Source organism: Rana temporaria, chromosome 8, assembly GCF_905171775.1.
Source record: "Rana temporaria chromosome 8, aRanTem1.1, whole genome shotgun sequence".
Lineage (NCBI taxonomy): Eukaryota > Metazoa > Chordata > Amphibia > Anura > Ranidae > Rana > Rana temporaria.
The window spans coordinates 16776089-16837036 of NC_053496.1; the positions used below are offsets into that span (position 1 = coordinate 16776089).

The window sequence follows — 60948 nt, forward strand, 5'->3', positions numbered from 1 at the left end:
CAGTGTTGAGTCTTTCAGGTTTTCGAGCCTTGATTTGAATGTTCAGCTCTCCGTAGACACCCCCAAGCTGAGCGATTTAGGTGGGGAGCGCATCAAAAAGCTGGATGTTCGCTTTTGTCCTCCGTAGACCAGGCTGGCCGGATAAGAGTCTTCGGCACAGTTTTGGCCTTGGGTTATATGGCCCTCTATGCAAAAGTTCAATACAATGTTCCTTCCCTTGTAGCCATTCCCTTTGGTGCCTGTCAAGAATCAAAAATGTTGGCCTTATCTGTGGCACACTAATCAGTGTTGAGTCTTTCAGGTTTTCGAGCCTTGATTTGAATGTTCAGCTCTCCATAGACTCCCCCAAGATGAGCGATTTAGGTGGGGAGGGCATCAAAAAGCTGGATGTTCGCTTTTGTCCTACGTAGACCAGGCTGGCCGGATAGGAGTCTTCGGCACAGTTTTGGCCTTAGGTTATTTGGCCCTCTATGCAAAATTTGAATACAATGTTTCTTCCCTTGTAGCCATTCGCTTTGGTGCCTGTCAAGAATCAAAAATTATGGCCTATCTGTGGTACACAAATCAGTGTTGAGTCTTTCAGGTTTTGAGCCTTGATTTGAATGTTCAGCTCTCCGTAGACACCCCCAAGCTGAGCGATTTAGGTGGGGAGGGTGAGGGCATCAAAAAGCTGGATGTTCGCTTTTGTCTTCCGTAGACCAGGCTGGCTGGATCGGAGTCTTCGGCACAGTTCTGGCCTTAGGTTATATGGCCCTCTATGCAAAAGTTCAATACAATGTTCCTTCCCTTGTTGCCATTCCCTTTGGTGCCTGTCAAGAATCAAAAATTATGGCCTATCTGTGACACACTATTCAGTGTTGAGTCGTTCAGGTTTCGGGCCTTGATTTGAATGTTCAGCTCTCTGTAGACAGACACCCCCAAGCTGAGCAATTTAGGTGGGAAGGGCGAGGGCATCAAAAAGCTGGATGTTCGCTTTTGTCCTCCGTAGACCAGGCTGGCTGCATAGGAGTCTTTGGCACAGTTTTGGCCTTAGGTTATATGACCCTCTATGCAAAATGTCAATACAATGTTTCTTCCCTTGTAGCCATTCGCTTTGGTGCATGTCAAGAATCAAAAATGATGGCCGTATCTGTGGTACACTATTCAGTGTTGAGTCTTTCAGGTTTCGGGCCTTGATTTGAATGTTCAGCTCTTCGCAGACACCCCCAAGCTGAGCGATTTAGGTGGGGAGGATGAGGGCATCAAAAATTTGGATGTTCGCTTTTGTCGTCCGTAGACCAGGCTGGCTGGATCGGAGTCTTTAGCCCAGTTCTGGCCTTAGGTTATATGGCCCTCTATGTAAAATTTCAATACAATGTTCCTTCCCCTGTAGCCATTTCCCTTTGGTGCCTGTCAAGAATGAAAACTGATGGCCTTATCTGTGGCACACTAATCAGTGTTGAGTCTTTCAGGTTTCGGGCCTTGATTTGAATGTTCAGCTCTCTGTAGACAGACACCCCCAAGCTGAGTAATTTAGGTGGGAAGGGCGAGGGCATCAAAAATATGGATGTTCGCTTTTGTCCTCCGTAGACCAGGCTGGCCGGATAGGAGTCTTCGGCACAGTTTTGGCCTTAGGTTATATGGCCCTCTATGCAAAATTTCAATACAATGTTTCTTCCCTTGTAGCCATTCGCTTTGGTGCCTGTCAAGAATCAAAAATGATGGCCTTATCTGTGGTATACTAATCAGTGTTGAGTCTTTCAGGTTTTGGGCCTTGATTTGAATGTTCAGCTCTTCGCAGACACCCCCAAGTTGAGCGATTTAGGTAGGGAGGGTGAGGGCATCAAAAATTTGGATGTTCGCTTTTGTCCTCCGTAGACCAGGCTGGCTGGATCGGAGTCTTTGGCCCACTTCTGGCCTTAGGTTATATGGTCCTCTATGTTAAATTTCAATACAATGTTCCTTCCCCTGTAGCCATTTCTCTTTGGTGCCTGTCAAGAATCAAAAATGTTGGCCTTATCTGTGACACACTATTCAGTGTTGAGTCTTTCAGGTTTTCGGGCCTTAATTAAAAGGTTCAGCTCTCCGTAGACACCCCCAAGCTGAGCGATTTAGGTGGGGAGGGCATCAAAAAGCTGAATGTTCGCTTTTGTCTTCTGTAGACCAGGCTGGCCGGATAGGAGTCTTCGACACAGTTTTGGCCTTAGGTTATATGGCCCTCTATGCAAAAGTTCAATACAATGTTCCTTCCCTTGTAGCCATTCCCTTTGGTGCCTGTCAAGAATCAAAAATGATGGCCTTATCTGTGGTACACTAATCAGTGTTGGGTCTTTTAGGTTTTGGGCCTTGATTTGAATGTTCAGCTCTCCGTAGACACCCCCAAGCTGAGCGATTTAGATTTTGGAAGTTCCAGTTTCAGACCCACTTCTTGAAATTGCCGACTGTCCTTGGAAATTAGGGACATCTGGTCACCCTACTCCAGACCTCATCACCTTCCAATCGGCCCATGCCTATGGTGATAGCCCTTTTCGCAAAAGGGATGACAGGGGAGGTGGCATGTAGTGAACGTCTCAAATTAGAGTACATATCACAGCCTTATAATTTTTGTCCATAGGAACCTTTGCTTGAGATTGTATAAAATTCATAGCATACTAGTTCCAGTGTATCAAGCGCTTTAGACTACTGAGTTACTCTTTTTATGGGATCCTAAATAAAAATGTATTGGATACTACAGACAGGTTTATAGCACATGCTAGCTTGAAAGTCGTAAGATTTCGCGGCCACGATTTTGCAGCGATTCTCAGCCGTGATTTTGCTACGATTTCAGGGAATGCATATGTAACCGGCATCAACGTCAGACCAAAGTAGTGCAGGGACTACTTTGAAGTTGGAACGTATGAATGGTTGTCATTGGAAATCATGGGGAACGACTTGTCATTCTACTTTGCAGTCCCAAATCGTGGGACAAGTTGTACAAGTGTGAAAGGGGCCTTAGACAGTTTTGCGAACAATATTTGAGAGAAATAAGCCCTTTATGTACATAGAAAAAATCGTAGATCTTTGAGTTCAGCTCATGATAAAAAGGGGCAAACACAAAAGTGTTGCGTTCAGGGGAGGGCTGGCAGCCTTAGGCCTGGGGGGCAAGTCCAGTCAAGTGGCCCATTGAACCGCCGAATCAGCTCACCATCCATGGCCCACCTGGTTTTTCAATGCAGCCTCACAAGTACTCATCAGTGCAGCCAACTCCAGTGCCCATCAATGCAGCCTGATCACTGGGGCAGGTTACATGGGGTGTATGGAGGGGAGATGGGGGGTCAGCCAGGGGTGTCAGGTTCTCTCACCTCAGTGATCTCAGCTCAGCAGGTCCTTGCACACTACGGCCTCTGGGGGTAATGCTCTTGGTCCTGGGGTCAAGTTGCAGCCAGCGCCCAGCCCTGCAACCCTGCGTCCGGACTCCCTGGCACGCACTGCCTCTGCCTGCTTCCAAGAATCCGGGCCCAGGGAGATGTAGTTTCTACTGCGCTGCTCTGTTTTTCACCCACTGGGAGCTTGAGCGTGGACTACAACTCCCCAGAATGCAACAGCTAGGGTAAGCCCATGTGGCCGTGCCTCCGGCCCAACTTCCTAGAGCAAAATAAAAAAGAAAATGGTAGTGGGCAGTGGTTGCCGGCCATTTTGAACATAGGCTTGAGCGGCCACCCTGCCCCCTGGCCCAGCCCTCCCCTGGTTGCGTTTTATAATTTTGCTTAGTGTAGATTGTGCACTCTGCAAAGTGCAGTTGCTCCAGAGCTTAGCAAATGAGCAGAAGCTCTGCTGAAGAGTCAGCAATCCAATCCAGCAATCATCATCCAATCATGTGCAAGAAAAAATATTTGTATTTTTATTTTCCTTGCACGTGATTGGTTATTTTTTGCAAAGTGAAGCTTTACCCAGTTTACTAAGCTCTTGCATGGTGCACAGTCTATTTGCCTTTAGTAAATCAACCCCCATGACTTTGGTAGTACAGTATATGGCACATATAACCAAAGTACTGTAGATACGAGTGTTCAGGTTTTCACACTATTTATTACTGAAACCTGCCTTGTGTTCTCCTTTAAGTGTAACTGAGATATCAGGGTAGAAATGATAATAGCATTTGTACTCCGAGAACTACGGCTTTGTCTGAATAAATACGCTCATTGCTTCCAGATTTATGAGCTGCCAGGAATATTACCATTTGTATTACAGCGTTTTTGAATGAGAAATTAAACTCAATCGATAGGCTGTATAAATTCAGATTACAGATGAACTCTGCATCTATACAACTAGGCACCTTTGAGGTTTGTGGAATGTTTCATTTTGGTGTATGGAGACCATATGTCTGGCAATCTGCCACCTTGGATTGTCAACCAAAAAGTACAGAATAAGGATCAACTTGGAGCCGTATCATAAATGTATTTTATTGGTGAGTGGTAAGTGTCTCTTCCAAGAGTTCCCCTGGAGTTTGATACTGTCAGTCCTATAAATATAACACCACAAAATTCAATCTTTTTTAATGAGTCGATCAACCAAAAAGTAGAAGTAAAGTTTTAAGTGCGTCATTTGGGCTGAATTACCCAGATAGATCTTCTGATGGGATTTCCCTGCAATCGTTCCTGGCTTGGTTACTTTCTACCATAGTTCCTGGCTTGGTTGCTTTCTACCATAGTTCCTGGCTTGGTTCCTTTCTACCATAGCTCCTGGCTTGGTTTCTTTCTACCATAGCTCCTGGCTTAGTTTCTTTCAACCATAGCTCCTGGCTTGGTTCCTTTCCGTAGCGCCTGGCTTGGTTCTTTTCCACCATAGCTCTTGGCTTGACTACTTTCTACCATAGTCCCTTGCTTGGATCCATTATACAATAGCTCCTGGCTTAAATATTTTATATAATAGCTCCTGGCTTGGATTCTTTCCACCATAGTTCCTGGCTTGGATTCTTTCCACCATAGTTCCTGGCTTGGATCCTTTCTACCATTGTTCCTGGCTTGGATCCTTTCTACCATAGTTCCTGGCTTGGATCCTTTCTACCATTGTTCCTGGCTTGGATCCTTTCTACTATTGTTCCTGGCTTGGTTACTCTCCATAGCTCCTGGCTTGGTTCCTTCCACCATAGCTCCTGGCTTGGATTCTTTCCACCATAGTTCCTGGCTCGGATTAATTCCACCATAGTTCCTGGCTTGGATCCTTTCCACCATAGTTGGTTTCCAGCTTGGTTCCTTTATATCATATCTTCTAACTTGGCTAGTTTCTACCAGAGTAATTTATTACTTTCTAACATAGATCCTGCCTTGGCTCATTTTTACAATAGAAATGAAGGGGGTGGAGACAAGGGACAGGGGACAGTGGCCGATGCTGGTCCTCCAACATTCCCTCTCCCCAAAAAATGTATGGACTATCTCGGTACTTAGTAGGAATCACATACATGTAAAATGGATAATAATTTATTGAATAAACATAAAATAAGCAAAGAATACATGATTAAAAATTGAAAAACAGAACCTCAGGGATACCCCTGGGCAAAATCTGTTGTTACAAACATATAGACTGGTCTGTCTCGACTAGTTTCGCGGTAAGACCCGCTTCCCCAGGAGGACCAATCTATAAAGCAAACAGTATCATGAGTAATTGATAAACAAAATAATTAAACAATGGCCGTAAAATTACAATAGAAAAGGATAATACAAAATTAGAAAGCTTACCCACTATTTTGGTGGTCATGTGTGGCGTCAAGCCGCCAAGGTAAAACAGGCCCCCCCGCGGCGGACAAGGGGGAAAGAAAGCGGAAACTCTAGATGGAGGCATAGAATGAATAAAGTCATTTAAGGAGCAGCATATGAGTGGAAAGGGACACCCGTGAGTAAGGAAGAGAGAGGCAGGGGAGATGGAGGGGGAGAAAGGAAATGAAAAGGGAGAGGGAAAAGAGAGGGAAAAAAGGGGCAAGAAAAAGAACAGAGAGGAAAGCACAAAGGAGGGGAAGAGGGAAGGAGGGGGGGGGGGGGGGGGGGGCAGAGAAAGCTGGGAAAGGGGGAGAATAGGGGACGAAGTAAAAAAAAGGGGGGGAAGGGGCAGGGGAGAAAGGGAACGGGAGGAGTGAAAAGGATGGGGGAGAAAGGAAAGGAGGGGGAGGAGAGGGGAAGAAGGGAGGGCAGATAGAGGAGAGGGGAGGAGAGGGGGGAAGGGGGAAAACCAAGGAGAAGAAAGAACAGAGTAGATACCCAAAACCAAAATTGGCTGAACACAATCTGACCCAAAAGGGCTCACGAGTATTAAAAGAGTAGTGTGGGTGCCAACCATCAATGGTGGTTCACTGAGATGCGGAGGCCAAAAGACAGGTTGGAGGTGGGGGCATCTCAAGGTACTTCTGGCTAGGGTGGCATCATGGGTAAAAAATGTTATAGAGTCCATCATTGCCAGGAACTGCCCAATAGAAGGAAGTCTGTTAATGCAATAGGAATTAAGTTACAATGGGTAATTGAACAAAAAGTATCAGAGATGCTCCTCGATACCAGAAGAATTCACATTACACAGATTTGGTCCACAATTGTCCACAATCAGGAAACCCACCTTGCAAATGCCACCATCCAGCCATCACTGGAGTGTTTGCAGACAGGAAGTGGCGGCGCTGAGATGCGACAAGAGGCCACCCTCGGCTTATACTCGAGTCTCTATGATCTGCATACCTGATCAGCCCCTGTGTCATGCAGTCAGGCAGCGGCCGTCCAGTGTAACAAAGCCTTGCCTCCTCCTCCTCCTCGTTCGTGATAGGTGGAACACTGAACACTGACTCACTGCTGGGAAACTGAGTGTTCCGTCTATCATGGACGAGAACGAGGAGGAGGCGGGGCTTTGTTACACTGGACGGCCGCTGACTGACTGCATGACACAGAGAACAGGTATGCAGATGGGCAGAGTGAGGCTGCAGATGGGCACAGTGAGACTGCAGGTGGGCACAGTGAGGCTGCAAATGGGCACAGTGAGGCTGCAAATGGGCGGAGATCAGGTATGCAGATGGACACAGTGAGGCTGCAGTTGGGCACAGCGAAGCATGCAATGGGCACAGTGAGGCATTCAATGGGCACAAAGGCTGCAAATGGGCACAGTGATGCATGCAATGGGCACAGTGAGGCATGCAATGGGCACAGTGAGGCATGCAATGGGCACAGAGGCTGCAAATGGGCACAGGGAAGCTTCACATGGGCACAGTGAGGCTGCAGGTGGGCACAGTGAGGCTGCAAATGGGCACAGTGAGGCTGCAAATGGGCACAGTGAAGCTGCAAATGGGTATTGTTGATCCTATTTTCCACTTACAGTAGCTGCTGCATTTCCTACCCTAGGCTCATACTCAAGTTAATACATTTTCCCATTTTTTTGTGGTAAAATTAGGTGCCTCGCTTTAAACTCGAGTATATACGGTAATTAAATGTAATTCTTGTCGGAAGCTGACTGTATTGTAATACCGATTTGTTCAATAAAAACGTTTCTGTAATTCATTTGGGGTTTACATTCACTTTAAAACATGATTACAACAACACCCACATCAATATCAATTCAAAAGAGACATAAAGATCTCCAAAATTGCTTGAGCCCTTATAATTTATAAAATTTGGAAAATAAATGGGCTTTTTTTTTTTTTTTTAAATGATTCTAAAAGTGATAAAGGTATAATTCACTGCTCATAGATAATATTATCCTTTGATTGTAGTGATACCCTACGAGGGAAATTTTGTATTTGCTAGCATGTTATTAGATCTCCCTGTGCTGTCAGCCGTGTGATTGAGTCTCTTTTTTTTTCCGCCCTGTACTTTTCAAACAAGTGGAAAAAAAAATAATAGATATTCTTTCATGTGTGTCTTCTAATGAAGTGTTGTCAGCCTTGTTAGCTGGGATTGGAATGAGAGCTCCGCTGTCAGGTGTGCCTCTGCCATCCCAGTACATGTAGACAAACACGAGTGGGCGGTCAGACACGGGCGCGTTATCTGGGGGGATCCTGTCCACTTCTGGAGCCCGTGCTTTGCAAATATTCCCTTTACACACCTATCTGCGTCATCTTTGTATTTCAATATTTATAGCAATTGGGTTTGAATATGTGGCAGGCAATTATAAAACATGGTCAATATTGTAAGCTGTAGACCAGTTCTTTTCTCCGAAATTAAATCTGAGTTTACACTGCGAAAAATAAATATATGATCATTGGCGATATTAATGTCACAACTGCGGCTGTTCTCACTGCGGAATCCCAGCAGGGAGGGGGAAAGGGTTGTTGACTAACCCCAAGGTGTGCCGCTATACATTCAATTAGCCAGATTCACGTACGGCGGCTTAAATTTGTGCGGGCGTAGCGTATGTATTTTACGTTACGCCGCCGCAAGTTAGAGGCAAGTGCAGTATTCACAAAGCACTTGCTTCGTAAGTTGCGGCGGCGTAGCGTAAATTTGCCGGCGTAAGCCCGCCAAATTCAAATGGGGAAGAGGTGGGCGTGTTTTATGTAAATGAATTGTGACCCCGCGTAAATGACACGCTTTCCGAATGGCGCATGCGTTCGAGTATCGGATGAGGCATCGGGGGCATTTGCGGGAGTACAAGTACTCCCGCAAATACTCGGAATCGGTCCTGATACCGATACTAGTATCGGTATCGGGACAACCCTATTTATTATAGCAAAAAGTAAAAAATATTGGGGCAGATTCAAGAAGCTATTGCGCCCGCGCAACCATAGGTTGCGCGGCGCAATAGCTGTTTTGCTCCCGCGTAGCGAATGCCCCTGATTCAGGAACATCGCTACGCGGACTGCAGCCTAGGATATGACAGGCATAAGCCTCCTTATGCCTTCATATCTCAGGCTGCATTCTTGCGTTGTCCGCTAGGGGGCGCGGCCATTGTGATCGGCGTATAGTATGCAAATTGCATACTACCACCGATTCACAAAAGTTGCGCGGGCCCTGCGCACGCAAGGTACGGAGTTTCCGTACGGCGACTTTAGCGCAAGGTTGCTCCTGCTATAGCAGGGGCAACCAATGCTAAAGTATAGCCGCCCTTCCCGCTCGTGAAATTTAAATTTCACGTCGTTTACGTAAGTGATTCGTGAATGGCGCTGGACGCCATTCACGTTCACTTAGAAGCAAATGACGTCCTTGCGACGTCATTTGCCGCAATGCACGTCGGGAAAGTTTCCCGACGGAGCATGCGCTGTTCGCTCGGCGCAGGAGCGCGCCTAACTTAAATGATTCCCGCCCCCGGCGGGATCATTTACATTAGGCAGCCTTACGCCCGGCTATTTAGCATATCGCCCGCACAATTTACGGAGCTACTGCTCCGTGAATCGCGGGCATATCAAAATATTTGCGTGGGCGCAGAGCAAAAATCGTTGCCCTTTGCCCACGCAAATATTGCGCGGATCTAGCTGAATCTGGCCCATTGTGTTTTTTTTTCAAAATTGTCGCTCTTTTTTTGTTTATAGCGCAAAAAATAAAAACCGCAGAGGTGATCAAATACCACCAAAAGAAAGCTCTATTTGTGGGGAAAAAGGGACGTCAATTTTGTTTGGGAGGCACGTCGCACGACCGTGCAATTTTAATTTAAAACAACGCAGTGCTGAAAGCTGAAATTTCGCCCTGGGCAGGAAGGGGGGGTATATGTGCCCAGTAAGCAAGTGGTTAAGGGATGCCATGTTGCCGGTCCAATCTACATGATATCTTTTTATCAGGAAAAGGTCATCACCCATTGCGTGACAGGAGGCTTCACCCCCACATACATGTGACAAGAGCCGAGTTCTTGTCATATCATTCACTCCGGATCCGACTCATCTCAGCAGACAGCTATGCACAACATGACTGGGTCTGTTGGAACGCTACAATGAATGCTCCACTGACTCCATCCAATTAAGTGAATGTATTTAGAGTTTCTTTACTACAACAAAATTCATAAATGATAAGGACCGCCAGACGAAGTAATAAACCAATATCCAGCTAATGTATGGAAGTGACTGTTGTACAATCAGCCTGTTCCCAGTATTGTAGCACCCATGTAGAAATCACTTTTCGGTTGACATTCAGGTTTTTTGGTTTGCTTGGTATACAGCCTCACTGTGCCCATCATATGCAGCGTCACTGTGCCCATCATATGCAGCCTCACTGTGCCCAACATATGCAGCCTCACTGTGCCCATCATATGCAGCCTCACTGTGCCCATCATATGCAGCATCACTGTACCCATTATATGCAGCCTCACTGTGCCCATCATATGCAGTGTCACTGTGCCCATCATATGCAGCCTCACTGTGCCCATCATGTGCAGCCTCGCTGTGGCCAATCACATCCACATTTCAAGTTAAATAAAATAAAACCACTTAACATAAGGTGTCCTCATCAGAGCCCCCTTTTACATCAGGTGTCCCAAACAGAGTCCCCCTTTACAAAAGGTGTCCCCATCAGTATCCCCCTATACATCAGGTGTCCCTGTCAGAGTCCCCGTTTACAGAAAGGTTTCTGTATTCAGAAAGCTAGATACGCCGACTTTAGCCTAAGATACGACTGGCATAAGTCTCTTACGCCGTCGAATCTTAGGCTGCATTCTGACGCTGGCCGCTAGGTGGCGCTCCCGTAGTTGTCAGCGTAGAGTATGCAAATTGCATACTTACGCCGATTCACGAACGTACGTGCGCCCAGCGGTCAATTTTTTACGTCGTTTGCGTAAGTCGTTTTCATCGTAACGTTGCTCCCGCTATTAGGAGGCGCAGTCAATGTTAAGTATGGACGTCGTTCCCGCGTCGCGATTTGAAAATTTTACGTCGTTTGCGTAAGTCGTCCGTGAATGGCGCTGGACGCCATTTACGTTCACGTCGAAAACCAATGACGTCCTTGCAACGTCATTTACCGCAATGCACATCGGGAAATTTTAGCGACGACGCATGCGCAGTACGTTCGGCGCGCCTAATTTAAATGATCCACGCCCCCTACCGGATCATTTGAATTACGCACGCTTACTCTGGCACCTTTTTCGCTACGCCGCCGCAAATTACGGAGCAAGTGCTTTCTGAATACAGCACTTGCTCCTGTAAGTTGCGGAGGCGTAGCGTAAATACACTACGCTGTGCCGCCGTAACTTTAGGCAGAGATACCTGAATCTACCCCCTTGTTTATTGAGTTACATCATAAAAAATGCATGGGAGCAAAAGAGACATACCCACAATCCGCGGATGACCGGTAAACGCGTTTCACGCGTCAGTGCTTATTTTTACACTGGCGTGTGAAACGCGTTTACTGGTCATCCGTGGACTGTGGGTATGAATGTCTTATTGCGACAATGCATTTTTAATGATATAACTCAATAAACAAGCCGTGTTTATTCCCGGAAGTGCCGCCACCTTTCTTCCTCACTGTAACTTCTTTTTACTTTGTATGAAATAAATCCGAGTTACACTATGCTGTTTTTTACTTTTTTTGTTTTGTTTTAAGCTCTGTGACCAGTGGCGGCTGGTGCTCAACATTTTTTTGGGGGGGGGGGGGGGGGGGGTGCAAACGTAAAAAAAAAAAAAAATATTGCAGCCTCACTGTGCCCATCAAATGCAGCCACTGTGGCATCAATTGTCACCACTGTGCCATGCCATCAAACGCAGCCACTGTGCCATCAATTGTCACCACTGTGCCATGCCATCAAACGCAGCCACTGTGCCATGCCATCAATTCGCACCACTGTGCCATGCCATCAAACGCAGCCGCTGTACCATGCCATCAAACGCAGTCACTGTGCCATGCCATCAAACGCAGTCACTGTGCCATGCCATCATATGCAGTCACTGTGCCATGCCATCAAACGCAGCCACTGTGTCATGCCATCAAACGCAGTCACTGTACCATGCCATCAAACGCAGTCACTGTGCCATGCCATCAAACGCAGCCGCTGTACCATGCCATCAAACGCAGTCATTGTGCCATGCCATCAATTCGCACCACTGTGCCATGCCATCAAATGTAGTCACTGTGCCATGCCATCAAACGCAGCCGCTGTGCCATGCCATCAAACGCAGTCACTGTGCCATGCCATCAAACGCAGTCACTGTGCCATGCCATCAAACACAGCCACTGTGCCATCAATTGTCACCACTGTGCCATGCCATCAAACACAGCCACTGTGCCATCAATTGTCACCACTGTGCATGCCATCAAACGCAGCCACTGTGCCATCAATTATCACCACTGTGCCATGCCATCAAATGCAATCACTATGCCATCAATTCGCACCACTGTGCCATGCCATCAAATGCAGTTACTGTGCCATGCCATCAAATGCAGTCACTATGCCATGCCATCAAACGCAGCCGTTGTGCCATGCCATCAAACGCAATCACTGTGCCATGCCATCAAACGCAGTCACTGTGCCATGCCATCAAACGCAATCACTGTGCCATGCCAAACGCAGTCACTGTGCCATGCCATCAAACGCAGTTACTGTGCCATGCCATCAAACACAGCCACTGTGCCATCAATTGTCACCACTGTGCCATGCCATCAAACGCAGCCACTGTGCAATCAGTTGTCACCACTGTGCATGCCATCAAACGCAGCCACTGTGCCATCAATTATCACCACTGTGCCATGCCATCAAATGCAGTCACTGTGCCATGCCATCAAACGCAGCTGCTGTGCCATGCCATAAAAACGCAGTCACTGTGCCATGCCATCAAACGCAGTCACTGTGCCATGCCATCAAACGCAGTCACTGCCATGCCAAATGCAGTCACTGTGCCATGCCATCAAACGCAGTTACTGTGCCATGCCATCAAACACAGCCACTGTGCCATCAATTGTCACCACTGTGCCATGCCATCAAACGCAGCCACTGTGCCCCTCAATTGTCGCCACTGTGCCCCTATTGATTCCACTGTGCCCATTGATGCCACTGTGCATGTCACTGTGCCCTTTAATTGTTGCCACTCTGCCCATTGTCACTATTGTGCCCATTGATGCCACTGTGCCCTTTGTCGCCTCTGTGCCCTTTGTCGCCGCTGTGCCCCGTAAAATGCACTTACCTTAATCCTTCGACGTCCCTCGATGTCTTTTTCTCCCGCCTTGGTGACGCTTCAGCCAATCAGGTTACCGATAACCAGAATCGGCGAACCTGATTGGCTGAGACGGCCGTCAGTCTTATCCAAGGAACGCACCCCGTACGTTCCCTGGATAAGGCACTTCCGCACAGCCAACCAGCCGCCGTTATTCAGGTGGTCGGCACCCTATGTCCGGCCACCTTGAATAGACCAGCGGCAGCTGGCAACAATAACATACATTCATGCAATGCATGAATGTATGTTATTTTCAGTGGCGGTGCAGAGCCAGAGGGGGCGGCGCTCCAGCGCCCTCTATGGACGGACCGCCGCTGTCTGTGACTGAGTAGCAAGGGGGGGTGGAATTGCCGTTTCTACATACGATTTCCTGGAGAACCGACTGGCTGTAACGCCATCATTTCTAGAGCTTCAGGAACGCGGTTCTGGCGTTTCCGGTAAACGCTCAATGTGATGGGTATTTGTGTGTTATTGGAAGCACAGCTGGTAAAATACTAATATTGTTATCTGGTAACCCAGGAGCGGGTGGATGAGCTGCGGTTGGACATCGACTTGTACAAACACCCGGCTGATTTACTTGGGAAACCACAGTGCGCTGCTCAGTGGCGGCGGGTGCTAAAAATATTTGGGGGGTGCAAACAAACTGAAAAATTCAACTGTTGATAATGCAGGACTGTAAATCGGCACTTATCAGGTGATTATGTATCATTACTGCTAGATAAAACTGTGCCCATCAATTGCAGCCTCACTGTGCCCCGTCATATGCAGCCTAACTGTGCCCATTATATGCAGCCTCACTGTGCCCATCAATTGCAGCATCACTGTGCCCATCATATGCAGCCTAACTGTGCCCATCATATGCAGCCTAACTGTGCCCATCAATTGGAGCCTCACTGTGCCCATCAATTGCAGCCTCACTGTGCTTATCATATGCAGCCTAACTGTGCCCATCAATTGCAGCCTTACTGTGCCCCGTCATATGCAGCCTAACTGTGCCCATCATGTGCAGCCTCACTGTGGCCAATCACATCCATATTTCAAGTAAAATAAAATAAAACCACATAAGGTGTCCTCATCAGAGCCCCCTTTTACATCAGGTGTCCCAAACAGAGTCCCCCTTTACAAAAGGTGTCCCCATCAGTATCCCCCTATATTTTAGGTGTCCCAGTCAGAGTCCCCGTTTACAGTAGGTGCCCCCCTTTACATCCGGTGTCCTCATCAGCATCCCCCTATAAATCAGGTATCCTCATCAGAGTCAATCTTTACATCAGGTGTCCCCATCAGAGTCCCCCTTTACATCAGATGTCCCCATCAGAGTTCCCATCAGAGTCTCCCTTTACATCAGATGTCCCCATCAGAGTCTCCCTTAACATCAGATGTCCCCATCAGAGTTCCCATCAGAGTCCCCCTTTGCATCAGATGTCCCCATCAGAGACCCCCTTTACATCAGATGTCCCCATCAGAGTCTCCCTTTACATCAGATGTCCCCATCAGAGTCTCCCTTTACATCAGATGTCCCCATCAGAGTCTCCCTTTACATCAGATGTCCCCATCAGAGTCTCCCTTTACATCAGATGTCCCCATCAGAGACTCCCTTTGCATCAGATGTCCCCATCAGAGTCCTCCTTTACATCAGATGTCCCCATCAGAGACCCCCTTTACATCAGATGTCCCCATCATAGTCTCCCTTTACATCAGATGTCCCCATCAGAGACTCCCTTTGCATCAGATTTCCCCATCAGAGTCTCCCTTTACATCAGATGTCCCCATCAGAGTCTCCCTTTACATCAGATGTCCCCATCAGAGTCTCCCTTTACATCAGATGTCCCCATCAGAGTCCCCATCAGTGTCCTCCTTTACATCAGATGTCCCCATCAGAGTCTCCCTTTACATCAGATGTCCCTATCAGTGTTCTCCTTTACATCAGATGTCCCCATCAGAGTCTCCCTTTACATCAGATGTCCCTATCAGTGTTCTCCTTTACATCAGATGTCCCCATCAGAGTCCCCCTTTACATTATATGTCCCCAATTGTATTTTTTTTTTCTTATGATGAGCAGCTTTGGGGGGGCGGGCTGTGCCCCTTACACCCCCTATGGGCGGGCCGCCACTGGCACTGCGTGGCCTTTGATCTATGGCCAAAAGGCTTAGAAAGGAAAGAATACCCAATCATGTGCAAGGAAACTTAAAAAAAAAAAAAACCTGCATTTTTGCTAGCACATGATTGGATGATGGAAGTCAGCAGAGCTCTGGAGTAACTGTACTTGCAGAGTGCATAGTCTATTTGCCATTAGTAAATCAACCCCATGGCGTGCTTTGGGTGCACAACCAACACTGCCTCCGTCAGGAATAAACAGGAATGACCGGCACTCTATGGCCCCGTACACACGATAGAATCTATCCGCAGATAAATCCCAGCAAATGGGTTTCTGCGGATAGATCCTATGGTGTGTACACGCCAGCGGATCTGTTTCCGCGGAGAAATCTCCTCTGGGATGGATTCCAGCAGATCGAATATTTGTTGTGCTGCACAACATATCCATCTGCTGGAATCCATTCCAACGGATGGATCCGCTCGTCTGTACAGACTTACCGGATCCATTCGTCCAAAGGGATTCCCCGCACGCGTCGTAATGATTTGACGCATGCGTGGAATTCCTTATATGACAGCGTCGCGCCCGTCGCCGCGTCATAATCGCGGCGACGGCGCGACACGTCATCGGCAGAGGATTTCCGCGCGGATTTCAATGGGATGGTGTGTACACTCCATCCCATCGAAATCAGCGGATTTCTTTGAGAGGATTTATCCGTGGAAACGGTCCGCTGGACCGTATCTGCGGATAAATCCTCTCGTGTGTATGGGGCCTATGCAGATTAGGTGAGTGACTTGTATAGCGCTACAAATGCGAACTAGATCGCCTCAAGGCGCTTTGTATCCAATGTCGTCATCCAGAAACCTTCAGAAGTGGTGGATCTTAAAGTGGAGTTTCCATCTCCAAATTTTGTTTTCATTATTGTGCTCATTAGACCTAAAAAAATAAAAAATAAATAGTTTTACTCATCTGGAAATGCCTGTTGCTTTGCAGTCCCACGAAATCTGCCTTTGGAATCACCTAGGATTCTGACATCCTCTCCCTCTAATGCTCCTGGGAAATGTGTGTCATCATTTCCCAGGATGCAGTGCGCTGTCCAATTATCACTCCCCATCCAAGACTTCCAGGAAGTAAGTGCTTGTAGGCTTCACAATGCCCACAAGCAAAATGACAACGGTGTAGACATAGTTTTATAAACTATCTTTTTTGAATATCTATGCGGATCGGCGGCGGATTGTAAAATAGTAAGTGACCAGATTTATATTATAAAAACGCAGGATGAAAGGACATACATTTAAAAAATGCTAATTCTGGTTGGAACCCCGCTTTATGGCCCAGATTCACGTCCAGCGGCGTATCTCTGCGGCGGCGTAACGTATCCGATTTACGTTACGCCGCCGCTGTATTCTCAAAGTACTTGCTCCGTAAGTAGCGGCGGCGTATCGTAAATCGTCCGGCGTAAGCCCGCCTAATTCAAATTTGTATCAGGGGGGCGTGTTTTATGTAAAACTACTGTGACACGACGCGATTGGCGTTTTTGCGGAATGGCACATGCGCCGTCCGTGGAATTTCCCAGTGTGCATTGCTCCAAAGTACGCCGCAAGGACGTCATTGGTTTCGACGTGAACGTAAATGACGTCCAGCCTCATTCATGGACGACTTACGCAAACGACGTAACTTTTTCAAATTTCGACGCGGGAACGATGGCCGTACTTAACATTGGCTGCGCCTCATATAGCAGGGGCAACTTTACGCCGGGAAAAGCTTAAAGTAAACGTCGTAACTTTACTGCGTCGGCCGCGCGTACGTTCGGGAATTCGCGTATCTAGCTAATTTGCATACTCGTCGCGGAATTCGACGGAAGTGCCACCTAGCGGTAAAAAAAAAAATGCAGTTAAGATCCGACGGCGTAAGAGCCTTACGCCTGTCGGATCTAATGGATATCTATGCGTAACTGATTCTAAGAATCAGGCGCATAGATACGACGGGTCGGATTCGGACTTACGACGGCGTACGTGGCGCTACGCCGTCGTAAGTCCTCTGAGAATCCGGGCCTACGTTTTTTTCTGAAGGCCCGATGGTTTGCTTCCATGCGGATGTCCATGGGTAGAGCGTTCCATAGACATTTACATACAGAATTCTATTCCTTTGATGTAAAAGACAAATTGTTACAATGTTTAGACTTAACTTCCACTGATAAAGAATGTTGTGATACTTGGCAGACTGCCCGGATTTTTTCCTCCTTTCTTTTGATGGCTGAGAGCAGAGAGAATTCTCTGCATAGAAAGATCGGGAAATACTTTGTCAAGATCGCAAAAATCAAAATAACGATTTTTGCCGATTATTCGTGCAGCTCTAGTATATACATAATATATGAGCATCCCTGAAGAAGATTGTAAACCTGAAATATCGAAACGCATTGGTTGTCTCATCTCCCAATTTATGTTCAAGGTCGTCTGTTGGCCCTTGTGTGACTGCTGTATATATGTATATAAGCCCTATCCTTTTTCCCATATTTTAGACCTTTTAATCTTGTTACACAATAAAATGTATATATATATTTTTTGCATATTTTTGCCTTGGAGGTTATTTGTCCGTTGTGCCCAGTGGCGGCTGGTGCTTAACATTTTTGGGGGGGCGCAAACGGAAAAAAAAATTGCAGCCTCACTGTGCCAATCAAATGCAGCCACTGTGCCATCAATTGTCACCACTGTTCCATGCCATCAAACGCAGCCACTGTGCTATCAATTCGCACCACTGTGCCATGCCATCAAACGCAGCCACTGTGCCATGCCATTAAACGCAGCCACTGTGCCATCAATTTGCACCACTGTGCCATGCCATTAAACGCAGCCACTGTGCCATGCCATCAAACGCAACCACTGTGCCATCAATTGTCACCACTGTGCCATGCCATCATTTGCAGCCACTGTGCCATGCCATCAAACACAGCCACTGTGCCATCAATTGTCACCACTGTGCCCTTTAATTGTCACCACTGTGCCCTTTAATTGTCGCCGCTGTGCCCATTGTCCCCACTGTGCCTATTGTAGCCACTGTTGATGTCACTGTGACCTTTCATGGTCGCCACTGTGCCCATTCATGCCGCTGTGCCAATTGTCCCCATTGTCCCTATTGTCGCCACTGTGCCTATTGTCGCCACTGTGCCTATTGTCGCCACTGTCGATGTCACTGTGCCCTTAATTGTCGCCACTGTGCCCATTCATGCCGCTGTGCCAATTGTCCCCACTGTGCCTATTGTCGCCACTGTGCCCATTGATGTCACTGACTGTGCCCACTGTGCCCATTGTCCCCACTGTGCCCATTGTCCCAATGGAACTCAGAGAAAAAAACACGCATGCTCAGAATCAAGTCGACGCATGCTCGGAAGCATTGAACTTCTTTTTTCTCGGCTCGTCGTAGTGTTGTACGTCACCGCGTTCTTGACGGTCAGAATTTGGTGTGTATGCAAGACAGCTTGAGCGTAATTCCGCCGGAAAAATCCGTCAGAGTTTATCCCGACGAAAAATCTGTTGTGTGTACAAGCAGTCGCGGAGGGGGGGGGCATCAGCCTGACACCCCCCCAGTGTGTGGCACCCGGTGCGGCACGCCCCCCCCACGCCCCCTGCTTAGTACGCCACTGTGTACAAGGCATTAGAGTCACTGTAAAGATGGGCAAACTGCAATATATTACATTTTTGTTTTTGAGTTTAATACTTTTTTCAGTCTTTACTTCATCCCTCATTTTCCTGCTCTGGCACAACAAGCATGCAGCCAGTGAAGTGTCACGATTCCTGATTCTGTTCTTCTATAAGTGGTGAAGGAAAGAAATGATGACAGCCCAAAAAAATGCTCTTCCTTAACCACTACAGATCCGCGCTATCGTCAAAAGACGTCTGCAGCGCGGACCTGAAGTGCCGAGTGGACGTCTTTAGACGTCCTATTGTTTACATTACCCGCGTGCCGCTGGGGGGCGCGCAGCGGGTAAACACTGTCCCGGCGCATCGCTGGAAAGCCGATGCGTGTACCTGGCGGCCGCGATGTCCGCCGGGTACACGCGATCGTCGGTAACACAGCAGGGACATGGAGCTCTGTGTGTAATGATGGGGTGTAAACACAGAGCTCCATGTCCTGTCAGGGAGAGAGGAGACCGATCTGTGTCCCTTTACATAGGGACACAGCATCGGTCACCTCCCCCAGTCACCCCCCTCCCCCCACACAGTTAGAACACACCCAGGGAATACATTTAACCCCTTCCTCACCCCCTAGTGTTAACCCCTTCACTGCCAGTCACATTTATACAGTAATTAGTGCATTTTTATAGCACTGATCGCTGTATAGATGTGAATGGTCCCAAAATTGTGTCAAAAGTGTCCGATATGTCCGTCGCAATATCGCAGTCCCAATAAAAATCGCAGATCGCAGCCATTACTAGTAAAAAAAAAAAAAATTAATTCTGTCCCCTATTTTGTAGGCGCTATAGCTTTTGCGCAAACCAGTCGCTTATTGCGATTTTTTTTTACAAAAATACGTCGAAAAATACGTATCACTTTAACTGAGAAAAAAAATAGTTTAAAAAAAAAAAATTGGGGTATTTATTATAGCAACAAGTAAAAAATATATATATTTTTTTTAAACTGTCGCTCTTTTTTTGTTTATAGCGCAAAAAATAAAAACCGCAGAGGTGATCAAATACCACCAAAATAAAGCTCTATTTGTGGGGAAAAAAGGATTCAATTTTGTTTGGGAGCAACGTCGCACGACCGCGCAAATGTCAGTGTGTGTCAAGCGACGCAGTGCCAGAAGCTGAAATTTCACCTGGGCACGAAGGGGGTTTATGTGTTTATGTGCTCAGTAAGCAAGTGGTTAAATAGCCTCAATCTAATGTTAAAAAAATTTTTTTTGGGTGAACCTCCACTTTAAATCAGTGCCATCTCCCATATGTTCTGCTCACAGGTTTCCTTTTAGAGGATGACAGCCGCCGCATGTGCTTGTGACTGCCATCCTGCACCCACTGTCTCCTCCAATACCCTCCTCTCTGCCCACCATCCTAGGGACCAGGGGGGGTGTGTGCCATGGCACAGGGATTCTCAGTGCTCAGAGGAAGAACCCTCCCTCCCCTCCCCGCACACAATAGGCTCCATGTCTAATTCTTGGTGGGAATGCCATAGAGCGGCTCACCTGTCTCCTGCAGTCGGTGGGTGAATCGCTGCGATTTGGGATCGGCGCTGCTGCTGCCGAGGAGAAGGATAGCCATGGGTCAGCATGCCTAGCCGGGGAGGGCTCCGGCAATGGAGCTCTGGGGGATCGCCGGCTGCTCCCTGGTGGTGCTGATGATGGTGGCTGCGCTGCTGTCCAACGGCGTGGTGCTGATCTGCTTCCTGAGCTGTTCCGACATCCGCGGCCAGGTCCCGGGACTCTTCACCCTCAACCTGACCCTGTGCAACCTTCTACTCACCGTCATCAACATGCCCCTGAGCCTGGCAGGGGGCATCCGGGGCCACCAACCTGGAGGGGAAGGTCTGTGCCGGGCTGTGGGCTTCTTGGAAACTTTCCTGACCACCAACTCTATGCTGAGCATGGCTGCCCTCAGCATTGACCGGTGGGTGGCCGTGGTCTTCCCTCTGAGCTATCACTCCAAGATGAGGTACCAGGACGCTGCCCTCATCCTCCTCTACTGCTGGATCCACTCCCTGTCCTTCCCCACTGTGGCCCTGTGCCTGTCCTGGGTGGGCTTCCACCAGGTGTATGGTTCCTGCACCCTCCATCACAAGGAACCTGAGAAAGAGGACTCCTTTGTGGCTTTCATTGTGTCCTTCCACCTGCTCAGCTACCTGCTGTCCTTCCTGGTCCTGTGTGTCACTTACCTGCAGGTGCTGAAGGTAGCTCGCTCCCATTGCAGGAGGATTGATGTTATCACAATGCAGACTCTGGTGCTCCTGGTGGACCTGCACCCCAGGTATTATCTGATGGAGATCTCTACTATCCTATCCCTGGGGGGTGTGTGTATTGGGTCAATTGATCGTATGGCAGGGATAATCAATTTTTTTCCTTATGTCTATCTGTTCCATAATAGGTTATTTTGGGGCTCCTGGTGGACCTGCCCCCCAGGTATTATCTGCTGGAGATCTCTACTATCCTGGTTACATAGATGTCCCTGTGGGGGGGGGGGGGGGAATTGGGTCAATTGATCGTATGGAAGGGATAATCATTTTTTTCCTTATGTCTATCTGTTCCATAATAGGTTATTTTGGGGCTCCTGGTGGACTTGCCCCCCAGGTATTATCTGCTGGAGATCCCTACTATCCTGGTTATATAGAAGTCCCTGGTGAGGGGGGGGGGTGTATTGGGTCAATTGATGGTATGGAAGGGATAATCAATTTTTCCTTACTTATGTCTATCTGTTCCATAATAGGTTATTTGGGGTAAAGAGGGTACTGGTATACAAGGGATAATCATTTTTTCCTTAATATCCATTCTTATGTCTATCTGTTCCATAATAGGTTATTTTGGGGCTCCTGGTGGACCTGCCCCCCATGTATTATCTGCTGGAGATCTCTTCTATCCTATCCCTGGGGTGTGTGTGTGTATTGGGTCAATTGATCGTATGGAAGGGATAATCAATTTTTTACTTGATATCCATTCTTATGTCTATTTGTTCCATAATAGGTTATTTTTGGGCTTCTGGTGGACCTGCACCCCAGGTATTATCTGCTGGGATCTCTTTTATCCTGGTTACATAGAAGCCCTTGGGGGGGGGGGGGGGTATTGGGTCAATTAAGGGTATGGATGGGATAATACATTCGCCACTTGCTATCCATTCCTATGTCTATCTGTTCCATAATAGGTTATTTGGGGTAAAGAGGGTACTGGTATACAAGGGATAATCATGTTTTCCCCTTAATATCCATTCTTATGTCTATCTGTTCCATAAAATGTTATTTGGGGCTCCTGGTGGACCTGCGCCCCAGGTATTATCTGCTGGAGATCTCTTCTATCCTGGTTACATAGATATCCCTGGGGGGGGGGGGGGTGTGTATTGGGTCAATTGATCATATGGAAGGGATAATCAATTGTTTCCTTGATATCCATTCTTATGTCTATCTGTTGCATAAAAGGTTATTTTTGGGGCTCCTGGTGGACCTGCCCCCCAGGTATTATCTGCTGGAGATCTCTACTATCCTGGCTATATAGAAGTCCTTGAGGGGGGGGGGGGGGGTTGGGTCAATTGATGGTATGGAAGGGATAATCCATTTTTTACTTGATATCCATTCTTATGTCTATCTGTTCCATAATAGGCTATTTGGGGCTCCTGGTGGACTTGCACCCCAGGTATTATCTGATGGAGATCCCTTCTATCCTGGTTAAATTGAAGTCCCTGGGGGGGGGGGGGGGGGTATTGGGTCAATTAAGGGTATGGATGGGATAATACATTCGCCACTTGATATCCATTCTTATGTCTATCTGTTCCATAATAGGCTATTTGGGGCTCCTGGTGGACCTGCACCCCAGGTATTATCTGCTGGGGATCTCTTTTATCCTGGTTACATAGAAGCCCTTGGGGGGGGGGGGTGTATTGGGTCAATTAAGGGTATGGATGGGATAAAACATTCGCCACTTGATATCCATTCTTATGTCTATCTGCTCCATAATAGGTTATTTGGGGCTCCTGGTGGACCTGCACCCCAGGTATTATCTGCTGGAGATCTCTTCTATCCTGGTTACATATATGTCCCTGGGGGGAGTGTATTGGGTCAATTGATCGTATGGAAGGGATAATAAATTTTTTCCTTAATATGCATTCTTATGTCTATCTGTTCCATAATAGGTATAAACAAAAATAGAGCGACAATTTTGAAAAAAAAAAAAAAAGACATTTTTTACTTGTTGCTATAATAAATAGCTCAATTTTTTTTTTTTTATCCTCAGTCTAGGCCGATACGTATTGTACATATTTTTAGTAAAAAAAAAAAAAATCGCAATAAGCGACTGGTTTGCGCAAAATTTATAGCGCCTACAAAATAAGGGACAGAATTATTATTTTTTATTATTTATTTTTTTTACTAGTAATGGCGGCGATCTGCGATTTTTATTGGGACTGCGACATTATGGCGGACACTTTTGACACATTTTTGGCACCATTCACATTTATACTGCGATCAGTGCTATAAATATGCACTAATTACTGTATAAATGTGACTGGAAGGGAAGGGGTTAACACTAGGGGGTGAGGAAGGGGTTAAATGTATTCCCTATATAATGTTCTAATTGTGGGGGGAGGGGGGTGACTGGGGGGGGTGACCGATCTGTGTCTCTATGTACAAGAGACACAGATTGGTCTCCTCTCTCCCTGACAGCACCGCTGTCTGCGAGAGCCGGCAATGAGAAATGATCTCATATGTAAACATATGAGACCATCTCTCATTGGCCGCACAGATCGCCTAGCAAACGGCCACTCTGATTGGCCGTTCACGGCGATCTGTGATTGGCTGTGTCCAAGGGACACGGCCAGCACAGAAGTTCCCCGCTGCGCGCTCGGGAGCGTGCGCGGGGAACGCAGAAAGGGGCGGACGTCAAATGACAGCGCCCCAGAGAAGTAGAACCACCCTGCGACCGTATATAGTCGTACGGCCGTCGGGAAGTGGTTAATATCCATTCTTATGTCTATCTGTTCCATAATAGGTTATTTTGGGGCTCCTGGTGGACTTGCCCCCCAGGTATTATCTGCTGGAGATCTCTACTATCCTGGTTATATAGATGTCCTTGGGGGGGGGGGGGGGGGGGGGGGGGGGGGGGGGGAGTGTATTGGGTCAATTGATCGTATGGAAGGGATAATCATTTTTTTACTTGATATCCATTCTTATGTCTATCTGTTCCATAATAGGTTATTTTGGGGCTCCTGGTGGACCTGCACCCCAGGTATTATCTGCTGGAGATCTCTTCTTTCCTGGTTATATAGAAGTCCTTGGGAGGGGGGGGGGGGGGTTATTGGGTCAATTAAGGGTATGGAAGGGTATGGATGGGAATTACTTGATATCCATTCTTATGTCTATCTGTTCCATAATAGGTTATTTGAGGTAAAGAGGGTACTGCTATACCGTGTAGGTTATGTACAGTAGGGGGTCCAATCGGGCCCCTGGGGACCATCGGGCCTCTTACAGGTGTAATGCCTGTAACCCCCCCTGATGGCGGCCCTGGCTATAAACAAAAAAAAAAGCGACAATTTTGATTTTTTTTTATACTTTTCCTCAGTTTAGGGCGATACGTATTCTTCTACATATTTTTGGTATAAAAAAGTCGCAATAAACGTTTATTGATTGGTTTGCACAAAAGTTATAGCGTCTACAAAATAGGGGATAGATTTATGGCATTTTTATCATTATTATTTTTTTATTAGTAATGGCGGCGATCTGCGATTTTTATCGTGACTGCAACATTATGGCGGACACTTTTGACACTATTTTGGGACCACTGTAATTTATACAGCGATCAGTGCTATAAAAATGCACTGATTACTGTGTAAATGACACTGGCAGGGAAGGGGTTAAACACTAGGGGGCGAGGAAGGGGTTAAGTGTGCCCTAGAGAGTGATTCTAACTGTGGGGGGATGGGATACCACTGACATGACAGCGATCACTGCTCCTGATGACACTACTGCGTATATACCCCTCTCCGCCGCACCTCTGGACCCTTTACATTACACAGTACCCTGCACCTCTGGACCCATTTCATTACACAGCACCCTGCACCTCTGGACCCCTTTGCATTACACAGCACCGCACCTCTGGGCCCATTTACATTACACAGCACCACACCTCTGGACCCCTTTACATTACACAGCACCCTGCACTTCTGGACCCCTTTGCATTACACAGTACCCTTCACCTCTGGACCCCTTTACATTACACAGCACCCTGCACTTCTGGACCCCTTTGCATTACACAGTACCCTTCACCTCTGGACCCCTTTACATTACACAGCACCCTGCACCTCTGGACCCCTCTGCATTATACAGCACCCTTCACCTCTGGACCCCTTTACATTACACAGCACCTTGTACCTCTGGACCCCTTTACATTACACAGCACCCTGCACCCCTGGACCCCTTTAAATTACACAGCACCTTGTACGTCTTGAACCCTTTACATTACACAGCACCCTGCACCTCTGGACCCCTTTACATTACACAGCACCTTGTACCTCTGGACCCCTTTACATTACACCACACCCTGCACCTCTGGACCCTTTTACATTACACAGCACCCTGCACCTCTGGACCCCTTTACATTACACAGCACCCTGCACCTCTGCTCCCCTTTGCATTACACAGCACCCTTCACCTCTGGACCCCTTTACATTACACAGCACCCTGCACCTCTGGACCCCTTTACATTACACAGCCCCCCACAGCTCTGGACGTCTGTATGTTACATAGACACCCCCCTTTCAGTTCTGGACCCCCTGCATGTTACACAGACCCCCCTATAGTGCAGACCCCCTCCCTACTGAGGATGATTGGTGTGACAGGCTGTTGGTCACTAGGGATGAGCTTCGAGTTCGAGTTGAACTCATGTTCGACTCAAACATTGCCTGTTTGGCGAACAACGAACAATTTGGGGTGTTTGCGGCAAATTCGAAAAGCCGCGGAACACCCTGTTAAAGTCTATGGGAGAAATCTAAAGTGCTCATTTTAAAGGCTAATATGCAAGTTATTGTCATAAAAAGTGTTTGGGGACCCGGGTCCTGCCCCAGGGGACATGTATCAATGCAAAAAAAAGTTTTAAAAACGTCCGTTTTTTCGGGAGCAGTGAATTTAATAATGCTTAAAGTGAAACAATAAAAGTGAAATATTCCTTTAAATTTCGTACCTGGGGGGGGGGGGGGTGTAAAGTAAGCCTGTGAAATAGCACATGTTTCCCATACATAGAACTGTCTCTGCACAAAGTGTCATTTCTGAAGGAAAAAATGTAATTTAAAAATGGCTATAATGAATTGTCAGCTCCCGGCAATTCAGAGAGAATTCATTCATAAAAAAAAAAAAGCGTGGGGGTCCCCCCAAATTCAATAACCAGGCCCTTCAGGTCTGGAATGGATATTAAGGGGAACCCCGCCATCAATTTAAAAAAAATGATGTGGGGTTCCCCCCAAATATCCATTCCAGACCCTTCAGGTCTGGTGTGGATTTTAAGGGGAACTCCACCCCAATAAAAAAAAATGGCGTGGAGTTCCCCCAAAAATCCACACCAGACCCCTTATCCGAGCACGAAACCTGGCCGGCCGCAGAAAAGAGGGGGGACGCGAGAGCGCCCCCCTCCCTCCTGAACCGTAGCAGGCCACATGCCATCAACATGGGGAGGATGTCCCCATGTTGAATGAATGAATGAATGAAAAACTTATAAAGCGCGGCGCATGCGAACTGAACCGCTTCTGGGCGCTAGTTGTTCGTGTCTCAAAAGAGCAGAGTTTTGATTCGTCTTCTGAAAGTCAGGTGGTTTTCCTCCAACCGAATGCTGGTTGGTAAAGCGTTCCATAGTCTAGGACCCTGAAAAGCAAACCTTCTTTCTCCTTTGGACTTGTATTTGGTTTTTGGTACCCTGACCAGATTTTGGTCGGTGGATCGCAGAACGCGATTCGAATTGTGAGGTTCTATCTTGTCGCAAAGATATTGCGGAGCCTTCCCATGGATGCACTTATGTGTCAGGCAGAGTGCTTTAAATGCAATTCTGTCTTTACTGGCAGCCAGTGAAGGGTTCTCAACGAAGGTGAGATTGATTCCCATTTTTTTTTTCCCAGTCACCAGTCTGGCGGCCGTATTCTGAACGACTTGCAGACGGGAGATTTGGTACTTTGGGAGTCCGAGGTACAGGGCGTTGGCATAGTCCAGTCTGGAATTCACGATTGTTCCCACCACGACTGCTACGTCTTCTTTGGGGATAAATGGAATAAGTCTGCGTAGTAGGCGCAGTGGCCGGTGGTTTTGGGGACCCCCAGATCCTGCCCCCCCCATGTGAATTGGCAATGGGGTACATTGTACCCCTACCATTTCATGACGGAAGTGTAAATAATTGTAAAAAAACACACACACACCGTGGAAATCCATACCAGACCTGAAGGACCTGGTAATTGAATTTGGGGGGACCCCCACGTTTTTTTTTTATGAATGAATTCTCTCTGAATTGCTCGGAGCCGACAATTCATTATAGCCGCAAGTCATTTTTAAATTACTTTTTTTCCTTCAGAAATGACACTTTGTGCAGAGACAGTTCTAAGTACGGGAAACATGCGCTATTTTACATGCTTACTTTACACCCCCCCCCCCCCCCCCCAGGTACGAAATTTAAAGGAATATTTCACTTTTATTGTTTCACTTTTAGCATTATTAAATTCACTGCTCCCGAAAAAAACGGCTGTTTTTTACAACTTTTTTTTGCATTGATACATGTCCCCTGGGGCAGGACCCGGGTCCCCAAACACTTTTTAGGACAATAACTTGCATATTAGCCTTTAAAATTAGCACTTTAGATTTCAAATGCTCGAGTTCCATAGACTTTAATGGGGTTCTAAGGTTCACACGAACATTTGGTGTTTTCTGGTGCGAACCGAACAGGAGGGTGTTCGGCTCATCCCTATTTATCACAATGCGCAAGGCTAGTTGAAGAAGATAGAAGCCAGAGAGTAGGAGCTGGAGTGGTGTGCGGCGGAGATCTAATTGCCAGCACCCTGCTGTCCTCTCCCACCAGCTATGAGCTCCCTGCATTGCACAGAGAAGCACAGAGACATAGGAATGACGTCATCATGAAGGGGTCTCATTCTTTTTATTTTTTTCTTCTTATTTTGAAATGTTCTTTATTATGAAGACTGCAAAATGGGGGAGCTGAAAGGTGGGAGGAAACAACCAAAACATCCCGGCTCACCCGCCAATACCAAGCAATACAATCTGAAATGCCTTAAAACTCGGGACAGCTGGCAACTGAATGAAATAAAACATCATAAGCACTTCAACACATAATGGAATTCAAATCTGTAAGGATAAAATATGCAAATGTAGTAAAATACATTATATGCAATTCCATTTTTTTTTTTGCTGACTCAAGTCTACTACACTATGCAGGCGTCCTCAGGCTAGCATGTGGTATAGTATTTATATTCTGGCTGGATGGGCTTTGTACGGAGGTATTAATGATAGAGAAGTAGGAGTATTAATTAAGCACAATATCTAAAGTTGTGCTCAAAAGTTTACATACCCTGGCAAAAATTGTGAAATCTTGGCATTAATATTAAAAATATGACTGATCATGCAAAAAAAAACTGTCTTTTATTTAAGGATAGCAATCACCTGAAGCCATTTATTATCACATAGTTTTTTGGTTCTTTTTTAAATCCTAATGATAACAGAAATCGCCCAAATGGCCCAGATGAAAAGTTTACATACCCTGGAATTTTTGGCTTTGGTACAGACACAGAAGGCGGCACACACAGATTAAAAGTGCAATTAAAGGTTAATTTCCCACATTTGTGGCTTTTTAAATCACAATTAGTGTCTGTGTATAAATAGTTAATGAGTTTGTTAGCGCTCACATGGATGCACTAAGCGGGCTAGACACAGAGGAGGTAGAAAAGAACAATCAAAAGACCTGCGTAACAAGGTAATGTAACTTTACAAAGATGGAAAAGGATATAAACAGATATCCAAAGCCTTCAATATGCCAGTCAGTAATGTTCAATCACTTAATAAGAAGTGGAAAGTTTGGGGATCTCATTGGCTATTTATAAACAGACACTAATTGCAATTTAAAAAGCCACAAAAGTGGGAAATTGACCTTTAATTGCTATTTTAACCACTTAACCCCCGGACCATATTGCTGCCCAAAGACCAGAGCACTTTTTGCGATTCGGGACTGCGCCGCTTTAACTGACAATTGCGTGGTCGTGCGACGTGGCTCCCAAACAAAATTGGCGTCCTTTTTTCCCCACAAATAGCGCTTTCTTTTGGTGGTATTTGATCACCTCTGCGGTTTTTAGTTTTTGCGCTATAAACAAAAATAGAGCGACAATTTTGAAAAAAAATAATATTTGTTACTTTTTGCTATAATAAATATCCCCAAAAATATATAAAAAAAAAAAATTTTCCTCAGTTTAGGCCGATACGTATTCTTCTACATTCTTTTCGTAAAAAAAAATCGCAATAAGCGTTTATTGATTGGTTTGCACAAAAGTTATAGCGTTTACAAAATAGGGGGTATTTTTATGGCATTTTTATTAATATATTTTTTTTACTAGTAATGGCGGCGATCAGTGATTTTTTTTCGGTACTGCGACATTATGGCGGACACTTCGGACACTTTTGACACATTTTTGGGACCATTGTAATTTTTATATCGATCAGTGCTATAAAAATGCATTGGATTACTATAAAAATGCCACTGGCAGTGAAGGGGTTAACACTAGGGGGCGGGGAAGGGGTTAAGTATGTTCCCTGGGTGTGTTCTAACTGTAGGGGGGGTGGACTCACTAGGGGAAATGACCAATCTTCTGTTCATACATTGTATGAACAGAGGATCAGCATTTCCGCCCCTGACAGGACCGGGAGCTGAGTGTTTACACACACAGCTCCCAGTCCTCGCTGTGTAAAGAGCGATCGCGAGTGCCCGGCCGCGATCGCGCCCGTGTGGCCGCAAAGAGAGCCGCCGTATAGCTACGGGCTCTCGCCCAGGAGAGCCGACCTGCCGCCGTATAATGACGGTGCACGGTCGGCAACTAGTTAACCTGTGTGTGTCACCTTCTGTGGCTATCCTTAAATAAAAGACAGGTTTTTTTGGCATGATAAGTCATATTTTCAATATTAATGCCAAGATTTCACGATTTCTGCCAGGGTATGGAAACTTTTGTGTGAAATGCGTCTACGTGACTGGTTGCTGGTGTCATTACGGTGATTTAATAAAGGCAATGGGAACCTCTGGATGTGCGGCCTTTTCTTCTTATCTTCAATTACTGATAGAGAAGATGGTGGGGAGGGGGAGGGGGGGGGGGTGGGTGATGCTGGGTCACATTGTTTGGCACTGGCTTGGTTATTATATTAGATCATGAGGACGTGGACCAATTGTACCGGCAGATGTCCATCCACAGTAATAGATGTTCCTGTGTGAGAAAACAACAAAAAACACTGTTTTTGTTGTTTTATTTTCTCTTCATTTTTTTTTAAAGGATAATTATGATGGGCCAGGTTCTCAGAGCAAGTACGCCAGCGTATCTACTGATACTCCGGGGTACTTTCAAATTTGCCGCGTTGTATCTTTAGTTTGAATCCTCAAACCAAGATACGACGGCTTCTGGCTTCGATCCGACGGGCGTACGGCTTCGTACGTCTTCGGATCGTAGGTGCAATACTTCGGCGCCCGCTGGGTGGAGTTCGCGCCGTTTTCCGCGTCGGGTATGGTAATTAGCATTTTCCGTCGATCCACGGAGGTACCCGCGGCCGTCGCATTCTCTTACGTCGTCGCTAGTCGGCTTTTCCCGGCGTATAGTTAAAGCTGCTATTTTGTGGCCTATAGATAGACTTGCCATGTTAAAGTATGGCCGTCGTTCCCGCGTCAAATTTAAATTTTTTTTTTATTTGCGCAACAACTAAAAAAAGACTGACATTTTTGAAAAAAATTAAGTTTTTATTTTTTTCTGTATTTTTTTTTGTAAATTAGTACGTTTTCTTCTTCAATTATGGGCACTGATATGGCGGCACTGATGTGCACCGATATGCGGCACTGATGGGCACTGATAGGCGGCGCTGGTATGCAGCACTGATGGGCACTCATAGGCGGCACTGATGGGCACTCATGGGTGGCACTGATGGGTACGTATGGGTGGCACAGATGGGCACTCATAGGTGGGCACTGGGCATAGATGGGCACTAAGAGGTGGCACTGATGGACACTGGGTTGCACTGATGGACACTGAGGGGTGGCAATGATGGCATTGCTGGGCATCATTTCAGCCAGTGCCCATGTTGCCAGTCAGTGCCCATTTGTGAGCACTGATTGGCATAGATTGTGTTCATTTTTTTTATTGGTGTTTTTTTTGTTTTTTTTGTTCTTTGCTCTATTGAGCATCGGGGGGCACTCCCTGGTGGTCCAGTGTTGGCATCTGAGGGGGGGCTGCGCTGATAAACAATCAGCATGAACCCCCCCTGTCAGGAGAGCCGCCAATCGTCTCTCCTCTACTCGCGCCTGCCTGTGAGCTGTTTACATCGTGATCAGCCGGAGGCTCTTTACCGAGATCAGAGATGCAGGGTGTCAGACTGACACCCCGCATCACCGATCGCCATGCTGCGCGCCCACATGGGCGCGCGCCGGAATTAAATCCTGCAGGACGTCAATAGACGTCCAGTCAGGATTTCACAACCACTTCCCGGACGTCAATTGACTATTGGCCAGGCGGGGAGTGGTTAATGAACTCTCGGGGGAACAGGAAGGAATTTTTTTAAATTGGATCATGCTCTGCTGGGTTTTTTGCCTTCCTCTGGTTCAACTGTGGGTATAGAATTGGGTGTATGGGATTGTACGATATTTTTTATTTTATTTATTTCTTTTATATGGTTGAACTGGATGGACTTGTTTTTTTTTTTTTTAACCTGACTAACTACCGTATTTATCGGCGTATACCGCGCACTTTTTTGCCCTGAAAATCAGGGCAAAATCGTGGGTGCGCGGTATACGCCGATACTCGCTTTCCCGCGCCGAGTTTGAATATTGCGCCGACATATACCGAGCGCAGTACACTTGTGTATTGTTGGGCAGTCTCGGGTCCTCTCGCGCTGACGTCCTGGACGTACAGGACGTTAGCGCGAGAGTTGCCGAGCCTGCCCGACGATACACGAGTGTACTGCGCTCTGTATATGTCGGCGCAGTATTCAAACTCGGCGCGGGAAACGAGAGGGGAGGACGCGAGGACGCCGCAGAAGGACGCTGGACCCGACGAAGAGGACACCCGAAGCCGCAGACGGACGCCGGACCCGACGAGGCCGCCGATGGACGCCGCGCAAGACACCAAAACTATAAGTACAAAAAAACTTTTTTCCACAGGAATTCGGGGCAACTTTAGGGGTGCGCGCTATACCCCGATAAATACGGTATGTAACTTTCTGATGGAAAGAAAATATCAGAAACAGCCACTGTCTGAGAATACTTGCAGAAAAGCCTGTAAGTTATACCCAGCTAAAGTAATGGGGTTGCATGGTGGCCTGGAATGAACTGTCTCACCCGGGGTTGAGGCAGGGTAACACCCCCCTTCCTCAAAAAAAAAGTCGGAGAAAGGACCAAGGGAAACAGCAGCCATGGACCAACCCAAACAGTCACGCCACATATCCAATAGGTGTTGTGGGTACACATGTAACCATGGTATGGACTCCAGAGAGACAGAGATATCATTTTGCCCTCCTGTACAAATCATTAGTAAGACCTCATCTGAAATATGCAGTTGAGTTTTTATCTCCAGTTCTGAGTGAGTGAGAAACTTATATAGCGCAACACATGCGAACTGAATCGCCTCTGGGCGCTTAGTATCCGTTCCCTACTGTCCTTTTGCCTTCAGAAAAGATGGGTTTTGAGTTTTTTTCTGAAGGCCTGGTGATTCCCTTCCATTCGGATGCTGGTTGGTAAAGCGTTCCATAGTCTAGGTCCTTGGAAAAAACATGAAATACCCCCTCAAGGGTGGGACTTTATAAGTGACACAAACACGTGAATGAGTAGAAAAATATATAGCAAATTTATTTGAACAATTTAAGTAAGGACATCGTACAGTGTCCTAGCAAGGATAAAAAACCACATGCAAGTGGTATACAGATCCTATTTGTAAAGCAATAAAACAGACATGAGACAAAAATTGGTCCAACCCGACAGCCGTTTCGGTATCTGTGATCCTTCTTCAAGGGGTATTACAGACGATCATTGTGTCAGAGAAATACATGTCTATTAGAAAAGAGATATATACATATATTACATAGAAAAAAATCAACTTAAACAATATTTACAACTCTAGTGACCGAAATTGTTAAAAGACATGGGGAAGGGGGAGACAAGAAAAGGACAGCCATACAACTAGGTCATTTATCAAAACAGATATGAGCTACTTACAGTCAATAAGATCTGTAGATAGAGTCCTGTCTCAGTGTGAAAGTATGCCAAAAACAAGGGGAGAATGCTGTATATGGAGATCAATGTCTCTGTGTTCACGGGGAGGATATACAATCATAGCCTACCAAAAAGGTCCACGCCTAGGGAAGGAAGGGAAAGAGGAAAGAAGAGAAAAAAAAATAATATATATATATAATATGTATATATCATTATTTGTTGCATTCAAAGAGTTAAATGCAGACACACATTTATAGCAAAAAAGAGTAACCCCATAGAGCTGGTAATCCAAAAATGGAGAGTAACTTACCAGATATGGGAATCCATATAGGAGAGGGTATTCATGTGCCAGAGAACAAAAAGTTCAGCCACAAGGAGACAAACTACCCAGATTATCCTATGTTTCAGGAAGGGTGGATTGCTGGGTGATCGCAGGCAGAGATCACTGGAAAAAGGAATTTAGGAGTATATATAAATAATATGTATGGCTAGTCTGGTGAAGTGTGCATAAAGACACAGCACCAAAAACAAACAATAAGCCAAACATCAACAACCAGTGGTCCTACCTGCATGTGAGAAGTCTCCATAAGTCCAGCAGACGCCATGACAGTCAGAGACAATAGTGTCTGCAATGGGCTTAAATAGAGTCCATTAGTGGCTATGGCGCATGCGCGCGCGCACGTGCTGCGTAGTGACGCAATTGCGTCTTGGAAAAAAAAAAAAAAACGGGATGGGCTTGAATAGAGTACATTAGCGGCATAGGCGCATGCGCGCACGTATGCGCTGCGTAATGACGCAATTGCGGAAATGACGCTATTGTGATGAAACTTGCAAGTGGACACCAGCACATTGATATCAATGCGGTGACTACACTCGAACAATTATTGCCTGCACAGTCCAAATACATTTAGCAGACGCCATGATAGTCAAAAGTATGGACGTCGCATGTGTCGATCAGCATGGTAACACCATTGCTGCAATGACACATGTAGTAGCGTTGGCATGATGACGCAATCGCGGCAGACGGGTATAAAGTCGCAATTATATCAATGTCAATATGGTGATTCCATATATGACATTGATTAAAAATTGAAAATAAAATTAAATTAAAAATTGGAAATAATAAAGGGAGGAGATATCACTTAAATAAGTGATTTTGCCAGTGCCAATCCACCCTTACACAAGTATATAACCCGAATTAGGATGACAATGCCATCAATACGGGAAAAAAAAAAAAAAAAGGGGGGGGGGGTGGGAAAGAAAGAAAGAAGGAAGGGAGATGGAGAGGGCCTTTCGCACAGGGCGTGCCGGATATCGCCCAAATAATGGGAAGGAGCCGGCATGGAGTGTGCGCTGACGCAAGAAAGCAGTAATTACTGCAAATATGGGGGGCAAACATAACAAAACCCAGGTGGTGAACCGTAGGTGCGCATGACATGCCCCCCACGTGCGTCAGGTGGGGGCCAAATAGATACCCTCGCCCGCGAAGCATTATACAGCAAATGAGTGTACAAAAAATGGTCGTATGGGGATGGATGTGGAGAAATCTATTCCTCCCATCCCCCGGAGGAAAACCCCTCCAGAAAAGGGCGATAGCTAACTATTTCATTAAGGCCTGGTTTGCTAGTAGCATCTAGCATGGCTATCCATCTTGTCTCCCTCTGCAGCAAGGTCCTATTCCAGTCGCCCCCTCTACTGTTGGGGTGTATTCTATCCAAAATGAGGAATTTGATTTTCGGGATCATCCCACCATGGGCGTCTCGAATATGGCGCCCCAGGGGGAGGTCCGGGTCTGCTTTCCGCATACATGTAATATGTCTGGAAGCGCGTTTAAAGAAAGGTTGTTTCGTTTTTCCAACGTAAAAAGCCCCACAGTGGCATGAAAGTAGATATACCACTCCAGGTGTTTTGCAGTTCGCAAAGTGGGAAGGTCTGAAAGTTTTACCATCAGGTAATAGAATATTGTCCCCAATGTTCATATATTGACACAGATTGCATCCTCCACATCGGAAGGTGCCAGGCCTTTTACATGGATCTGTGCGAAATTCACCCACGTATTCACTCTGAGTAAGGCTATCTTTGAGTGACTTGGTTTTACGGTAAGTGATCAAGGGTCTTAATGGTACATAGGGGGCTAGTAATGGATCTACACTAAGCAGATGCCAATGTTTAGAGATAATCCTGCCCACATGTTTGCTCTGCCTATTAAACCTGGTAATGATCCGAAGGGCATTTGGATTTGCGTCGGTCGGTAATTTCTTACATTGTTTTTTCTTGGTAAGTAGGTCATTTCTTGGTCTGGCACTGGCTTTCCTAAAGGCCTTTTTGAGGCAAGTTGGAGAGTAGCCTCTTAGAAGGAGCCGATCTCTTAGCTTGTCAGCTTCTATTTTAAAGGTCTCATCCTTTGTACAGTTGCGGCGTAGCCGCAAGTACTGGCCAAAAGGAATAGATCTAATTAAAGATACAGGATGTGCGCTTTGTGCATGTAGAATAGAATTACATGCAGTGTCCTTTCTAAACAACGCACTTGTAAGTTTACCAGATGGGTCTTTCTCAATGGTCACATCCAAAAAATTGATTGAAACATCACTATAAGTCATAGTGAAGGTTAAATTGTATGTGTTGTCATTCATGGCTGAAAGGCATGCTAATAACATTTGGGGGGTACCAGTCCAGACCAGCAGGATATCGTCAATATATCGACTCCAGTGTATAATGTGGTCTGTTAGGGGCAAGTAAGCCTCCTCAGACAGAAACCCCTGCTCCCACTCCCCCAGGTACAGGTTTGCGTAGCTTGGGGCACAAGAAGTCCCCATAGCTACGCCCTGTACCTGGAGGAAGTGGGAGCCATCAAATGAAAAAACGTTTCGAGTAAGAACATGTTCCAAGGCTGAAAGCAAAAAATTATCAAAGGTCCAGTTGTCTCGATGGGATTGGGATAAAGTGTGTCTGATCACCTCGATGCCCCTCCGGTGGGGAATGGAGCTATAGAGAGCCTCCACATCAATAGCCACCAGAAGGGCATCAGGGGGAACAGACAGACCATCCAGTTGTTGGAGAAGGTGCAGTGTATCTTGAACAAAGGAGGGTAAATTATTGACATATGGACGTATTTGTTCGTCTATAAATTTACTAATGTTTTCTGTGATACTGCCACAACCCGAAACGATAGGACGTCCGGGGGGTGGTATCTTGTTTTTATGAATCTTGGGAAGACTATAAAACGTGGGAATTCTGGGGTGCATAGTCCTTACAAAATTCCACGTTTGAAGATTAATGCTTTTTATAGCATACGCATTGTCAATAAGTTTGTAAAATTCTTCATAAAACTTATTGATCTGCAGCCTAGAAATTTTGGTATACCATTCATTGTTGCTCAAGATTTTTAGACACATCTCTTTGTATTGCTGGTTATTCATAATTACTATATTACCGCCCTTATCCGCTGGTTTGATAGTTAATTGTGTTTGTTTGATAAGGTTATCTAGAGCAAGTTTTTCTTTTTTGGTCAAATTAGATGAGCAGGTGGGGTGAAAATTTAATCTGTTGATGTCCCTAGACACCATGGTTAGGAACGCGTTCAGATTCATATTGGCGTTTAGAGCGGGAAATTTATCCGATTTTTTCTTTAATGATGATTGTATTTTAGGTAAAATTATTGTTTTTTCTGGAACAACAGACGTCAATAAGTTGTCCAAATCGATTTTATCAATTAGATCTCTATCATCATGGTCCTCTGATAAATCGACCAGGAACTTTACATCGTGTTCATGTTGGATTAGTTCAGCTTCCTTTGCATCGGGAATATGCTTATTTTTGTCATACATACTTTTTAGGAGTAGTTTTCTTGAAAAAAGATGTAGATCTTTTATGGTTTCAAATCTATCTACATCTGTATCCGGGCAGAAGCTGAGACCCCTTGAAAGGACTGATAGTTCATCTAAAGACAGAGTATAATCAGAAAGGTTAATAATGTTTAAATTTTTTCCCTCATTAGATTGCATAGAGTTCAGCTATGATGTCATATTTGTTGTATTGATGTCCGTCAGGGGGTCCCCCCTGTCCGGCGCTCCAATATGAGGAAAAAGTATGCTAGAGGTTGATTGTTCAACCCCTCCCCCACGTGGTCCAGATAATTTGTTACTTGCACCCTCACCATCAACTAGACCTGAGTTGACTTCCACTGTGCATTGTTTTTTGTTAATGCCTTTATTGGGAGATTTCCATTTATTCTTAAATGTTTTTTTCTTCTCAGGATTGGATACCTGAGAGGAAGAGGAGAGAGAGGAGTTCAAAGAAGTATTGGACCCCTTCTCTCTACCCGTGTCTCGCTTTTTATTAGATTTCTGACGAGCATTAAAATTGCTTTTATTATGCCAATGGTATGCCCTTGATTCCTTAAAAGCAATTTTGTCACGCCAAAACTTTCTCTCCTTGGCAGGTAGAGTATTGCTTGCTAATAGGTCCAGACGGGTTTTAATGCTTTCTTCTTGGGCTTTATAGCCATCAAGGTTTTCACATGATCTTAACTGTGTATAGACTTTATCAATATCCAAATTAAGCCTAGAAATTCTTGTGGAATATTCATCAATCAGAAGTCTCATCATGACGAGACTGCACTGTTGTAGATTTTTTTCCCATTTTATTTTAAACGATTCTTCAATGTTTTCAAAAGTGGGAAAAATTTGGATACGGAGTCCTAAAGGGTTCATATCTTCTCTGATATATTGTTCAAAACCCTCAATATGCCATAATAGATGTGCTTTTCTCTCAACTAGTCTTGATAGTTGTGAGAAACATGCCGTCATTTCGGAAGTTTGTGTCTCTTTTTTAGCTTGTTCTCTATATCTGGCCATATGACCCTCAAAATCTTTGGATCTAAACATAGTGGGACCTAGTCAAGATGATACAGTAAATCAAGAAAGAAATCACAAAATAAAAAATAAAATATTCTAACTTCAATTAACTTGAGCTAGAGGACAAAACAGTTCAATCACTAAGAGCCGCAAACAAGAAAAGAAAAATAGTCTCTAAAATATATGAACTCCCTATAAATTTTTAAGTAAAAGAGTACATAAAAAAGAGTAGACAATCTCGAGATTGTGGGAAAAAAGAGATATGGGGGTTTGGGTATTTGCTACCCTAAATATATGAAAAAGAGGGAGTCCCTCTTTTTCATATATTTAGGGTAGCAAATACCCAAACCCCCATATCTCTTTTTTCCCACAATCTCGAGATTGTCTACTCTTTTTTATGTACTCTTTTACTTAAAAATTTATAGGGAGTTCATATATTTTAGAGACTATTTTTCTTTTCTTGTTTGCGGCTCTTAGTGATTGAACTGTTTTGTCCTCTAGCTCAAGTTAATTGAAGTTAGAATATTTTATTTTTTATTTTGTGATTTCTTTCTTGATTTACTGTATCATCTTGACTAGGTCCCACTATGTTTAGATCCAAAGATTTTGAGGGTCATATGGCCAGATATAGAGAACAAGCTAAAAAAGAGACACAAACTTCCGAAATGACGGCATGTTTCTCACAACTATCAAGACTAGTTGAGAGAAAAGCACATCTATTATGGCATATTGAGGGTTTTGAACAATATATCAGAGAAGATATGAACCCTTTAGGACTCCGTATCCAAATTTTTCCCACTTTTGAAAACATTGAAGAATCGTTTAAAATAAAATGGGAAAAAAATCTACAACAGTGCAGTCTCGTCATGATGAGACTTCTGATTGATGAATATTCCACAAGAATTTCTAGGCTTAATTTGGATATTGATAAAGTCTATACACAGTTAAGATCATGTGAAAACCTTGATGGCTATAAAGCCCAAGAAGAAAGCATTAAAACCCGTCTGGACCTATTAGCAAGCAATACTCTACCTGCCAAGGAGAGAAAGTTTTGGCGTGACAAAATTGCTTTTAAGGAATCAAGGGCATACCATTGGCATAATAAAAGCAATTTTAATGCTCGTCAGAAATCTAATAAAAAGCGAGACACGGGTAGAGAGAAGGGGTCCAATACTTCTTTGAACTCCTCTCTCTCCTCTTCCTCTCAGGTATCCAATCCTGAGAAGAAAAAAACATTTAAGAATAAATGGAAATCTCCCAATAAAGGCATTAACAAAAAACAATGCACAGTGGAAGTCAACTCAGGTCTAGTTGATGGTGAGGGTGCAAGTAACAAATTATCTGGACCACGTGGGGGAGGGGTTGAACAATCAACCTCTAGCATACTTTTTCCTCATATTGGAGCGCCGGACAGGGGGGACCCCCTGACGGACATCAATACAACAAATATGACATCATAGCTGAACTCTATGCAATCTAATGAGGGAAAAAATTTAAACATTATTAACCTTTCTGATTATACTCTGTCTTTAGATGAACTATCAGTCCTTTCAAGGGGTCTCAGCTTCTGCCCGGATACAGATGTAGATAGATTTGAAACCATAAAAGATCTACATCTTTTTTCAAGAAAACTACTCCTAAAAAGTATGTATGACAAAAATAAGCATATTCCCGATGCAAAGGAAGCTGAACTAATCCAACATGAACACGATGTAAAGTTCCTGGTCGATTTATCAGAGGACCATGATGATAGAGATCTAATTGATAAAATCGATTTGGACAACTTATTGACGTCTGTTGTTCCAGAAAAAACAATAATTTTACCTAAAATACAATCATCATTAAAGAAAAAATCGGATAAATTTCCCGCTCTAAACGCCAATATGAATCTGAACGCGTTCCTAACCATGGTGTCTAGGGACATCAACAGATTAAATTTTCACCCCACCTGCTCATCTAATTTGACCAAAAAAGAAAAACTTGCTCTAGATAACCTTATCAAACAAACACAATTAACTATCAAACCAGCGGATAAGGGCGGTAATATAGTAATTATGAATAACCAGCAATACAAAGAGATGTGTCTAAAAATCTTGAGCACCAATGAATGGTATACCAAAATTTCTAGGCTGCAGATCAATAAGTTTTATGAAGAATTTTACAAACTTATTGACAATGCGTATGCTATAAAAACCATTAATCTTCAAACGTGGAATTTTGTAAGGACTATGCACCCCAGAATTCCCACGTTTTATAGTCTTCCCAAGATTCATAAAAACAAGATACCACCCCCCGGACGTCCTATCGTTTCGGGTTGTGGCAGTATCACAGAAAACATTAGTAAATTTATAGACGAACAAATACGTCCATATGTCAATAATTTACCCTCCTTTGTTCAAGATACACTGCACCTTCTCCAACAACTGGATGGTCTGTCTGTTCCCCCTGATGCCCTTCTGGTGGCTATTGATGTGGAGGCTCTCTATAGCTCCATTCCCCACCGGAGGGGCATCGAGGTGATTAGACACACTTTATCCCAATCCCATCGAGACAACCGGACCTTTGATAATTTTTTGCTTTCAGCCTTGGAACATGTTCTTACTCGAAACGTTTTTTCATTTGATGGCTCCCACTTCCTCCAGGTACAGGGCGTAGCTATGGGGACTTCTTGTGCCCCAAGCTACGCAAACCTGTACCTGGGGGAGTGGGAGCAGGGGTTTCTGTCTGAGGAGGCTTACTTGCCCCTAACAGACCACATTATACACTGGAGTCGATATATTGACGATATCCTGCTGGTCTGGACTGGTACCCCCCAAATGTTATTAGCATGCCTTTCAGCCATGAATGACAACACATACAATTTAACCTTCACTATGACTTATAGTGATGTTTCAATCAATTTTTTGGATGTGACCATTGAGAAAGACCCATCTGGTAAACTTACAAGTGCGTTGTTTAGAAAGGACACTGCATGTAATTCTATTCTACATGCACAAAGCGCACATCCTGTATCTTTAATTAGATCTATTCCTTTTGGCCAGTACTTGCGGCTACGCCGCAACTGTACAAAGGATGAGACCTTTAAAATAGAAGCTGACAAGCTAAGAGATCGGCTCCTTCTAAGAGGCTACTCTCCAACTTGCCTCAAAAAGGCCTTTAGGAAAGCCAGTGCCAGACCAAGAAATGACCTACTTACCAAGAAAAAACAATGTAAGAAATTACCGACCGACGCAAATCCAAATGCCCTTCGGATCATTACCAGGTTTAATAGGCAGAGCAAACATGTGGGCAGGATTATCTCTAAACATTGGCATCTGCTTAGTGTAGATCCATTACTAGCCCCCTATGTACCATTAAGACCCTTGATCACTTACCGTAAAACCAAGTCACTCAAAGATAGCCTTACTCAGAGTGAATACGTGGGTGAATTTCGCACAGATCCATGTAAAAGGCCTGGCACCTTCCGATGTGGAGGATGCAATCTGTGTCAATATATGAACATTGGGGACAATATTCTATTACCTGATGGTAAAACTTTCAGACCTTCCCACTTTGCGAACTGCAAAACACCTGGAGTGGTATATCTACTTTCATGCCACTGTGGGGCTTTTTACGTTGGAAAAACGAAACAACCTTTCTTTAAACGCGCTTCCAGACATATTACATGTATGCGGAAAGCAGACCCGGACCTCCCCCTGGGGCGCCATATTCGAGACGCCCATGGTGGGATGATCCCGAAAATCAAATTCCTCATTTTGGATAGAATACACCCCAACAGTAGAGGGGGCGACTGGAATAGGACCTTGCTGCAGAGGGAGACAAGATGGATAGCCATGCTAGATGCTACTAGAAAACCAGGCCTTAATGAAATAGTTAGCTATCGCCCTTTTCTGGAGGGGTTTTCCTCCGGGGGATGGGAGGAATAGATTTCTCCACATCCATCCCCATACGACCATTTTTTGTACACTCATTTGCTGTATAATGCTTCGCGGGCGGGGGTATCTATTTGGCCCCCACCTGACGCACGTGGGGGGCATGTCATGCGCACCTACGGTTCACCACCTGGGTTTTGTTATGTTTGCCCCCCATATTTGCAGTAATTACTGCTTTCTTGCGTCAGCGCACACTCCATGCCGGCTCCTTCCCATTATTTGGGCGATATCCGGCACGCCCTGTGCGAAAGGCCCTCTCCATCTCCCTTCCTTCTTTCTTTCTTTCCCACCCCCCCCCCCCCCTTTTTTTTTTTTTTTTTTTTTTTCCCGTATTGATGGCATTGTCATCCTAATTCGGGTTATATACTTGTGTAAGGGTGGATTGGCACTGGCAAAATCACTTATTTAAGTGATATCTCCTCCCTTTATTATTTCCAATTTTTAATTTAATTTTATTTTCAATTTTTAATCAATGTCATATATGGAATCACCATATTGACATTGATATAATTGCGACTTTATACCCGTCTGCCGCGATTGCGTCATCATGCCAACGCTACTACATGTGTCATTGCAGCAATGGTGTTACCATGCTGATCGACACATGCGACGTCCATACTTTTGACTATCATGGCGTCTGCTAAATGTATTTGGACTGTGCAGGCAATAATTGTTCGAGTGTAGTCACCGCATTGATATCAATGTGCTGGTGTCCACTTGCAAGTTTCATCACAATAGCGTCATTTCCGCAATTGCGTCATTACGCAGCGCATACGTGCGCGCATGCGCCTATGCCGCTAATGTACTCTATTCAAGCCCATCCCGTTTTTTTTTTTTTTTCCAAGACGCAATTGCGTCACTACGCAGCACGTGCGCGCGCGCATGCGCCATAGCCACTAATGGACTCTATTTAAGCCCATTGCAGACACTATTGTCTCTGACTGTCATGGCGTCTGCTGGACTTATGGAGACTTCTCACATGCAGGTAGGACCACTGGTTGTTGATGTTTGGCTTATTGTTTGTTTTTGGTGCTGTGTCTTTATGCACACTTCACCAGACTAGCCATACATATTATTTATATATACTCCTAAATTCCTTTTTCCAGTGATCTCTGCCTGCGATCACCCAGCAATCCACCCTTCCTGAAACATAGGATAATCTGGGTAGTTTGTCTCCTTGTGGCTGAACTTTTTGTTCTCTGGCACATGAATACCCTCTCCTATATGGATTCCCATATCTGGTAAGTTACTCTCCATTTTTGGATTACCAGCTCTATGGGGTTACTCTTTTTTGCTATAAATGTGTGTCTGCATTTAACTCTTTGAATGCAACAAATAATGATATATACATATTATATATATATATTATTTTTTTTTTTTTATTTTTTTTTCTCTTCTTTCCTCTTTCCCTTCCTTCCCTAGGCGTGGACCTTTTTGGTAGGCTATGATTGTATATCCTCCCCGTGAACACAGAGACATTGATCTCCATATACAGCATTCTCCCCTTGTTTTTGGCATACTTTCACACTGAGACAGGACTCTATCTACAGATCTTATTGACTGTAAGTAGCTCATATCTGTTTTGATAAATGACCTAGTTGTATGGCTGTCCTTTTCTTGTCTCCCCCTTCCCCATGTCTTTTAACAATTTAGGTCACTAGAGTTGTAAATATTGTTTAAGTTGATTTTTTTCTATGTAATATATGTATATATCTCTTTTCTAATAGACATGTATTTCTCTGACACAATGATCGTCTGTAATACCCCTTGAAGAAGGATCACAGATACCGAAACGGCTGTCGGGTTGGACCAATTTTTGTCTCATGTCTGTTTTATTGCTTTACAAATAGGATCTGTATACCACTTGCATGTGGTTTTTTATCCTTGCTAGGACACTGTACGATGTCCTTACTTAAATTGTTCAAATAAATTTGCTATATATTTTTCTACTCATTCACGTGTTTGTGTCACTTATAAAGTCCCACCCTTGAGGGGGTATTTCATGTTTTTTCCATAACTCTAGGGATGTGGTGACTTACAAACACTGACATTCTCCTGATTGTGGGGTCCCTCTTTTTTTTAGTCTAGGTCCTTGGACTGCAAATCTTCGTTCTCCTTTGAACTTGTATCTGGCTTTGGGTATCTGGAGTAGATTTTGGTCGGTGGATCGGAGAACGCGATTGGGGTTGTGACTTTTTAATTTTTCGCATAGATATTGGAGGGCATTTCCTTGAACACACTTATGCGTCAGACAGAGTGCCTTAAAAGTAATTCTGGGACAGATTCTCGTAGATCTGCGGCGGCGTAACGTATCTCCTTTGCGTTACACCGCCGCAAGTTTTACGGGCAAGTGGCTGATTCACAAACCACTTACCTGTAAACTTGCGGCGGCGTAGCGTAAAGTCCACCAGCGCAAGCCCGCCTAATTCAAATGATCCTGGTAGGGGGCGTGGATCATTTAAATTAGGCGCGTTCCCGCGCCGATCGTACTGCGCATGCTCCGTCGGGTAAATTACCCGACGTGCATTGCGCTAAATGACGTCGCACAGACGTCATTTGTTTTGACGTTAACGTAAATGGCGTCCAGCGCGATTCACGGACGACTTACGCAAACAACGTAAAATTTTCAAATTGCGACGCGGGAACGACGGCCATACTTAACATTGAGTACGCCACCTAGGGGGCATGTTTATCTTTACGCCGCGTATCTCTTACGGAAACGACGTAAAATCACTACGACGGGCAAGCGTACGTTCGTGAATCGGCGTAACTAGTCATTTGCATATTCTACGCTGACCGCAATGGAAACGCCACCTAGCGGTCAGCATAGATATTGCACCCTAAGATACAACGGCGCTGGCCGTCGTATCTTAGGCATGTTTAAGTGTATCTCAGTTTGAGAATACACTTAAACATAGGACGGCCTTAGATTCAGACTTACGTCGGAGTATCTGCTGACACGCCGGCGTAATTCTATGTGAATCTGGCCCATAGTCTTTTACTGGCAACCAATGAAGGGATCTCAGTGAAGGTGAGATTGATTCCCATGGTTTTTCCCCAGTCACGAGTCGAGCGTCCGTATTTGAACGACTTGCAGACGAGTGATTTGGTACTTTGGGAGTCCTAGATAGAGGGCATTTGCATAGTCGAGTCTGGAGTTGATAATTGTTCCCACCACGGCTGCAATATCTTCTTTCGGGATAAAGGGAACGAGTCTACGTAGTAGGCGCAGCAGATGGTTCTCAAAAAGGATATCGGGGAACTGGAGAAAGTGCAGAGAAGGGCAACCAAACTGATAAGAGGCATGGAGGAGCTCAGCTATGAGGAAAGATTAGAGCAGTGGTACTCAACCTTCTTGTGCCGTGACCCCTTGATAACATTTCCCAAGTTGTGGGGACCCCTAACAGTAAAATTATTTTCGTAGTGTGGGTTGTCAGCATCCAAGGCAAGACAAGTAATTTGCGCCCCCAAACACACAGACATTTAGCGCTCCCTGAGTATTAAAACCCCTTATGGTACATTTTGTGATGCACCACTTTCTTTTCAATCTTATTTATTTCCCTTTTACCGCTTTCTATCCAAATTTTTTGTTTGTTCCCCTCCATCCCTCTCTAGCAGTTTTTCTTGTTCTTTGTCTCCCTTTTTCTTTATTTCTCCCCCTCTTTTCCTCTCCCTTCCATGTATTCTCTATTTTTATTCCTTCTTACTCCTTGGTGGGGGGGGGTGGGATGAGTGGCAGTGCTGGGGAGGGTTCTGATCAGCCAGCATTGGTGCTCTTGATCAAGGTCATCTGCTGATCCGAGAACTGTAGTGGGGACTTTTAATAACAACTATAATCACAGGTAGTGTTACTCACCGTGTCTCTGACTTGGTGGTGTCTCGTAGCCGTGACACCTTTCCTGAAATCAGGAGATAGGGGTCTCCTCCAGCCCCTCCCACTTCACATTCCTCACCAGTCAGCTGACCTCTAGTCTCTGCCCCCCAGCCATGCCGTGAGCTGAATGGGCATCTGCGAAGAGGCTAAGTTGGCGGCTGGCGGCTGCGGGCTCCAGGAACAGCCCAGCTGGGCGGCCGCAAAAAGGCTGGGAGAGCGGTGCGGGCTTCAACAACAGCCCAGGATTCGGTGACCCTTTGCAAATCATCATTCGACCCCTAAGAGGGTCCCGACCCCCCAGGTTGAGAAACACTGGATTAGAGGAACTGAATTTATTCTCTCTTGAGAAGAGGAGAATAAGGGGGGATATGATCCACATGTACAAATATATAAGGGGTCCATATAGTGAACTTGGTGTTGAGTTATTCACTTTATGGTCATCACTGAGGACAAGGGGGCACTCTCTACGTCTAGAGGAAAAGAGATTTCATTTCCAAATACGGTACAGTAAGAGCTGGGAAAATGTGGAACAGACTCCCTCCAGAGGTTACATATTTACATAGTTAGTCAGGTTGAAAAAAGACACAAGTCCATCCAGTTCTGGCCAGGTGGTTCTGGCCAGATCAGTAGATTGCTTTAACCACTTCCCGACGGCCGTACGACTATATACGGCCGCAGGGTGGTTCTACATCTCTGAGGCACCGTCAATTGACGTCCGGCCTTTTCCGCGTTCCCCGCGCGCGCTCCCGAGCGCGCAGCGGGGAACTCCTGTGCTGGCCGTGTCCCTTGGACACAGCCAATCACAGATCGCCGTGAACGACCAATCGGAGTGGCCGCTTGCTAGGCGATCTGTGCGACCAATGAGAGATGATCTCATATGTTTACATATGAGATCATTTCTCATTGCCGGCTCTCACAGACAGCGGTGCTGTCTCTGGAGAGGAGACGGATCTGTGTCTCTTGTACATAGAGACACAGATCGGTCACCCCCCCCCAGTCACCCCCCCTCCCCCCACAGTTAGAACACTATATAGGGAATACATTTAACCCCTTCCTCACCCCCTAGTGTTAACCCCTTCCCTGCCAGTCACATTTATACAGTAATTAGTGCATATTTATAGCACTGATTGCAGTATAAATGTGAATGGTGCCAAAAATGTGTCAAAAGTGTCCGATGTGTCCGCCATAATGTCGCAGTCGCAATAAAAATCGCAGATCGCCGCCATTACTAGAAAAAAAAAATAATTAAAAAAAATAATTCTGTCCCTTATTTTGTAGGCGCTATAACTTTTGCGTAAACCAGTCGCTTATTTTTTTTTACTAAAAATATGTAGAATACGTATCGGCCTAGACTGAGGATAAAAAAAAATGTAAAAAAAAATTGAGCTATTTATTATAGCAACAAGTAAAAAAAAAAATTATTTTTTCAAAATTGTCGCTCTATTTTTGTTTATAGCGCAAAAAATAAAAACCGCAGAGGTGATCAAATACCACCAAAAGAAAGCTCTATTTGTGGGAAAAAAAGGACGTCAATTTTGTTTGGGAGCCACGTCGCAGGACCGCGCAATTGTCAGTTAAAGCGACGCAGTGACGAATCGCAAAAAGTCCTCTGGGCAGGAAGGGGGTTTAAGTGCCCAGTAAGGAAGTGGTTAAGAAAGGTCTGGATTCTATATAACTGGGTACTGACATCTGTAGGTAAAGTTGATCCGGGGAAAATCCCATTGCCTCATGGGGGATCAGGAAGGAATTTTTTCCCCTGCTGGAGCACATTGGATCGTGATCTGCTGTTTTTTTTTTGCCTTCTTCTGTATCAACTGTGGATATAGAATTGGGTATATGGGATTGTATGATATTTTTTATTTTTATATTTTTTTATGGTTGAACTGGATTGTCTTTTTTCAACCTATGTAACCAGAATCTGTGAAATGTGTACAGTACGTATATGAATGTATAGTATATGTAAAGTACTGTGTAAATTGATAGCACTAAACAGGTACCTGTAGTAATAATAAGTAAAATCTGATTGGCTGGTAAGGGCAATCATACTTTGTACATTGTAATATTATTGTATACTGCTTTAGTGAATAAGCCCAGATATGTACAGACACCGCAGACGTTCTTAATTGGTGATATGCCTGTACACACACATACAAAAACATGCTTTTTCTTAAAGGGGTTGTAAATAAAAAAATGTTTTTTCATAATAAGCATCCTTTACCTGCAGACATTCCTCTTTTCACTTCCTCATTGTTCGTTTTTGCTCAGAAGTTGCTCTATTTCTTCTCTGTTCTGTTCACTTCCTGCTTGTCTGATTGTTACTGACCACCGTGACGGGAGGCTTTACTGCGGTGGTCAGTAACGTGATCACCCCCTCCTGGGAACTACATCTGTGCGGCAGGACGCTCTCTACGTGTTAGAGACTTCAAGGAGGTGTGAATTACTGGGCGTGCCGCAATGCATACTAGGAAATGTAGTTCTTACATGAACGAGCGCCGCAAACCAGGAAGTGAATGAGAGAACAGAAACTAGAATGCCGAAAGGGGGTATAGATGAAGGAATTTAATAGGTATTTACTTGTTTTTTAACAGAATCATTACACTATTCTGTCCGTCTACCTTGCAGACATTAATTTTAGGCAACAACATTTTTTTCCTTTACAACGCCTTTAATCGGTTAACGCCGCCGCATGTACATATACGTCCACAGAATGGCACGTACAGACATATGGACGTACATGTACGTCCCCGCCTTTCCGCGGGTCGGGGGTCCGATCGGGACCCCCCCCCCGGTACATGCGGCGGTCGGTAACCTGCGGGGAGCGATCCGGGATGAGGGCGCGGCTATTCGTTTCTAGCCGCCCCCTCGCGATCGCTCCCCGGAGCTGAAGAACGGGGAGAGCCGTATGTAAACACGGCTTCCCCGTGCTTCACTGTGGCGGCGTATCGATCGAGTGATCCCTTTTATAGGGAGACTCGATCGATGACGTCATTCCTACAGCCACACCCCCCTACAGTTGTAAACACACACTAGGTGAACCCTAACTCCTACAGCGCCCCCTTGTGGTTAACTCCCAAACTGCAACTGTCATTTTCACAATTAACAATGCAATTTAAATGCATTTTTTGCTGTGAGAAAAACAATGGTCCCAAAAATGTGTCAAAATTGTCCGAAGTGTCCGCCATAATGTCGCAGTCACGAAAAAAAACGCTGATCGCCGCCATTAGTAGTAAAAAATAAATAAATAATAAAACTATCCCCTATTTTGTAAACGTTATAAATTTTGCGCAAACCAATCGATAAACGCTTATTGCGATTTTTTTTACCAAAAATAGGTAGAAGAATACGTATCGGCCTAAACTGAGGGAAATTTTTTTTTTTTATATATATATGTTTTTGGGGGATATATATTATAGCAAAAAGTAAAAAATATTGAATTTTTTTCAAAATTGTCGCTCGATTTTTGTTTATAGCGCAAAAAATAAAAACCGCAGAGGTGATCAAATACCACCAAAAGAAAGCTCTATTTGTGGGGAAAAAAGGACGCCAATTTTGTTTGGGAGCCACGTCGCACGACCGCGCAATTGTCTGTTAAAGCGACGCAGTGCCGAATCGCAAAACCTGGCCTGGGCATTTAGCTGCCTAAAGGTCCGGGGCTTAAGTGGTTAATTATCGGTTGGATTTGTTATTTCCAATATATTTTTATTGATTTTCTTAAATTTTCTACAAACACATACACAAACTAATACAGTCATTCTGAATACATATTTATAGCTGAGATGTTCATTGAAGATATATTTACTTATATTTACTAAATCTATTAGCTTACATAATAATACATTTCTTCAAAAACCCTCCTCTATATATTCAGAGCGACAAAAAAAAGGGGGGGGGGGATTTGTATGCAATGTATCTCTATGGCTAGCTTGTTTACATCTGCATCCTCTGCATGCCCTATGGTTTGGATTTCAGCACGTGTTTGCAAACAGTACTGCTTTATTGAACATCCCCAAATAGCTGAGCTTTGTCTCTTTATTTTCTGTATCCCAGTGTGAGGCAGAGATGTCTGGAGGAGCAGAAGAGGAGGAGGCAAAGAGCCACCAAGAAAATCATCACATTCATTGGAACATTTCTGCTTTGTTTTACTCCATATGTAATTACCAGGTAAGTGATCAGCATGAATTAGCCTTTTGAGACACTTTATGATTATCCATTAAAAATACTTCATACATAACATGTATATACAGTGTGTGTGTTTATATATATATATATATATATATATATATATATATATATATATATATATATATATCTATACAGTACAGACCAAAAGTTTGGACACACCTTCTCATTCAAAGAGTTTTCTTTATTTTCATGACTATGAAAATTGTAGATTCACACTGAAGGCATCAAAACTATGAAGTAACACATGTGGAATTATACATAACAAAAAAGTGTGAAACAACTGAAAATATATTTCATATTCTAGGTTCTTCAAAGTAGACACCTTTTGCTTTGATTACTGCTTGGCACACTCTTGGCATTCTCTTGATGAGCTTCAAGAGGTAGTCACCTGGCGCAGCACCCCATCACTCTCCTTCTTGGTCAAATAGCCCTTCCCCCGCCTGGAGGTGTGTTTGGGGTCATTCTCCTGTTGAAAAATAAATGATGGTCCAACTAAACGCAAACCGGATGGAATAGCATGCCGCTGCAAGATGCTGTGGTAGTCATGCTGGTTCAGTATGCCTTCAATTTTGATTAAATCCCCAACAGTGTCACCAGCAAAGCACCTCCACACCATCACACCTCCTCCTCCATGCTTCACAGTGGGAACCAGGCATGTAGAGTCCATCCGTTCACCTTTTCTGCGTCGCACAAAGACACGGGCTTGGAACCAAAGATCTCAAGTTTGGACTCATCAGACCAAAGCACAGATTTCCACTGGTCTAATGTCCATCCCTTGTGTTCTTTATCCCAAACAAGTCTCTTCTGCTTGTTGCCTTTCTTTAGCAGTGGTTTCCTAGCAGATATTCTACCATGAAGGCCTGATTCACACAGTCTCCTCTTACCAGTTCTAGAGATGTGTCTGCTGCAAAAGGTGGAAGAACCTGGAATATGAAATCTATTTTCAGTTGTTTCACACTTTTTTGTTATGTATAATTCCACATGTGTTACTTCATAGTTTTCATGCCTTCAGTGTGACTCTACAATTTTCATAGTCATGAAAATAAAGAAAACTCTTTGAATGAGAAGGTGTGTCCAAACTTTTGGTCTGTACTGTATATATATATTTACAGTATATATATATGTAGCACTACCCCCGTAGGAGCTGCTGGTTATATTTCGGGCCTGCACATTACCTCAAGATTCGTTGTCTAGGGGAAGGAAGTCTGTAAAGAACTCCAATGTCCACACAAGATGTAAAACCTTTAGCTGTCAGGTTTTTATTCTTTTGTTTAAAACTTGTGAAGAAGGTAGAAGGATGAAGGGGAAGGGAAGGTTCAGGTACACGGTACAGATCACTGGGGAAAAAACCCTAAACTCCAAAGTCACTCACCACTCCCTCTTGAGTGGGTATTGCTCACCCGGATAGACCCCTCTCACCTGGCCTAGCAGCCGGAATGATGCATGAACCAGTTCGATAACAGTCTCTGCCACAGACTTTAAGAACAAATTGAACAGTCCGGAATCCTCTGCCACAGGATGTATTACCCGAACTTCCAGCCGTACAGTTAAAGAGCTTTTAAGCCGACCCGGCGAACTGTAGGACAACTTGAGATGTGGATGCCTCCTTAATAAGGTCACCAGGCCTATCTCGAGACATAAGCCTTCCGCTTGGTCTCCTCCAGGGCAGGTCCTCCCCTGGTTTCCTTCATTAAGTATAGCTTCCTTCGCTTAGATGGACAGCTTGGGATCCCTCTTGATTCGTAGGCCCCAGTCAGCATAACTGGGCCTAATGATAGACATTCAGCCTCGGGCCAACGTGGTCCTGGGGCTGGAAATCACACGACACATACCTCGTGCCAGGAGGGCCATGAGGCGAAGGACCCCAAAACATGGCGTCTGCCCCTTACGTATCCCTTCCCGGCATGCACATCGGGGCACCACTCCCTCTGGGCTGTTCCTGAGGAAAGATACTCAATGATCTATGGCTTGCCCGTGTTCCAACACTGGCCTGTGGGGGTATCGCCAACTACAGGCAACAGTGGGAAAATGCTATCAGGCACAGCCACTGCCAGGACAGAGTCCAATTTAGTATAAATCATACAGTCTGAGCCACCTTATCGGCTCAGACACCCACTAAATTTAACATAGCGCCCAGTCATTTGGGAGCAGGGCGCAACATATACAGCATCTCACAAAAGTGAGTACACCCCTCACATTTTTGTAAATATTTTATTCTATCTTTTCATGTGACAACACTGAAGAAATGACACTTTGCTACAATGTAAAGTAGTGAGTGTACAGCTTGCATAAGGCCTCATGCCCACAGACGTTTTAAAGAAGGGGCAGTAAAGCTAGTACAGACGGCAGGGAAAAAAGCGGCGTTAAAAACAAGATTTTATCCACGTTTTGCATTGAATTCAATGCATGTTGAGCCGTGCTGGCTTTCAGCCACGTTTCTCTGTCTCTATTCAAAATAAATGGTTCCCTATGGGAGCCCATTGATTTGAATAGAAGTCGGATCATGATGATCCGACTTGTGGTGCGACTTGTGTGCTGAGAATCTTGAGGGTGGAACCCCGCCAAAATTTTAAAAATTATTTTTTTCGTGAGGTTCCCCCCCCCAAGACGATACCAGACACTTCGGTCTGGTATGGATCTTAAGGGGATCCCCCACACCCAAAAAAAATTGGCGTGGGGGTCCCCCCAAGATCCATACCAGACCCTTATCTGAGCACGCAGGCCGGAAGGTCAGGAAAGGGGGGGCGAGTGAGTGGACCATACCAGGCCACATGCCCTCAACAAGGGGGGAGGGTTGGTGCTTTGGGGCAGAAGGGCCCCGTGCCCCCCACCCCAAAGCACCTTGTCCCCATGTTGATGAGGACAAGGGCCTCTTACCGACAACCCTTGCCCGGTGGTTGTCGGGGTATGTTGGCGGGGACTTATCGGAATCTGGAAGCTCCCTTTAACAAGGGGGCCCCCAGATCCCGTCCCCCTACCCTAGGTGAATGAGTATGGGGTACATGGTACCCCTACCCATTCACCTAAAAAAAAGTATTGTCTCTCTGCCAGTCCTTCTCCTCACTCCGCTGTCTTCTGCTCTTTTGCTGGGTCTTCTTCCACTGTTCTTCCGATGTTGACGCGATCTCCCAATGTAATGCTGGCTCCGTGTGCAATGACTTATATTGGCATGGGGCGGGTGTAAGTTTGAGACCACGTCCCTTGTGACGTCATCGCCCCATAATGCCCCGGGCCATGGCGTCCCAAGGGACGTGGTCTCAAGCTTATGAGGCCATAGGCTAACATAGAGAGCCGTTTTTAAGCTGCAAAAAACGCTCATAAAAGCGTCTGTAAAAACGTCCGTTGGCATGAGGCATAACAGTGTAAATTTGCTGTCCCTTCAAAATTACTCAACACACAGCCATTAATGTCTAAACTGCTGGCAACAAAAGTGAGTACACCCCTAAGTGAAAATTTCCAAAATGGGCCCAAAGTGTCAATATTTGTGGTCACCGTTATTTTCCAGCACTGCCTTAACCTTCTTGGGCATGGGGTTCACCAAAGCTTCACAGGTTGCCACTGGAGTCCTCTTCCCCCTCCCCCATGACGACATCACGGAGTTGGTTAATGGGAGGGCCGTAGCTCGAAGACCCCTGTTGTAGACGCTATAACTTTTGTGCAAACCAATCAATATACACATATTGCGATTGCGATCGGCCTAAACTGATGAAATTTTTTTATTTTTTTTTATATTTTTGGGGGGGATATTTATTATAGCAAAAAGTAAAAAATATTGCATCTTTTTTCAAAATTTTCGCTTTTTTTTGTTTATAGTGCAATAAATAAAAAAACGCAGAGGTGATCAAATACCACCAAAATAAAGCTCTATTTGTGGGGAAAAAAGGGAGTACATTTTGTTTGGGAGCCACGTCACACGACCGCGCAATTGTCAGTTAAAATGACGCAGTGCCGAATCGCAAAAAAATTGCCTGGTCAGGGGGGTAAATTCTTCAGGTAGATCTCCACCTTTTTGAGGTTGCCTACTCCTTGACCGTGCCCGCGGAGCTCGATGTCCACCTGTGTCCCACGATCGTGTCACGGAGCAGCAGAACGGGGAGATCCCTGTGTAAACAAGGCATTTCCTTTTTCTGCCTTGTGACAGGACACTGATCTACTGTTCCCTGTGATCGGGAGCAGTGATCAATGTCATGTCACTGGTCGAGCTATCCCCCATACAGTTAGAATCACTCCCTAGGACACACTTAACCCCTTCCTTGCCCCCTACTGGTAAACCCCTTCCCTGACATTTACACAGTAATCAGTGAATTTTTATAGCACTGTTCGCTGTATAAATGGCAATGGTCGGAAAATAGTGTCAAAAGTGGCCAATGTGTCCGCCATAATGTCGCAGTCACGATACAAATCGCAGATCGCTGCTAATACTAATAAAAAATAATAATATAAAAAATGCCGTAAACTATCCCCTATTTTGTAGACGCTATAACTTTTGCGCAAACCAATCAATATACACTTATTGCGATTTTTTTACCAAAAATATGTAGAAGAATACGTATCGGCCTAAATTGAAAAGGAAATTTGCTTTTTTATATTTTTTTGGGGGGATGTTTATTATAGCAAAATGTAAAAAATATTGGCCCAGATTCAGGTACATTTGCGCTCTATTTGCGCTGCCCTCGATTCACGGAGCAGTAGCTCCGTAAATTGCAAATTGCAAAATTGCCCGGCGTAAGCGCGCGCAATGTAAATGATCCCGCCGGGGGCGGGAATCATTTAAATTAGGCGCACTCCCACGCCGAGCATAGAGCGCATGCTCCGTCGGGAAACTTTCCCGACGTGCATTGCGGCAAATGACGTTGCAAGGATGTCATTTGCTTCAAAGTGAACGTGAATGGCGTCCAGCGCCATTCACAAATCACTTACGCAAACGACGTAGATTTCAAATTTCGCGACGCGGGAACGACGGGTATCCTTAGCATTGGCTGCGCCTGCTATTAGCAGGAGCAGCCTTACGCTAAGCACGCCATACGGAAAACGACGTAACTTGCGTACGCAGGGCCCGCGCAACAATTGTGAATCGGTGTTAGTATGCAATTTGCATACTATACGCTGATCACAATGGGAGCGCCCCCTAGCGGTCAACGCAAGAATGCAGCCTAAAATCAGAGCCTTATGCCACGCAGATTTTAGGCTGCAGTCGGCGTTACGATGTTCCTGAATCAGGAGCATTCGTAACGCCGGAGCAAGTAAGCAATTGCGCTGTGTAACCTATGGTTACACAGGCGCAATTGCTTCTTGAATCTGGGCCATTGCTTTTTTTTTTTTTTTATTGTCGCTCTTTTTTTGTTCATAGCGCAAAAAATAAAAACCGCAGAGGTGATCAAATACCACCAAAAAAAAAAGCTCTATTTGTGGGGAAAAGAGGACGTAAATTTTGTTTGGGTACAACATCGCACCACGACTGCGCAATTGGCAGTTAAAGCGACGCAGTGCCGAATTGCAAAAAGTGCTCTGGTCAGGAAGAAGGTAAATTCTTCTGGGGCTGAAGTGGTTAAGCTTCTGTAGATGCCATTGACTAAGCAAAGTGACCTCCCAGGCCTCTTCGTGTCCGATGGTGTGTTTACAGAAGGAGGTATATTTATTAGTACCTCTCTGAGGCTAATATGCAGCTGGGCTGAAAATGTTTCTACAGGAGTGCTGAGAGCCTGTTTTCCTAATTATCAGAAAGGTTTATGGCCTTCCTGGTTCTCGTTATGTATCTGTTACTTCAAGCAAGACTTTAAATGTTTGCTATCTGAAGATCCCATCTAGTGCTGGAGGTTTACAAAGCTCAATTCCCATAAGTGGTGGCAGTTCTGGGGTAGAATGGCATTGAGGTGTTAACCCAAGGGAGCCCCCAGTAGCAGATGGAAGCCTCACCTGTAATAGATGACCCCAATCCTCACAGACCCCCTTTAATGGTAGAATAGTTACTATTAGCTGGATTCAGGTAGGGTTACGCCTATTCTGGAAACCAGATACGCTTAAATTAGGCTAAGATACGAGCGGCGTAAGTCTCCTACGCCGTCGTATCTTAGGGTGCAATTTTTCCTCTGGGTGGCGCTTCCGTTGAGTTCGGCGTATAATATGTAAATGACTAGATACGCCGATTCACGAACGTACGTGCGACCATCGCAGTAAAGATACGCCGTTTTCGTAAGAGGTACGCCGGCGTAAAGATAAAGCTGCCCCCTAGGTGGCGTAGCCAATGTTAAGTATGGCCGTCGTTCCCGCATCGAAATTTGAAAATTTTACGTCGCTTGCCTAAGTCGTCCGTGAATGGGGCTGGACGTAATTTACGTTCACGTCGAAACCAATACGTCCTTGCGGCGTACTTTGGAGCAATGCACACTCGGATATGTACACGGACGGCGCATGCGCATGCGCCGTTCGTAAAAAACATCAATCACGTCGGGTCACCACCCATTTACATAAAACACGCCCCCTCATCCTCATTTGAATTAGGCGCGCTTACACCGGCCCCATTTACGCTACGCCGCCGTAACGTAGGAGGCAAGTGCTTTGTGAATACAGCACTTGCCTCTCTGACTTACGGCGGCGTAGCGTAAATACGATACGCTACGCCGCCGTAATAATACACACATCTACCTGAATCCAGCTATATATCTGAAGACGTTCACTAATCATGCTTCCTCCAGTGTTCATTTGGAATAACCATTGATTGCCCTAGAAAACCACTTACCGTATATACTCAAGTATAAGCCAAGTTTTTCAGCACATTTTTTTGTGCTGAAAATGCCCCCCCCTCGGCTTAAACTCGAGTCACCATTTTGCGCCTGATCTCCCGGACTTTGGGGACCCGATACCGGCTGGAACTTGACAAACATATAGCCTCACTCTTCCTCTACAAGTGTGGGGGACCTACAGCCGGGGAGCACCGATTTTTCAAAGTCGGGCACCCCTTCCATAGACTCCCATGTTAAACGGTCATTTCTCTGGTAACTTTGGGGACCCGGTACCGGCCGGCCCTAACTTGGCACACGTGTAGCCCCAGTTCTCTTCTACAAGTGTGCAAAGGTTGCTGTCTGGGGGACCTACAGCCGGGGAGCACCGATTTTTCAAAGCCGGGCACCCCTTCTATATACTCCTATGTTAAACGTAAGTCTAGTCATGGACACAGTGAGGCATGGGCACAGTGATGGATCGTCATTGATCCGTGATCCGAGCGGGTCAACATCCGCGGATCGGCACACCACGCAAACCGCCCATAGGAAAAGCCTCGGCCTAGCCCCGGAGCGGCAGCCATCTTGGTACACCCGGCGGCGGCCTAAGTGAGCTTTCCAGAGCGGCACTGACTGGGGAGATGTGGACATTACAGTGGGGGAGATGTGGACATTACAGTGGGGGAGATGACGTGGACATTACAGTGGGGGGAGATGTGGACATTACAGTGGGGGGAGATGTGGACATTACAGTGGGGGAGATGTGGACATTACAGTGGGGGAGATGTGGACATTACAGTGGGGGAGATGTGGACATTACAGTGGGGGAGATGTGGACATTACAGTGGGGGGAGATGTGGACATTACAGTGGGGGAGATGTGGACATTACAGTGGGGGAGATGGGGGAGATGTGGACATTACAGTGGGGGAGATGACGTGGACATTACAATGGGGGAGATGTGGACATTACAGTGGGGGTGATGACGTGGACATTACAGTGGGGAAGATGACGTGGACATTACAGTGGGGGAGATGTGGATATTACAGTGGGGGATGATGTGGACATTACAGTGGGAGAGATGGGGGAGATGTGGACATTACAGTGGGGGAGATGTGGACATTACAGTGGGGGAGATGGGGGGGATGTGGGCATTACAGTGGGGGAGATGTGGACATTACAGTGGGGGAGATGGGGGAGATGTGGACATTACAGTGGGGGAGATGACGTGGACATTACAGTGGGGGGAGATGTGAACATTACAGTGGGGGGAGATGACATGGACATTACAGTGGGGAAGATGATGTGGACATTACAGTGTGGAAGATGATGTGGACATTACAGTGGGGAAGATGATGTGGACATTGCAGTGGAGGGAGATGACGTGGATATTACAGTGGGGGAGATGTGGACATTACAGTGGGGGAGATGTGGACATTACAGTGGGGGAGATGACATGGACATTACAGTGGGGGAGATGTGGACATTATAGTGGGGGAGATGGGGGAGATGTGGGCATTACAGCGGGGGAGATGTGGACATTACAGTGGGGGAGATGGGGGAGATGTGGACATTACAGTGGGGGAGATGACGTGGACATTACAGTGGGGGGAGATGTGAACATTACAGTGGGGGGAGATGACGTGGACATTACAGTGGGGAAGATGATGTGGACATTACAGTGTGGAAGATGATGTGGACATTACAGTGGGGAAGATGATGTGGACATTGCAGTGGAGGGAGATGACGTGGACATTACAGTGGGGGAGATGACGTGGACATTACAGCGGGGGAGATGACGTGGACATTACAGTGGGGGAGATGATGTGGACATTACAGTGGGGGAGATGACATGGACATTACAGTGGGGGAGATGTGGATATTACAGTGGGGGAGATGACGTGGACATTACAGTGGGGGGAAGATGTGGACATTAGAGTGGGGGAGATGACGTGGACATTACAGTGGGGGAGATGATGTGGATATTACAGTGGGGGAGAGGACGTGGACAATACAGTAGGGGAGATGACATGGACATTACAGTGGGGGAGATGACATGGACATTACACTGGAAAACTATATATGGTGGTGATCCGAAAAATTATGCGATCCGTGGCTCTGATTCGAGGAACGATCCGAACCATGAATTTTTTTACCTGTTGCACCCCTAATTATTATACACAAATTATACAGCGCCAACAGTTTACGCAGTGCTTTACAATATATAGGGGGAAAACACAATTACAGTACAGTTCAGTTCAATACAGAAGGTACATGAGGTATATAGAAGAGTTGCATCCATAAATCAGGATGGACCATCACTAGCTGAAGATATTGATTGCTTTATGTTTGTTCAGCTCCTATGTAGTCCACATTTCTGAGATTGTAACGAACACACTATGTTTTGGTTCCTTTGCAGGTTGGTCGAAATTTCCTCTTCCACCACCATAAATCCTCAGTGGGGCATCATAAGTCGGTTTGTGGCATACAGCAAAGCGTTGTCGGATCCATTCGTGTATTGTTTATTACGGAACCAGTATAAGACCTGCTGCCGAGACATGGTCAACAAACTCTTGAAACGCAGCTCTGGCAATTCCTCCGCGCGAAGGGTCAACTCTTACGTAGGACATTTGGTGCCAACCACTTCTGAGTAAATAACCTCTGAGAACTACAAGAACCCATTTTGCCAAGCAGACAAAAATGAGAACTACGGACTCTAAATGGAATATAATCCCTATTTTATGTTGCTGTAATTTATTGCCTTAATTTATTATGAAACGTTTGTGTTCCTTTAGGGAAAGAACTTTTTCTGCGGGATATCATTCTCAGATTCCTTGACCAATTTTCAGTCCACCGCAGAAAAATGTTCCAGACTCGTATACCAGGTTATACGGAACACAGAAGCACTGATCAATAATTCAAATCTGCCTACTTGTACATTTCCATTAATTTGTGGATCTGTCTCTGCAGGTACTCTCTACTACTTGACTCAGAACATTTGATGACTTGGATAATGTTGCTTGTTGACAATCGTATGTTTGAGTAAAGGTCACCATTTGCTCAAAATAGCTATCTTGTGGAGTTTGATAATGAATGGGCTTAAAGTTATTTCTCTTCCTTCACTCACATTTCAATGGGCCATATTCACGTACCTGAGCGCATCTTTAGTCAGGCGTAGCGCAGCATCTCATATGCGCTACACCAACGTAACTTAGAGAGGCAAGTACTGTATTCACAAAGCACTTGCTCCCTAAGTTATGGTGGTGTAGCGTAAATGGGCCGGCGTAAGCCCGCGTAATTCAAATTTGGAAGGAGGTGGGCGTGTTGTATTAAAATGAGCCGTGACCCCATGCAAATGAGGGGCCGAACGGCCGTGGACGTATCCCAGTGCGCATGCGTCGGATAGAATGCCTAAGATACGTCGGCTCAATGTTTTCGACGTAAACGTAACCTACGCCCAGCCCCATTCACGTGCGACTTAGGCCTTGTACAGACGGGCAAACGTACGATGAAAACGGTCCGCCGGACCGTTTTCAGCGTACATGTCTGCCCGGGGATTTCTGTATGATGGCTGTACTCACCATCATACATAAATCCGCGCGTACTCGATACGCGGCGACGAGGCCGCGCCGTCGCTGCGACGTGCGCGGCCCTGCCAGTTCAATGCTTCCACGCATGCGTCGAAGTCATTCGACGCATGTGAGGGATGGCGGCCTCTCGGACATGTACGGTAGGTCTGTACAGACGACCGAACATGTCCGACGGGCAGGATTCCAGCGGGCATGTTTTAAAACATGTTCAGAAATATTTGCCCGCTGGAAAAAGGCCCGGCGGGCAAATGTACGCTGGAATCCTGTCCGCTCGGGCCTACACACGACCGAACATGTCTGCTGAAACTGGTCCGCGGACCAGTTTCAGCAGACATGTTCGGTCGTGTGTACGGGGCCTTACGTAAACGACGTAAAATTCGACGGCTGTTCCGACGTCCATACTTTGCATTGGCTGCGCCTCATATAGCAGGGGTAACGGACGTAAGCCTAACGTAAACAGCGTAGCTAAATCCGACGGGCGCAAGTTCGTTCGTGAATCGGCGTATTCGACGTGTAAATCTACGGAAGCG

General features: G+C 45.5%; 1 protein-coding gene across 1 annotated transcript; it reads left to right on the top strand.

The window, feature by feature from the left end:
* The first annotated feature begins 20104 nt into the window (after positions 1–20104).
* Positions 20105–59896, top strand: GPR26 (G protein-coupled receptor 26). The gene is made up of 3 exons (XM_040361342.1): positions 20105–21102; positions 49976–50089; positions 59248–59896. The coding sequence occupies exons 1-3, from the start codon at positions 20435–20437 to the stop codon at positions 59480–59482; spliced, it is 1017 nt and encodes a 338-aa protein (XP_040217276.1). The 5' UTR covers positions 20105–20434; the 3' UTR covers positions 59483–59896.
* The last annotated feature ends 1052 nt before the right edge of the window (positions 59897–60948 follow it).

What these genes read in the sequence shown, in the direction of transcription:
- GPR26 (XM_040361342.1), top strand. Translation starts at nt 20,435, where the DNA reads ATGGAGCTCTGGGGGATCGCCGGCTGCTCCCTGGTGGTGCTGATGATG. An exon ending in CTGGTGGACCTGCACCCCAG is followed by an intron (nt 21,103 to 49,975) that starts GTATTATCTGAT and finishes TCTGTATCCCAG; the next exon opens with TGTGAGGCAGAGATGTCTGG. An exon ending in ACTCCATATGTAATTACCAG is followed by an intron (nt 50,090 to 59,247) that starts GTAAGTGATCAG and finishes GTTCCTTTGCAG; the next exon opens with GTTGGTCGAAATTTCCTCTT.